We start from the raw sequence: 61086 nt of genomic DNA, 5'->3' as shown, positions 1-61086 counted from the left end.
TGCGAACTTTGAGAAAAAAACAGTTTGATTTGTACACTCGGTATACAATGAAAATTTACCTGTTTAGCAACAATATTATTACAGCGATATTGTTAAAGAATAAGGCTATAACTTATTAAAAAAAATTACTTATATCGGACAACAGGTTTAGGAGCTACGATACATCAAAAAATACCCATTTTTTGGGGTGTCCGTTTTCTCTGGCGTGCTTTTTATATTAGAGAGATCCTGGATATTGGTCGTATTATTGATAGAATTTTGGTCTTTCTGTGGTGAATCATCTCCATTATACATTATTTTTTCTTATATTTCTGCTCTTTTCTAAAATCGGTACATTTTAAAAGTCAAAAGCATGTTTATTTTCTATAGAATATTTGGCTGAGACTGTAGTGTTTTATTTATTGGTTTGTGCACTGTTTGTGTCGCACTTTATAGAACTTATTATTAGCTAGCATCCTGAAACATTTGTTATGTACCAGTAAATACGTCCATATGATGTTTAATCTTTTATTAATTCAATTAACTATTCGTATTGTTTTGCTATTTTGTATTCTGAGAAAGTAAGAAAGTCGTTTACCAATATTTTTGTGATAAATGTAAAAGACAGCGAAAAGTATGGTTACTGTTTACTATATAAAGAAAACTAGCATAATTATAAAATTGTTGTTACAGATCAACATAATATTGATATTCATTTTAAGTTTATACATCGAATATATGATGTTCACCGGTATCCAAGCTATAACTATTGCCTTATTGGTAGTTGTAACTTGATTAACCTTTTTTTGTATATTTTTAAGCAAATGCTGGTTATGATTATTTTTGTATTTATCTTAAGCTGAGATCCAACAAAACGTAGAGTGGCTCCCTTCATCGGTTGACAGTTGTTGGCGAAGATAAATAAAAAAAAATTAGTCCATGTGGTGAGACCGCTCCCGTCTGAAAAACATTTCTAAGTCGGTTACTCTGCGGATTCATATTCAAAAATGTCCCCTTTAAACAAATCTGAAGGGTGCCGGACGGAATTTTTGGGCAGAAATTGTTTAAACAATTTTTTTAAATAAATACATAAGATCACCTTTTATTTCTCCAAAAAATATATTTTTAGGAGTATTATTTCGGATTTAAAATCCGAAAAATGACAAAAAAACACATTTTCGCATTTTAAATCGCTTATAACTTTAAAACTAGTAACTTTTGAGAAGAATGTCAAGAAACTTATTTTATTTAGAATGTCCCAAAGAATATAGAAAAAATAGTTTTCGGAGGAAAATAGGAGGTTTTTGAAATAGAGCCCGCCGCACCGGTCAAAAAATCGGATGGACATGCATAATTAACAATTAAAAAACTACGGTCTAAATTGAAGTTAGACCCGATCACTCTTCGGAATCTTGAAAAGGAATGTTTATACTTTAATCCAAGTTATTGACACCCTTAAAAATACTAATTTAAATATGAGTTTTTAAGCCTCGAAAATGCGTATTTTCGCATTTTTTAGATTTTAAATCGCCTATAACTCGAAAACTGTCAATTTTTGAGAAAAATCACAAGATACCTTTCTTATTTAGAATGACCCAAAAAACCAAAGTGCTCCAAAAAATATATTTTTTGGAGCAATAAATGGTGGTCTTATGTATTTGTTTAAAAACATTGTTTAAATAATTTCTGCCCAAAAATTCCGTCCGGCATCCTTCAGATTTGTTTAAAGGGGACATTTTTGAATATAAATCCGCAGAGAAACCGAATTAGAAATGTTTTTCAGACTGGAGCGGTCTTTCAGACGGGAACCAACGTAAGGTGGAATACCGTTCTTCTCCTCAATATTTGTGGTTTACGATCTACAATAGGGCAGAACTGTCGATTTATGGCCGGCTTGAGCAGTCCTGTCATTTGTTGGTAAATCAACAAAATTCAAAGGAACGTCTGAAGGTGATGCACAGCAGGTAGTTACCCCTCCAGGCTCCAACCCTTCCAACGCGACTAGGGGCTAGTAAGGTCAGTGTCATAATAATTTTACTGTGGAGTGGTCTAACGAAGTTGTGTTAGAATTTCTAGCATTGTACGAATTAACCAACTTACTAAAGCTTTTACCGCCAACACTAGTAGCCTACAACAAACTAAACTAAACCCTCGATATGTTTATATAAATGTCCGACCACATTCCAGTGAATTTATCAAAGAGTAAATAGTTATAATTTCGCAGTAACATGGCGCGCCAACTGTGCTCTCGTTTCTTTTCACTATTATCTATTTTATATTTTTCTTCGCCGAAGTGAACTGGCGAAGAGCGCCTCTACAAACTCCGTTGGATCCCGGCTTTATAAGTCTCCAAACCTGTGAATATAAAGACAAAATAGTATAAATATTATATCAAGATTTTTTTATAATACTGAAAACTAGTCAAAATAGATTCTATTATGCTATAATACATCCTAGAAATAAAATATGTAAACAATAAACAATAAATATATTTTTCCGCAAATCGCCAGGAAATTTTGACATTCCTGTCAAAATTTCTTGAAGAAAAAGTCAGGACTTCCTTACTGTAAGGAAATGTCATTTCCTTACTGTAAGGAAATGATATTTCCGTACAGTTGTTAGTGTTCTACATAAATGATAGAATTTTTACTCATGCGATAATCCATAAAACGTCTGTATGCATTTTCGTACTTTTCTCTTGATTTCTTTGGCAATAATTCTAATGAAGCAGTATTCACTGCCTCAACCAGCTCTGGAGGAGTCCCAGGAATGGAAATTTCATCATCACTTATCATTTTACTTTCGAGAACACCAGCAATTAAATTTATAAGCGTTCAAGTTTGACAATTCAACCTCAATACGTTTCCATAGTAACCCAAGTAATTTTATTAGGAATTTCAAAGCATTTTTATATAAAATTTATTTGGGAATAAAATTATCGCGTTTTTTTTAAATCAATCAATATCTGTCGAATTTTAAACGATTTGCGGAAAAATAGTATGTTTACCTCGTAGGAAAAGCCACATTCCTGGACTCTGTGTTGCTAAGTCTCGGCTTGCGCCTCGACTTAGCAATCTTCACAGTCGTCCAGGAATGTTAAGCTTTTCCTACCCGGTAAACAATGTACTATTATTTAGCTACTATTTCGAAAGCTTTTAAACAAAGTGGCAAAACTATAACTCTTCTGAATTTATTCGTAGCATTAGAGAAAGATGGAAACAATTGGGAGAAATATACGTTCATGAGTGGATGGAAAATGGTTGACGAAGAAGAAGACCATAAAAGACATTTACTGTAAGTCTTATCGGAATAGAAGCGTCGCTATATTTCTAAATAAATTAAGAAGTCTAACATTCATTCAATTAATTCAAGATATACATAGTTTTTTGACGAAATGTAGTTACTTTCTGACATGGTGGTCAGACTTAACTAAGTAGTTTGTCGGACTACTGAATTTCCTCATTAACCCCCTAACGTGGAAATATTGTGGATAAATTAAAGTGGAAATATTGTGTTTATGTATAATTAAATTGAAAAAAAATATTTTCAGTGTCATAGCACCTTTATTTTATCTGGGGATGAGGCGAGTTAATAAATTATATTTTGTTCATAATATATTTAAATAATCTATATAAAATCTATATATAAGGCATAAAATAGTTCTAACAATAGAAAAACACGATTCACTTCAGACTGCTTCAATGCACTAACGCTTTGTATAAAAACAAAATAATGAAAATTCAACAAAATTCAATTCGTATCGATTGTCAATGGTTCGGACTGCAAGTTATTAGAAAATAAATCTCATTTTACAATTTCTTAACACTGGCTGGACAATAAAAAACGGTATCTATGTACCGCTGTTTATTACACTAACACTAACGCTTCGAATAAAAACAATTTTTTTACAATTCAACACAATTCAATGTATCAATTGTCAATGGTTCCTTCTGCAAATTATTAGATAAATAAATATCATTTTACAATGACAACACAGTCTTGGCAATAAAAAAGGTGTAGATGTAAAAGAAGAATAATTCCCGATAAGTCGGCCCCCGATAACTCGGAAGTCCGGCTAACCCGGACCTATTTTCATCAGACAAACCTTTCAACAATAAAAATGTATGTAATATAATATTTGAGAGATAATGTGTATTTGTGTAATTTGAACTATACGATAGTAAAAATGACTCATGGCACACGGCGGCAGAGCAGAGCGACCGACGTTCATTGTCTCGGTTTATCGGAAACAACAGGCACTTGTAGTATTCCTTTATTTATTTCAAACTGTCTTAGCATTGTTTAAAAAAGACTAAAATACTATTTAAAAAATTCTTTTTTAAACAATGGTCTTAAGTTTTGACTGTTCTTAAATAACTTAACATCGTTCCGATTTTGACTGTATTGTGTGTAGTACAGTCTTGTATTGTTTTCCGTTTGCTTAGGTTTGCGTTTGCGTGTTTTTCGGAGTTTATTGTAAGTATACCGTGTTTTATTAATTTTTACCATATTCTTTGCTAACCCGAATTTTCGATAACCTGGATCGGCCGCGGTCCCGATTAATCCGAGTTATCGAGGTTCCACTGTATTTATATCTAAGCTTTTATACATATACAATCTTCGCAAGTGCTTGAAAAAATGAAAGATTAAAATGTAATGGTCACTCGTGTCAGAGTCGAGCGTGTACATTAAGGGGTTAATGGCATTAAAATGAGTGTATGACATATCGTCGGTATACTGCGAAAACCAGGTAAATGCCGAAATACTGAAACCGAGAAAAAACGTTTTTAAAGTTTAGTATTTTATTTTGAATTAAGAGGACAACTTGTGTTTGATATTCGGTATTCCAGTGAAAGATGCATATATCAAAAGTTATATTCTATCATTAGTTTGAAAAAGTTAAGACACCTAGCTGGTTAAACCTAAATTTAAGATGGAAATGCGGTCACTTACCTGGTTTTACCTGTAAATCTAAATTAATCAGTTACTCTTAAAATAACTCATTTATAACAAATATAATAAATCAAATATAATATTTTGTAGCTTTGTGTTCGGAATATGAGGCTTTAACTAGTTAATAACAATGTTTTTAAGAGAATAGTCGATAATTATAACATTTAACTGGTTTTCCCTGAACGTTTTATTCAGAGCTGTTTGTAGTTATATGGATATTATTTACTTAAATGATAGGCAGTTTTATAGAAAAAACAAATTTATTTTGAACGTGTTGTAGATACAAGAAAATAATATTACTATACGTATTACTCGTCATATTACGTCACTGAAAGCAGGATCTGACAAGATACCATTGGCATAGTAAAATATGATACCACCTGTTATATTCTTCCGGTATCACTCCCGTATCAAATAGCTGTAACAAATCTCTGTTTTTTGCTATGGTAGTTGGCGAACTTCTATCATAAACTTGCTTAAGTTTTTATTGACTAACATAAGCCTGCTTATGTTAGTTGATAACTCAGCTTGCTTTTTTCTTGTTGACTGCCGTGCAGTATCAATAAGGAAATGAAACTTGGTGACGTGTCGTAATTGAAATGGGTTCTGTTTGTCCCTTCTTTCATGAATCTCATCTTTTTATCTTTAACCACATTATTTTTTCGCCGTTTTGGTCTTTTGTTCGGTTTTAATTAGAGTGTATGACAATTTTCTTAAATCATAAAGTCGTAGTACCTATTTAAATCTTTACACTTGTATGGTTCTATACATACTTTTTTATCACTGACCTTGACATTTTTAGTTTCCCTTGCATTTTGAAAAAACAGACAAGTAATCTGGCATACCATAGAGCAGCGTTTCCCAAATGGTGGGTCGCGACCCGGTACCGGTCCACGAAAGAAAAAGCCGGGTCGCGTCGTCTCGCCGTCTCACATCTTGCATTTTAAGACCGCGCTCTGACTGACGCCACCGCTATCTTTGTGATATTTTTGATTTCTTGAACAATGTAAATATGACATTACAAGGTAGCAATGTAAATGTATTTAGAGTACAAGAGAAGGTGGAAGCTGCAACAACAAAGCTTAATTTGAGGACACGTCGCGCGCAAGCAGGAAATTACAAAACTTTTAAAAAGCTAACAGAACTACAAAAAGAGTATAACGTGAATTCATTGTAGGATGACATTTCAGTAGCTTTCAAGGAACACCTGTTCTGGAGGCAAATCTGAAGGAATATTCCCCCATCCACAGCAACAAAGTATGGATAAGGAATCTACAATGGACAGAGAATCCGAGACAGTCCTTCCTGATTTAGATGATTACCACTGATTGATTATTGACTGCCTTGCCGCCAGGAGTACCCAGTTTTAGCAGGAAAAGCGGTAAAATTTCTAATTTCTTTTGTTATGACCTATAGGTGTGACGCGGGGTTTTCAATACTGGTTTTCCTAAAAAATAAATACATATAGAAATCGTTTTGAAGGACCTGAGGATAATATTAATATTTTTTCCTCCAAACGTGAATTTTTTAGTTAACCAGAAACAACTGCATACTTCTCATTAATAAATTATTTGATTTTTATTTTGTTTTATTACATTTTTGTTTGAGCTAATGATTCTTTATTAAAATATAATAAAACATTTACACACATACCAGGGTATACAAAAAAAAATTGTGGGTCACGAAGGATAAGCACAAAAATAACCGGGCCACAGAAAAATAAGTTTGGGAAACGCTGCCATAGAGAGACCTGATTTCTAGCGGTTTAGATGCTGCTATGTATAGAGTCAACTTCCATACAAGAATGTCCCGACTCTAAAATTTTATGTTATGATACTGTCCTCAGCAACACTTATTTCACTTGCTTACATATTCTGGGACACATTTTGATAAGTAGTTGAGTATAATGCTTTCTATTTCAGAACTTCCTCGTCTACCGTTAATTTCTGACCAGGCAAAACGCTAAGCTACATTTGGTAATGCGACTTCATTTACACACAAATTGTAGACCCATAATTTTCGGGAAGACTAATATATATGAATTGTCCAGTTAATCTGGAATCTGTAGTATAGCCTGTAGATCGAAGGTGATTGAAGCAAAATTCCGTTGTTGATTAGAGCTTTTCTTATCATTTCGTTTTTCGAGATTTCATACTGCTTTTTTTTCTAATGTTGTCTGTTTCATACTGCTTTTTTTTGTGATGTTGTCTGTAACTGTTTTCTAAATCGGGTTTCTTAGTTGGATTAGCCATATCATAATAGGATAGGGCTAATAAATAATATTTATTACACACTAAACATCGATCTTATTTAGGACAAAAAAGCTTAAATTATAGTCGTTAGAAAATATTCTTCGGTATGTAATTTCACTTATACCTTCTGGTTTCTTCAGCTGACAATCATTTGTATAAAGAAAGTTAATAAAATTATTTTTTCATTTTAATTGTGGCTTATTTCCCATATAAATAATTAATCAAAGTTAATACATTTTCTTTATACTCAAATTTTTGTCCAAATATCTACGATTCGAACTTTGGAGAATATAATGTGGGACCATGGTTGGAAAAGATTCAATATGAGCCTTCACAATTTTTCGGTTTTCATTGCTTGTTTTATTTGGCAGTATATTCTTGGTTTTTTTGCCCGTATCTGCATAACAACATAGAATATCAATTTTTCTTACAACATCTTGCACTAACGACGTTGATATACAAAGTGTCTTACAAAAAAAACTTCTCACATACCTGTACCTCTTGGCCATTCAAAGAAACATAGTCGATACTATCGGTTTTACCAGTCGATATGAATGAGAAATTTTAATAAAATATACATGTAAAATGTATTAAAGACATTTATCACCTTTTTACTGAATATGGTTTACAGCAATAGAGATATATAATCTTGTCCGGCAAAATAATATATGTGCGTTTACTTGGTTTTACATGCAACAGAACTTTAATTTTGTGGAAGTAAGTAGCGATATATTGTTTTACTTGACAATGAAAAGTTGGTTATGTGTAACTTATTTGTTTATCACACAAATTATCTGCTGAATGGTAAGTCGTATCATTTACTGGGTTTTACCTGTATGTAGAGCGTAAAAAGCTGAGAATTTTGGTATGTATACCTAACTCAATATTTTAAAATTTGTCATTTACCTGGTTTTCGCAGTATACCGACGATATGTTCGACATACGATTTATCTTCGGTCAGATAGTAAGTCAACTTAAGAGGCGTTAGAAGTGTTATAAGATTGCCACTTTGTTTTTCATTAAGTATTGTAAACATCCGTATTTATTTATGACAACTTAAAACAAAAAATATGATAGCGATCTTTTGTTTTATAATTGTTGATAAAGAAGTTCCGTTTTTGATGTTCCATCTTTGAATTTTAAGTTTTTCTTATTTTTAATGAGAATCGTTGCAATTTTTGTGCCACCCTCATCCACACCAGTCTTCTATCAAATTTTTGCCATGCGCAAACTTCTGCCGGTCTATGACGTAAGAATTTGTCTGGGAAGGTTTTCTTTTCTAAGTAGCTAAGGAAGAATGAAATATATTTACTGATCGAAACCTCAGTTTATTTCATGCTTATAAAGATTAATTAATATTTCTAATACATTTAAAAATCTTAATAGTTTCTCTAATGACTGCACAATATATGTCCTCCTAGTCCAATCTTTCTGTTTTAAGTTTTAGTTAAATATAATTTTGTCAATTTTATCCCAGTTACTCCAGTGTAAAGAGTTCCTTATTACTCTGGGCTAATTAGCAAAATACGAGGAAAAGTTATTTACCAGCAATAAAATTGCTGGAATCGAATCTTATTATTGTATGTATTAATAATATAGATATGCAAAGTCCGCAGATAGTGTGCTACTTTTTTATAAACAAAATGGCGCCCGAAAATCGTATTTTTTTCAATTTTTGCTCTATAACTACAAAGATTCTAACTTTAGACCAAAAACACCCAAATAAAAATTCACCGCAATTAAATTCTGCATAGAGAGACGTGTTTTTTCCGATTTACCTCGACGAAAACTTTCCCCGGAAAAAGCATGTTTTTCCAACAAAATCTTTAATTTTCAACTAAACTTTTAGATAAGTATTTGCTAATCAATAATTAAATAACTTGGTAACGTGAAAGCCCTTTCCATATATATTATAATTCCAGAAGTCTATGGAAATTGAATAAACAGTTTAGCAACAATTAAAATGTTAATTAAAAATTTACGGTCGCTATAATAACGACAATAATTACGATACATAAGAGTAACTATAATTTTTTCATAAAAAGACACTATACCTATTTAATGTACTTTACAGAATTGAAATTGGACTATTTAAGCGGCCTCAGGAATATTTTAAAATTATAAACAATTTTTTGGTTTATAAACAAATAGAATATCTCGGGAAATATTAAACTGACTTAAATTGTAAAACGGTATTCGAAAGATAGCGGCAGGACGCTTCTTTTAAAAGAAAAAACGTTTAATTATCACGAGTGGTTCCTGAGATACAATCGGTCAAAATTGACCGAAATTTATGGCAACGATATAAACAATAGGATCATAATTTTCAAACCATCACCTTTTTGTTTTTGTCCTCTTTCTCCACACCAATTTTCATATCTTTAAAATTCTCATAACATATATTATTATAATAAAAACTATCGATAATACGTGTGAAAATTGCCAAAAATAGCAAAATTCCAATCAAAAATTAGGTTGGAGAAAATGTAATCCTCAAAGTTCAAAATCGGTGTACGTTAACAAAATGCATTTTCTCGGCTTCCCATGGAGCAATTTCCTTCATTCTTTTTTTTTTTGTTCCCTAATAACTCGAGTAAAGCCATCGAACTAACGCATTATTAAATGTCAAACTTGCTTTTGTTTTGTTATAATGGATTCATTTATTTATAAGAACAGAAAATTACATATTTTTTCCAGTAGTAGGCTTTTTTTAGATAAACTTACTACAAGTGTACCTTTTATAGTTAAAAACATAAATATTCTCATTTGAAAGCTGTATAATTATTTAAACAATTTTTATTTAAACAAATTAAAATATTGTGTTATAATAAATTAATTTATTTATTATAACAAAACAAAAGCAAGTTTGACATTTAATAATGCGTTAGTTCGATGGCTCTACTCGAGTTCCTTGGGACCAAAAAAAGAATGAAGGAAATTGCTCCATGGGAAGCCGAGAAAATGCATTTTTTAACGTATACCGATTTTGAACTTTGAGGGTTACATTTTCTCCAACCTTTTTTTTGGATTGGAATTTTGCTATTTTTGGCAATTTTCACACGTATTATCTATAGTTTTTATTATAATAATATATGTTATGAGGATTTTAAAGATATGAAAATTGGTGTGGAGAAAGAGGACAAAAATAAAAAGGTGATGGTTTGAAAATTATGATCCTATTGTTTATATCTTTGCCGTAAATGCCGGTCAACTTTGACCGGTTGTATCTCAGGAACCACTCATCACAATTAAACGTTTTTTCTTTTAAGAGGAGCGCCCTGCCGCTGTCTTTCGAATACCGTTTTCATAATTTAATTTAGTTTAATAATAGTATCGTTCGCGGTAACGATCCCGTACTTGTCCAGGATTACTTCGCATGCGCACTTTAAAAAAGAGAACGCTCTTTTTTAAAGTGCGCATGCGAAGTAGTCCTGGACAAGTACGGTATCGTTACCGCGAACGATACTATTTCCTGAGATATTCTATTTGTTTATAAGCCAAAGAATTGTTTATAATTTTAAAATATTCCTGAGGCCGCTTAAATAGTTCAATTTCAATTCTGTAAAGTACATTAGATAGGTACAGTATCTTTTTATGAAAAAATCATAGTTATTCTTATGCATCATGATTATTGTCGTTATTATAGCGACCGTAAAGTTTTAATTAACATTTCAATTGTTGCTAAACTGTTCATTCAATTTCCATAGACTTCTGGAATTATAATATATATAGAAAGGGCTTTTACGTTACCAAGTTATTTAATTATTGACTAACAACTACTTATCTAAAAGTTTAGTTGAAAATTAAAGATTTTGTTGGAAAAACCCACTTTTTCCGGGGAAAGTTTTCGTCGAAGTAAATCGGAAAAAACACCTCTCTATGCAGAATTTAATTGCGGTGAATTTTTATTTGGGTGTTTTTGGTCTAAAGTTAAAATCTTTGGAGTTATAGAACAAAAATTGAAAAAAACACGATTTTCGGGCGCCATTTTGTTTATAAAAAAAGTAGCACACTATCTGCGGACTTTGCATATCTATATTATTAATATATACAATCATTAGATTCGATTCCAGCAATAAAATTGCTGGTAAATAACTTTTCCCAAAAATGGCCTATTCTCCGATAATCATCCCAGACTATATCTGTATGTTTAGTATCATAAGTCTCGTATCTCTTTTGCTTAATTTTCATCTGGATTGATGGATGAAAAAGTACTTACATGCTATGAGCTTACATGGACCTAAAAGACTTTTATGTTTTTTACAATTTAGGTGCCAAATTCTATTGTGTATAAAGTAATAAAAATACTGTTGAACTTAATAAAAATATGCTTTCTTCTTGCGAAGTCTTGTAGGTGACAAACCTTTCCTGAAGTGCCTTAAAAGCATCTTATCAAGAAGTAGAAGATTTCACTTTCGATGCTTTCTATCAGAACATTATACAGGGTGTCCCGGAAAATAGTGCGTTCCTTAAAGGTGTGGGTACAATGCACCATTTAAAAGAAAACTTTCTTATAATTTTTTTTCTAAAGTCGTCTGTTGCCTCAAAAAAATAAAATAATGTTTTTTAATAGCGAAGATATTTAAAATTGTAAACACAAACAGTCATATCATAATTACCTGTAACCCGAGAATACATCGTATTGTTGTGGTATAGTGGTATTGTCATGATTTCGATCGCAAGTATCATGTTAATTACGTAATACCTATAGTGTATAATTAGTGCAAGATTTAGGTACACCAAGGCAATTTACCTCGAAGTTTAAGGATTTGTAGATGGTTTCAAAACAAACTCTGTAAAGTGTTGTGTGCAGATAAAGCTTGTTTTACGAGAAATGGTGTTTGTGTGTTTTACTTTAATAATGCCAAAAGTCTTAATGTATGGGCTGGGATTATTAGTAATCATCTGATTGAACCACTCGAACTTCCCAGAAGATTGAATGGAGAAATGTAATACTCAAATTTTTTGTAACATGTTCTACCGATAGGTAGATACTTCTTGAAGATGAAGACGTAGCTTGATTCTGATTGTAATAAAAATGTTTCATGTAAGTTAAAACACTATACAAACCTTATTTATTAGATATTTAATAAACACAAATAGTATGCTGTTTTTCTATCACTGTTATCAGTATTTTATCAATACATAATGTTATACCTAATGGTCGATGATTCATGATAGTTGAGTTCCAGTAAAATTATTTTTACACAGAAGAAGGAACGCAACGTTGCCGGCTGTATTTGCATTTCTGTGGACATTAATCAAATTCATTAAAATTAATAAATTATTTTTTTGAAAACTGTTGACTTTACAAAAAAATGTATCAGACTTTTTTGCTCTAAATGGTGCACTTAGCCCGTACCTTGAAGGAACGCACTATTGTCCGGGAGTTACAGTATGTTGTTTATAATTATTTCTTCCTTAAGTTTCTTCTACAACTGCTGCCGACATTATCAAAGATACCGCTGGGTCGAAAGTACCCTCTCATCGCTCCTGTAAATCGATGTTTTCCTTTTCTCTCTCGTCCCCCCTCCCTACAAGCGGGCTTTAGGGGGAAGCCCGGAGGTAGGAGTGGCAAACTGTTTTTGAATCTTTTTTGAGGTCCTTAAATTGACATTCTCAGCAAAATTTAGCTTGTTCGTCTCGTTTTTAGAGATCCTATCTCTGGAGACTGGACTAATGGTACTAAAATATCTAAAGATAGAGCATACGGATCAGCCTAATAGCATTTACTACTAATGCTCATAATTTAGACAATTCTCGCCCATTGACTACAAATAAGCATTACTCTGATATATATAAAATGATTATTAAGAGCCTTAAACAATAAATACAACAGACGGAGGCCTTTTGTAGGAATTTGTATGTACAAGCTTAATTTAAGATTAGAGTACTGCGTTATTTCTTATCAAGCAATGTAGATATGAAAATTGTGTACAGATTAATAATTATATAATTCAAAAAACGATATTGTTCACTATTTTCCTTCTTTTAAACACTTAAGCTTGTTACATACGGGGAGCTATACTATAAATATATATTATATCTCATATCTTCTTCTTCATGTACCATCTCCTCTAAGTAGGTTGGCAACTATCACGGCAATTCGCACTTTCGATACCGCTGCTCTAAAGAGATCAGCAGAAGTGCAATTAAACCAAGCTCTCAAATTGTTTAACCAGGAGATGCGTCTTCTTCCGCGACTCCTTCTACCCTGTATTCTTCCTTGCATTATTAATTGTAACAAGTTATAACGCTCGCCCCTCATAACATGTCCCAGATATTGTAGTTTTCTGAGTTTAACTGTATTTAAAACCTCTTTATCTTTTCCCATTCTTCTCAACACCTCGATCTTCGTGACTCTATCCACCCAACTTATTCTTAATATTCTTCTGTAGCCCCATAACTCGAAGGCTTCTAATCTGTCCGAAACATCCTTCTTTAATGTCCAAGCCTCCAACCCATAGAATAATACGGAGAACACGTAGCATCTCAGAAGTCTTATCTTTAAAGAAATTGTAATGTCCCTGCTACAGAGTACTTTTTTCAGTTTGTTGAAAGCATTTCTTGCCTGTCCTATTCTTGCTTTAATCTCTTCTGTCTATCTCATATATTACATCTTATATCACTCACTATTCGCGGTGTGCAAGTACTTGTAGGGGATACGAGAAACGATCGTGCGCGAATAGCGGAGAAATCTTGCAACTTTCTTAAAAAATTCATATTGTCAATTGAAATTGTCAAATTGACGTATATTTCATACCTACTGTCATTGAAGAAGAAAAATTATATGTTGCTCACAATATTGATATGATATGCAATTATTTTATAAGTCAGGAGATTCCTCAGATAATTTTAAGACAATTTAACCAAATTCACCTAGTCCGAAAATGCTTCCTAAGGGAGCTAGAGCTCTTTGAAGATGGCGTCTTTTAACTGGTTTTTCTTATACACCTCTAGAACGCTTCTAGTTAGAAAAACGAAAATTGGTACACAGATTTATCTTCCAGAGATAACTTGATTCCATCTATTGTGAATTTCTAGTACCAGTAATAGGCGTCCGTTTTGGGTGGGGCAACGGTTATTTTATCGCATAACTTTTTTGTCTATAACTTTTAAGCATTTTGGATACTGGATTATTAAATTGTGAGGTATTCTAGTACTAAAAGGTACTCTTGCTTTAAGTCGGTAGGACGCACCGTTTTCTGGAAAAATCGATTTGAACATTTTTCGTTTCCTGAATTTGAAAAAAAAAACTTTTCAAAAAAAACAGTTTATTTTACCAACTTAAAGCAAGAGTAACTTTAGTGTAGTAAAAATTAAAGACAAAAAAGTTATGTGATAAAATAACCGTTGACCTACCCAAAAGGGACGCATATGACCGGTACTAGAAATTCGCAATTAATGAAATCGATTCATCTCTGGAATATAAATAAACGTACCAGTTTTCATTTTTCTAAGTATTTTTTTTTTAATTTTTTTTTTTTGATATTCAAAAAACGAAAAATTTTCAAACCGATTTTTCTAGAAAACGGTGTATCCTATCGACTATACTAAGAGTATCTTTTAGTACTACAATACCTTATGTTTTAATAATCGAGACTCAAAAATGCTTAAAAATTAAAAACACAAAAGTTTGCGATAATATAACTGTTGCCCTACCCAAAACGGACGCCTATGACCGGTACTAGAAATTTGCAATGGATGGAATCGATGTATCTTTGGAAGATAAATAAGTGTACCAATTTTCCTTTTTCTAAATAGAAGCGTTCCAGAGAGATTTAAGAAAAACTAATTAGAAGAGCTCTAGCTCCCTTAGGAAGCATTTTCGGAATAGGTGAATTGGATTAAATTATCTGAGGAATCTCCTGTCTTCGTTTGTCGGTAGAGTTTCTGGACATCCTGTATATACAGTATAATATTATATATGATGTAATGATGAAAATTGATGTATTTTTTGTAAATTTCAGTCATTTTCAGGGTCAGGGGGGCAAATTCCCCCCTGACCCTATCAAATGACGCCCCTGGATTTGACTTTCATGTCCTGTCATGTTACTGTCAAGAAAATATTCAAAATAATTGTTTTTTTGTACAAAAAATACATCAATTAATAGTATTGTTGCTCTGCTTTAAAATAACTTTATTCAAGTACCAAGAATATTACTACTGTTCAGAATACAAAGAATATTACATTCCGTATTGTTGTACGGAGTTGAGTCGTGTACTCTCACAGACGCCAGCTGCAAGAAAATTGAGGCGTTTGAAATGTGGCTTTATCGGCGAATCCTGAAGACATCTTATACCGACCACATTACTAAGCTGGGTGTTTTGTTGAGAATGCAAAAAGAAAAAGAGCTGTTAATCACAATAAAAACAGCCAAAATCGATTACCTCGGTTACATCGTGAGGAACAGTGAAAGATATGGACTGCTGCAACTAATCTGGCAAGGAAAAGTGGAAGGAAAGCGAGGACCAGGAAGGCGAAGGATTTCCTGGCTGAAAAATCTACGTACGTGGTTCAACACAACAACCACAAATATTTTTAGAGCAGCAGTGTGCAAAGTACAGATTGCCATGATGGTCGCCAACATCCGAAACGGACAGGCACTAGAAGAAGAAGAAGAAGAATATTACACTTATGAATCTTGGCTATAAAACTTTTTCAACTTTAACACAATGACAACTATAAACGACTATTATATTAACTATAAATTTTCTATTTTAATATTCACTACCACCCGTGTGTCTAGTAGCGTGGCAGTTACTGTATATTATAGTAAAGCTCCCCGTGAGTAACAAGCTTTAAGGTGATACAGTAGCGATCAACAGGTAGCCAAAACGCGTTCCAAGATTGCGGCTGTAATTTTGAATATTTTTCGAGATATTTGGCACACGTATTCGTAATATAATAAAGAATGGCGGTACAGAGCCCAATTTGAAAAATATATTAATATGTGTAAATTACTCTGTAATTAAATACAATATTAAAAAACCGAGCCTGTACCGCCATTAAGAAGAACAAAAAAATACATCGGATAAAAAAGTTTATTTGAAGAAAGTGTATTTTTTTGTTCTTCTTAATGGCGGTACAGGCTCGTTTTATTAATATTGTATTTAATTACAGAGTAATTTCCACATATTAATATATTTTTCAAATTGGGCTCTGTACCGCCATTCTTTATTATATTACGAATACGTGTGCCAAATATCTCGAAAAAATATTCAAAATTACAGCCGCAATCTTGGAACGCGTTTTCGCTACCTGTTGATCGCTACTGTTTCCTCTTAAGGATTTTCAGATTTTTAATCGACAGCGTCCAAACGTTTCATGTTTAGATTGCTTGACTATACACTATAATTTTAAAATGTTTACAAAACGTTTTAAGAAGAAGATAACCCCGATTTTCTTTTGTTAATTCTGTGATATTGTTTGTAGTTCCGTGTTTTGTTAATTATGTGTTTTTGTTTTTGTTAATTTAAAAAAAATTGTGGCTTTTTGTTTTCATGTGATCCAAAATAATAAATTATATTTCTCTTTGGTTAACGGTAATAAAATAATTATGTTATATTGGTTTATTTTTTTGTCACCCATAGAAACATATAATTCACTCGAATAGGGCTTTTCATTCACAGTCATTTGTTTCGAGCTTCTGTTGTATGTCGTATAATCCGTGTATATTAATAGGGCTTTTCATCGATTGTCATTTGTTTCGAGCTTCTGTCATGTGTCACATAATATTAATATATATCTACATCATACGTCTTTGGCTTGTATCATTGTATATACCAATAACGTATGGCGTAGATATATTAATATTATGTGACACATGACCGAAGCTCGAAACAAATGACTGTGAATGAAAAACCCTATACTATACACAGATTATACAACATATGACAGAAGCTCGAAATAAATGACTATAGAAACAGAACAGGACAGATCATTGGTGATCAAAACCAGATATTGGTCCTGATCTGAGAGCAGAGAGAGAAAGATAACATCCCAACTGAGGAAGAAGTCATCAAAGCAATACGAAAATTGAAAGGAAACTAACCTAGAGTAGATGGCATTCCTTCTGAGCTTTTAAAACATAGCTTAAACAATCTGACCTGGTGTATAAGTAGGCTAGTAGAACTGATTTGGAAGCAAGTAAAACTACCAGAAGACTGGAACGTAACTATACTCCGTCTAATATACTCACCGTTGCACGTCATCCGCGTCATAGCCCGTAACGTCTCATGATACCAACAAGAAATATTTAGGCGGTAGGTGTGTTCTTTTTTAGAATGATTTTGCCGACTACACTGGAATTACAGCCACTAGACATATTTTATTATATACGCGTAGAAATAATATTTGAAGATTTCTGTTAATGTTAACTTAAAGAAATACACAATAATATGTTTCATTTAATTTGTATAAATATATTATAAAACGTTTTTATGAAGCGCATTTGTTCGGAACACACTGTGACTATAATCGAGCGAAGGTGATATTTTGGCATAAATTGGTAACATTTATTTGACAGTTGCGGTGATGACACTTCATTATTTGTTTTTGTTATTTACTATAAGTAATTGTTTTATTATATTTACTGTTTTTATTATTTACTTTAACGTAAGATTATAACTTAATTCTTGTTTTCTATTTCTAGTTTTTATTTATTTACATTGAATATTAATTTGTTTTGTTGTATAATCCACTTCCTCAAAAATTATGTGATATGTTTGATTTAAAATGAATTCACGATTTTTTTATAATTGGGCAACAATGTCAACTTAGATCTCTGACGTAGATAATGACGTGCAACGGTAGTATATTAGACGAACTGTAGAATTTTACTTTACTTATCCGCAAGAAAGGAGACCAAACAGTTTGTGATAACTACAGAGGCATTGCCCTGCTAAACGTGACCTACAAAATATTGGCCTACATTCTTTATGATCGAATGTCGTGATATTGTGAAACATAATAGGCAAATACCAATGTGGGTTTCACAAAGAAAAGTCAAATATTCCTTCTAAGACAAGCCATGAAAAAAAAGAGAATGTGTGTACTTTGTACTCACGTAAGAAGTTATTATATATAGCTATTATATAATTTCAACAAAATAAATTTACCAAACAGTTTATTTGTTTTTTATTTAAATATTAAAAAAAATAAGAATCATCCGGATTCGAACCCAGGATCTCTCGATCTGTGGTCTAAAGCTCTACCAACGAAGCCATCATCGCTCTGTTTACGTGACATCTCGGACATAATTACAAATCGCGGTGACAAATAGATCAAGGAAGTATAAATATGTTATAATTATAATAGATACTTATTATCTTACTCCCGAGGAAGACAAATCCAAAGACACAAAAATTATAATAAATAATATATTTACTAAAAACAATAATATATTCTTTTCATACCTTATTTGCGCTGATATATATACATATACATAACTTAAAAGATTAACAACGAACTCCATACTGTCTGCGTGCGCATGCGCCCAGGCCCAGAATAATAAAAATTCACTCTCAACCGCGCCTAAAGAAGTATAACTTCAAAAACATATGAGTATGGAATTGACGCTCACCATTTGTTTGTGGATTTTAGATGTGTCTATGACAATGTAGGTAGAAACGCACTATACAAAGCCATGGTAGAATTTAACATCCCAATACACTTAGTGAAATTTCTGAAAGCAGCCCTCTCAACAGTCAGTCGAGTGTAAGGTAAGAGTGCAAAACGGAGTATTAAGAATTTTCCAGACACAAGCAGGACTTCCACAAGGAGATAGGACTACCGTGCCTTCTATTCAACATTGCCCTAGAGAAAGCTACTGGAGAATCTGAAATAATCAAGAGGAACCTTTATTAATAGGAGTGTACAAATAATACTAGCCTATGTAGACGATATTGATTTCATAGTAGAAGAAAGGCGGACCTGCTCCAAATCGTTCACGGCATTGGAAGCAGCAGTAAAAAGAATGGAGCTACACGTTAATACTAATAAAACTAAGTATTGGCTCCGTGCGTCTCCCCTCTACTTACATTCACGTGACACGCTGTCAGATTTTGTCAGGACGTTTTAACATTGAGTCTTATGGGATTATTTTGTTAAACTTGAATATTTTATTTTGTAGTGATAATAACCGAATACAATTGTTAGAATTCATTAGTTATTAATTTATAGTGCAACAAAAATATTGTAACAAAATAATTATTGACCTACCCTCGTATACCAGCTCCCGTCTCCGCACAGACAGAACACTATCGATGTTTCGAGATACGCCGATGCAGCGCCGATGACGTGCAAGCGGTCACATGGACATAGCTGGAGATATATAGATATTTCTGGAATATCTGTATCGCATATATAAATAGGACATATTTGTAAATGGAGTTTAGTCTTAAGCTAAAGTTTGTAAAGTAAACTTGTATAAATAAAAAATAAAGTCGTATATAAATTACGAACCGCTAGTTTTATTGTAATTAGAAGTAATTACACTAATAACCGCTACAGTGGTGTTAACGGTGTGGAGTGTAAATAAATGAAAAGTAAAAAAAAGACTTTTGAACTTTATTCGTCGGGAATAATCGGAGTGCGTTAATTGTTCGGTATTCGGAAAGACTTTTGAACTTTATTCGTCGGGAATAATTGAAGTGCGTTGATTGTTCGGTATTCGGAAAGACTTAGACATTTTGAAAAGTACGTGTGTGCCGACCAAAGATGTTGCTACAAGAACTGACCATAAAACAGCTCCGTGAACAATTAGAAGAGTACGAATTAGACAGCAGTGGGTGCAAGATAGTCCTACAAGCACGACTCAAGGATGTCCTCACGAAGAACGGAGATGACCCAGAGACGTTCCACTTCCAGTCAGCAGAACAAGTAATCTTATCGAAATTAAAAACTGTTTCTGAAACGATCAATGAAACTTCTAGAAAAAGCGACGATAAATTCGAAAATGTTGCTAAAAGATTCGACGAGACTTCTCAAAAGATTGATGAAACTTGTAGAAAAAGCGACGATAAATTCGAAAATGTTGCTAAAAGATTCGATGAGACTTCTCAAATAATTAAAGACGTATGTAGTCAAAACAATGAGAAATTCGAAAGTGTTTCGCAAAAGATTGACGAAACTTTTAAAGAGGTCTGTAGACAAAACAACGAAAAACTTGAAGAAGTTTGTAGACAGAACGACGAGAAATTTGAAGAAGTTTCTAGAACATTCGATAAGATGCAGAAAAGTGTAGAGACCGTAGCAGAAAAGATCAAACAACTAGAGAGCATGATAACCGATACAAAAGTACAACCATCAGTTAATGCAGCAGCGTTAGATCCTGTGGTGAAAGATGAACTACCGAGAGACGAAACGTCGCATAATATGAGATTCAAATTACCACCATTTGATGGAAAGTCCTCTTGGTCCATATATCTTAGACAGTTTGAAGCTATTGCGACCGCCAATCATTGGACCGAACAAGAAAAGGCTGTTTCCTTGACTGCTGCGTTACGAGGTGATGCTGTAGATATATTAAGGTCAATTCCCAAGGGTCAAGAAAATTGTTACCAGACCTTGTTCACTCGTCTAGAAAAACGCTATGGAGATGCCCATCTACAACAAGTATACAAAGCACAACTGCGAAGTAGAAGTCAACGAGCAAGTGAGAATCTGCAAGAATTTGAAGCAGATGTGGCTCGTGTGGTGCGGTTGGCTTATCCAGAGGTGCCAGACAGCGTTTTAGAAGAAATTGCAGTAGATACCTTCGTCAATGGGCTGAAAGATAATGAACTACAGAAAGCTTTACGACTAGCAAGGCCGAAAGTTTTAGATGAAGCACTTGCTATTGCCTTGGAACACGAAGCAGCTAGCCAAGCTTCACGAAACAATCGAGTAATAACCGTGGAAAAAGGCGATAAGAGAAAAGATGAACGTTTGGTGGAAATGGTACGGAGGGTGATTCGTGACACGATGCCGAAGAGACGCATGAAGAGGGCTGGAAGAGTTGGTTCAAATACAGATGCTTCCTCGATACGGCCATGCAGTGAAAGTTGTAATCACCGGCTTAAAGTAGATGAACAGCTTTGCCCTGTGAGACGAACTACCGTCGTTAATGAGCAATGGCAGCCACAACAGTTACAAGAAGCCCAAGAAGACGATCCATGTATAAAAAGAGTATTGGATTGGATGCGTCGAGGTGAGAGACCTAGTTGGCAAAACATTAGTGCATGTAGTCCGGAAGTCAAGGCCTACTGGAGCCAATGGAATTGCCTGATACTAAAAGATGATCTTCTGTACAGAACCTTTGAGAACGATGATGGTACAGAATCTAAGCTTCAGTTGATTGTACCTAAAAGTAAAGTGTCAGAAGTATTGCGTCAGTTGCATGACGGTACATCAGGTGGACACTTTGGTATTACGAAGACTCTGCAAAAGGTTCGAGAACGGTTCTATTGGGTGAACTGTAAAGATGATGTAAGAAGATGGTGCCAGAAATGTGAACTGTGTGCATCCGGTAATGGTCCAGTTGGTAAAAAGAGAGCACCCATGAGACAGTACAATGTTGGCAGTCCTATGGAAAGAGTAGCAATCGACATTGCAGGTCCATTTCCAGAAACTGATGCTGGAAATAAATACATCCTGGTAGCCATGGATTATTTTACGAAATGGACCGAGGCCTATGCATTACCAAATCAAGAAGCTGCTACCGTTGCAGAGGTACTTGTTAAAGAATTCTTCAGCCGATTTGGTGTTCCCTTGGAGATCCACTCCGACCAAGGGCGAAACTTTGAGTCAGCTCTTTTCCAAAACGTTTGTAAATTGATTGGTGTCAATAAGACCAGAACAACACCCCTGCATCCTCAATCAGATGGGATGGTCGAGAGGATGAACCGAACGATGGGTAAACACTTGTCCAAAGTTGTATCTGAACATCAGCGAGATTGGGACCAACACATTCATTTATTCCTGATGGCCTACCGCTCGGCCGTGAATGAAACTACAGGTCAAACACCAACCTGCCTGATGTTGGGTCGTGAAGTTCGTTTGCCCTGCGACCTAGAGTTTGGCTGCAGACCTTCCGAGGAATATGTTGCAGGCGAAGAATACGTAGACCGCCTGAAGTTACGAATGAACAACATTCATGAACTTGCCCGACAACACATCCAGATAGCCAGTGACAGAATGAAAGATCAATATGATTCTCGCTGCAAGAATGAAAGCTTCGAAGTAGGTGATCTTGTCTGGCTTTATAATCCACAACGTCGTCGAGGCCTGTGTCCTAAACTGCAAAGACAATGGGAAGGTCCGTATGAAGTTAAGAAGAAAATAAATGACGTAATATACAGAATTAAGAAGTTACCAAACAGTAAACCAAAAGTTATTCACATAAATCGTCTTGCACCATATGCTGGCTCAAATGAAACAGAGGAAGCCCGAGTCCTCCAACAGGAGATGAAGGATGCACCACAGCCAAGTTTTAAGGAATTTATGTCAAATTACGCAGAAAGAAAGAGTGCTAGATTCGGCGTGACCACAGAAGTTCAGCAAGATCTGTTTGGTGTTCCAGAAAACGTCTCTCTAGCCCACTGTGTTGCACAAGACCTCGAGATGACTAAAGGAATCTCGTCCGTATTCAATAGAAAGTTCGGCCGCCTGGACGAGTTAAGGAATCAACAACCTAAAATTGGAAGAGTATTGCGATTGGAAGATGGTCCTCGATCTTTGCTGTATATAGTGACCAGGAAGTCTTATACGGACACGCCAAGCTACGAGAACATATGGCGTGCTCTAACTAATTTGAAGAAAATGGTCTGTAATTATGACATCAAAGATTTGGCTTTACCAAAAATTGGCCATGCAGTAGAAAATCTGGATTGGAAGATTGTGAGAAGCATGCTGGAAGTGATCTTCAGAGAAACTGGCGTACGGATTACTGTGTGTTGCATGAACCCGAAGATGTCATACCCTTCAAAGACAGTAGACTGTTACTTCTTTTCTAGGGGTGTATGCAGAGCTGGAGAATCCTGTAGATTCCGCCATCCTGGGCCATCTAGAGTTGCTGATCGGGACGCTCAGATCTTAAGAGGGGAGCAGTGTAACAAAATAATTATTGACCTACCCTCGTATACCAGCTCCCGTCTCCGCACAGACAGAACACTATCGACGTTTCGAGATACGCCGATGCAGCGCCGATGACGTGCAAGCGGTCACATGGACATAGCTGGAGATATATAGATATTTCTGGAATATCTGTATCGCATATATAAATAGGACATATTTGTAAATGGAGTTTAGTCTTAAGCTAAAGTTTGTAAAGTAAACTTGTATAAATAAAAAATAAAGTCGTATATAAATTACGAACCGCTAGTTTTATTGTGATTAGAAGTAATTACAGTAAATAACCGCTACAATATTTTCTTTTTCGTTAATAAAGACTTATTGACATAAACTGCGATAGTGAGGTTATGTATACAAAATCAAACTGATAATCGATATTGGAAATAGAAGAATTTATATCAGATTAAGTGCGTTTTTATTTTCTGTTCATATTAATACATAATATCACTAGCGTGACACGGCATTTTTTAAAATGTCTCATTTAAACATACACAAAGCGTCCTGATAAAATTTCAAAAAACCGCCACCATGAGCAGGTCGGTCGATTTTGCTTTGACACTTTGTTAACGCTCAGAGCGAATAAACAATAATTAAGTAGTAAAACCGGAAGATTTAACGGTTGGAACATATAATTCCGAAGGAGTAAGGGGGTTCATATATCTAGGCTCACAAATCAACCAAAGTAATACATTAAACTGTAGAAATTAACAGACGTATATATATTTAACAAATAGAGCATACTATGGATTAAAAAGTCTTTCTGGAAAGACTCATTATACAAGGAAAGGTGGAAGGCCGAAGATCACCAACGAGATGGATCGATCAAATTACATGCAAAAGAGTTAAAGAAATGACCAGAGACGGACAATACACGACATCACGTCGAGATTGTTAATCGCCATTTTAATTCACGAGTTCGTTACAAAACTTTTCCGTCGACCGTACTTTTCAGAAATAAAGATATATCCATCTTTTGATTTTTCAAATACATACACAGAATTTTAAACAATAAAGTAAATAATGACATACAATGACAGATAGTACTAACGGCGGCTACTTGATTTTAAATTTTTTAGTGGGAATATAAATAGGTATATGATTGGCAGTGACCACAGGTCACTGCCAATCACAGAGCGTTTAATTAATTTATGCAAGCAATGTATGTTGTGTTGCCTATAATGAAATCGTTCATTAATAGGGGTAATTAATCAATGATTTTGAGGGTGTTAAAATTGATCATAAATGGACGATTGACGGAAAAAGTTCATTATTCAACGGAATATTTTTCTTTTGGTAATTATTCTTATTTTGAGTTATCACCCTGTATGAGTGCATATAAGTTCTAATAAATAAAAAAGAAGAATAAGGGGGTGTAACCTGTCAGTTACAAGTTTGACATATGTCAGATGATTGTCAAAATGTTTTGATATTTTCTTAAGCGTAGTTCAAATAATTTGAAATGTTTAATAATTTAAAATAAAGCTGTTTTTTTATAATTTCTTTCCTTAGCATGGAAGTCGAGTTCCCTTCTATAGATCCCAATGAGGATTTAACCCAGGTAAGTTTCTTTTAACACACTATTCAAGCTTATAATCTTTCCTTCCCTAGCTAATAAAAAAAACTTTTTCAATTAGATTTTGCCCATTCAACAGAAACGTACTATAGCGTTTGTTAATCATTTCATAATGAACACAGTGTCGCATTTAAATAATTTCGCACAGTCGTGTGAGTCCCGGTTCATGGAATTCGATTATAAAATTCAGAAGATTGAAGCTTCCCTTTCTATATTGGAGTCACAAGTAAGTATAATAGAATGGCTGGAAGCATGAATAATATTTAAACACTGTTGCTATCAAAATCAAGTACAAATTGTATATTTTATTCTATATAGTAGCAACTAAGACTCCTTATCAGAAGATATGTCACAGAGTTATGTGTTTTAATTTGTTATTCATTTTTTAGTGTTGTTTATTGATATTGATTGATGTTAACTGGAAAAAATCTTTTACTTTAACAATTATTTAAGTACATACATAGACTCTATAAAATATTGATTAAAGGCCATTTCGGTTTGTTTTGAAGCTATATTCTTGTAGCATTGTAATGTAATTTACTATTTTTATTGGGGATAAGCCATAATTTTACTTTAAAATAACTTTATTGTGACGTTTTGATTTTCACTTCGGAAATAATTTATAAAACATTAATAAGGTAACACGTTGGCAGCTGTACGAGACAAATTGACCTCTTATTACACTAACAGTTGACTGTGTTGTAAAGCTCTGTGGCAAAGGTTCGCCACAGGAGATATATGCCTTGTAATGCACTCAACATAAGTTTATACATATTTCTAAACGCAGCCAACGTGTGTAACAAAATTGTTACTTTATATGTTAGGTAAAAAATTCTTATAATACTTTTACTCCAGTCAATGGGAGCAAGAATAGGATATTACCTCCGAATTCTATCCTACTGTATGGATTGTAATGAAATTTTGGGCCTAGCCTCACTTATCTCCTAATTCAAAGTCTACCCTATGCTGATGTGTGCTTTTATCTTGGGGGTGGTTCCCACCCCTTGTAAGGGGTGACAAATTCTTTGGTTAAAATTACCACGGAATTCGCTGGAGAACCTAATTCTAAGCCAAAAAAGTTCTATAATTTTTTTTTGAAAACTCGATTCTTTTTGAGATATTCATGGTTGAAAATTGGCCATTTTCATTGAAAAATAATACCTTTTCGAACAGTTTTTTGCGAATACCTTAAAAACCATGCATCTAACTAAAAAAACTATATTAAACATTTTTGTAGGTTATAAAAAAACAAAGAGACACTTGCCTTCATAAATCTTCTGGTTATAATACAAAAAGAGATATGCTAGGTGAAAATAGTTTGTTTTTTGGTACATTCTCAAATTGGTGTATTCAACTTGAAATAACAGAGAAACAGTCGATTTTATAATGCTACTAATACTTTTTGTAGTGCTTGAAAAGACCTTTAAAATGAGTTATATTAAAGGTCCACTACATTGAAACTAAGTGAGATATGCTGCAAACAAAATTGATAACTAATGTATTTTAAGAAAAAATGAGAAGTAATTTTAACCCCCATCCACGAAAATGTAAATGCATGGTTTTCCTTCTACAATACCTTTTATTATAGTGTTATTTCTATGTTAAAAAATTGGACGGGTTTAAAATGAATTGTTTTTGAAAAAAAAAAAGATCAAATTATAGAGCGCATTTTTAAATTTTCTTAAAAATCTTCCTTTTTCTCCATGTAACTTGAAAATGATAAGACATACAGTAATGAAAAATAAAAAGGAAATTTTTATCTGAAAAAGCCCTACATTTTTGTTTGGTATCTTTTTTTCATATCTCTTATCTTTTTCGAGTTACATGGAGGAAACGGAAGATTTTTAAGAAAATTTAAAAATGTGCTCTATAATTTGATCTTATTTTTTTAAACCATTCATTTTAATCCAGCCCAACTTTTTGAACATTGAAATAACACTATAATAAAAAGTATTGTAGAAGCAAAACGATGTATTTAAATTCTGATGGATGAGGAGTTAAATATACTTCTCATTTCTTCTTAAAATACATTAGTCATTAACTTTTTTGCAGAATATCTCGCTTAGTTTGCATGTAATCGACAATTAGTATTGCTCATTTTAAAGGTCTTTTCAAGTACTACAAAAGTTATTAGTATCATTATACACCTAAAATCGACAGTTTCGCTGTTATTTCAAGTTGAATACACTGATTTGAGCATGCAGCAAAAAAAACAAACTCTTCTTACCTACCATATCCCTCTTTGTATTTTAACTAGAAGATTTTTGAAGGAACGAATCTCTTTGTTTTTTTATAACCTACAGAAATATTTTATATAGTTGTTTTGTTAGATGCATAGTTTTTAAGATATTCGCAAAAATCCGTCCGAAAAGGTGTCGTTTTTCAATGAAAATGGCCAATTTTCAACCACGAATAACTCAAAAAGTATTGGGTTTTATAAAAATTATCATAGAACTCTTTTTGCTTAAAATTAGGTTCTCTAGCCTTTTCCGTGGCTATTTTAATCAAAACATTCTTCACCCCCGAGAAGGGGTGGGAACCACCCCCAAGATAAAAGCGCACATCAGCATATCGCAGTTGGTTTCTTAAGCTATTCCCTACTTACTGTGAAAATATCAAGTAAATCGATGTAGTAGGATGGAATTCGGAGCTAAATACCTTCATTGACTGCCCTATTTAATTTTATCTGATTCATTCATGTTGACAATTCAAAGATAATATTTTATACATTTTAAAGTAGATGTCTTTAAAATGATATTGTCAATATTTTTGGGTTGTGTTCCTTGGACAACTTTATTGAAAGACAGTTCATTTGACTATTTGAAATTAAGTTAAGAATACCTGTTAATAGAAACATTATACCATGTCATTTGTCTTTAAAAAGACAACAACATGCTATGATGACAGTAAAATTGTCCTGTTAGTGATCGCATATTAAATCATGAATAAAAAAACCTCATGATACTATCCCAATATGGTATTTCATTATGGGATTTACATTTAGTTTACTCTCAATATGAATACCAAAATCTGCTTACGCACCTGTTATTTTAATACATAAATGATGCATTCTTAGTATATATGTTATTGACTTACTAATAGTGGTATTTTCTTTCTATGGATTTCCTCCAATAACATTATAGAGGATATGTCATTTATATTTTAAAATATAAAAACAAACAAAATCATACATATAAAATCAGAGGTTGGTGCTAATTTTGAGAGTAAACTGAATGTGAGACCAAATACACACACCAGCAAAATTAGCTGAACACCTTAAAAATGGGACATGTTTGATGTCTCTAATTTCATAAACCATTGGTCCGATTTGACTGATTCTTAACGAGAAACGACTGTGCGCGAGTCGCGGAGAAATATTGCAACTATCTTAAATAATTCATATTATCAATTGAAATTGTCAAATTGACGTATATTTCATACCTTCTGTCATTGAAGCAGAAAAATTATATATTGCTCCACAATATTGATATGATATGCAATTTATATTTTGCTTGCAGTACTGCATATTAATAACTAATTTTATTTACTACATACAATTGTTTACGTTTGCATAACATTTATTTTTTCTTCTTATTATTTTTTTGGACTATGGCCTTGACAATTATCCAGCAACCAGGACTAATATAATTGGCCAATATAATTAAAAGTGCGAATAAAAGTACAGAGCGTAGAAATAGAGGTCGCTTTGCCGAACTTGCACGGTCCCAATAGGCCTTATTATTTAAGAATATCGTTGTAACAATATTGTTGCTAGACAGGTAAATATCATTTTATACCGGGTGTACCAATCATACTGTGTTTTTTCTTAAAGTTTGGAACACCCTGTGGAATATTCTAGTATATGTAACATATTAAAACTAATACTCGATTGTAGACTTATTCTTGCTTAACATTTTCCTTTTTGACTCATTTACTTATGTGAGATAATAAAAAAGTTATGTGCGTTAACAACTATCAATGTTTTTCATCAATAAATCCTCATAGTAGGGGAGGAAAGTATGCTAAATTTGCAGTCACTCGAACGTTATGGGGACCTATTGGATTGTGAAGAGTATGTGCTAAAATCAGAAAAAGGTTAAGTTAAGTTTTCCATAAAGTGGGGGACTTTTCATTTTTTAATTTAATTTTCCATTTGAAACAATCATTTTTCTCCGATTATAGCGCTATCTATCCATAATTTGGAAAAAATGTGTCTAATAACAGTTGCTTATTTTTACGTAAAGAATCCAAATCTGCAATAAAAATTGGGGGCTCCTATTTAAGATTTTAAATTAAATCCCCCACCCTACCTCCGTGGGGCTCGTGACACCCCACGGAGAGGGGTGGGGGGTAAATTAAAAATTATGAGTACGAACCCTGCGATATTTTGCGAAATGAACATCAGATCGTAAAACTGCAAAATACACCTATTCAATATTTTTCAAAAATCTATCGAATGGCACCAAACACGACCCCCCACGGAGGTGGGTGGGGGGTTACTTTAAAATATTAAATAGGAGCCCCCAATTTTTATTGCAGATTTGGATCCTTGACGTAAGAATAAGCAACTTTTATTCGCAACATTTTTTCCTATTATGGATAGATGGTGCTACAATCGAAAAAAATGATTGGTGGAAATGGAAAATTAAATTAAAAAATGGAGAGTCCCACACTTTATGGAAAACTTATTTGCTTTTAGCACCCACTCTTCACAATCCAATAGGTCCCAATAACGCTCGAGTAATTGCAAATTTCGCATACTTTCCTTCCCTACTATGAGGATTTATTGATAAAAAACTTGGCTAGTTGTTAAAGCACATAATTTTTTATTTTCCAACATAGGCAAATGAATCAAAAAAGAAAGTGTTAAGAAATCATAAGTCTACAATCGAGTTTTAATTTTAATATTTTATATATGCTAGAATATTCCACAGGGTGTTCCGAACTTCAAGAAAAAAACACAGTATAACATTTACCTGTCTATCAACTATATTATTACACCGATATTCTTAACTAATAAGGCTATAACATACTAAAAGAATCACTCAAATTGGACAACAGGTTTAGGAAATTCGAGACATCCAACCTGTCCCATTTTTAAGGTGTTCGGCTAATTTTGCGGGTGTGTGTACTTACCATGTCGGGATAGTATCATAAGGTTTTACGTCGTGGTTTACTATGGAATCACTAACACAAGAATTTTACTGTCATCATTGCATATGGACTACAAATCATATGAATGATTTTTCTGACAGATATTCTTAAGTTAAAGTTGATTTCATGTAATCGAATGAACTATCTTCCAATAAAGTTGTCCCAGGAACGCAGCTCATAAATATTGGCAATATCATTTTAAAGTCTTCTACGTTAAAATGTATAATAATATGTCTGAATTGTCAATATGATTGAGTCAGATAAAATTAAATTATTAAAAGAATTTTTTTAGCAAGCAACAAAAACAAAATTTGTTTAATTTTTTAATGTTTTGTATTTTTATAACGATTTCCATAGTAGAAGTCAAAACGCCAAATAAATTTAATTGTAAACTTAAATTGGGTCTTATTCCCAACTAAAATAGTAAATTACATATAATGCCAAAAGAAAATCTCTTCAGAACAATATTGAGACAATGAGCTTACTAATAAAATCTAGGCCAGTGTTCAATTATTTTTCATATTCCACCATTATCTATGTACTAAATCTTAGTAAGTATACTGAACATAACTGCTGTAAATAGATTACTACATATAACCAACTCCTCTGGGTTTGTAAAATTTGTAGTTGTCATCAATATCTGGTTTGGATAATGTAGAAAGCAAAAAAGATAATTTAGACCATGTCGATAATAGTTCCCAAAATGTTGTCGAAGTAGAATTGCCCGAGATCAAGCAGCAAAAAGAAGAGGAACCAACTATTGTGGTTGAGCCAGACCCTCCTCAGAAAACTCAAGGAATCGCAGCTAAAGATGACCCTAGATTTAAGAAATTCTTTAAAATGCTACAATTTGGAGTGCCTGAGCCGGCTGTCAAATTAAAAATGAAGAATGAAGGCATAGATCCATCCATTTTGGAGTAAGTATTGTAATAAATCAATGAATATTTTTCATTGTCCAATAAAATAATTTCTTTATGGATCTCATTTGGGTAAATCGTAAATGATCCTATTTTTTGCTTTAATTGTTTCGAAATATTAGAAACGATAATTTTACTATGCGAACACTTGAAAAGATGGGTTACATTTTTTATTAAACAATTTATGAAAAATGTTAGAAAAATTAACTCCTTATTTATTTATTAATTATAATATAATTATTAATTTTTTTCTCTGTTCTTGATATAGACTATGGATTATGTACTATAGAAAGGAACTACAACGCTAACGGGGTTTATTATTTCATATGGTCAATGAATCTCTATATATGAAAAAACCGCGGAGTGCTACCATTTAAAGGGTTGCGTTTTTGAGAAATGGGTGAATTAGTCCCTGGGCACAGGTTACATTAGGGTGAGTTCTATGCACTTTTGGTACAAACACGTCTACATAAAAATTGTTCCTGGTTAAATTTCCTATCTATATATAACTTTATAAAGTCAAAGATACTTTTTTTACAAAAATATATTCAAAAGAAAAAGCACAAAGAAACCCAAAAGAAAGAAATTTTGTTTTTGTCCACGGGAATATAGGTATAGACGTTGCTTCACAGAAAAAAAACTTACATATTTTGTCTTTAAAATGATGTTTGGTAGAGGTCATTAGGATTTACAGTCTTCGAAATATGATTTTTCAAAGTTCGCCACTCACAGCAATTTTGGGCAATTTTCCTTGTTATTTCGCAAATATTGTTCTGTAACTATTTTCTACGTAACTTTAGGCATATGCAATGGTACATGTAAGAGGAATAGAAATCAATTACCTTTAAAATGTTCTACTGTATAATGTTGTACGACTTCTTTTAAAGAGGTTATCTTTTTCAAGACTTTATACTTTTAACGAGTTTTTATATTTTTTAAGATTATTTTTTAAATTTCCCATCATAACTTTTTTTTACATTTAGGTATATATTATATAATAAAATAAAAACTTACTCTGTTTACTTTAAAATGGTGTATTATAAGAAATTCTAGGATTATTTTTGAATAAGATATGCCTTTTCAAAATGTAATATCTCGTAAGTACTTGCAACGATTTTTGATTTTAGGATTATTTTTGAAATTCCTCATTATAACTTTTTTATGTGATTGTGTGTTATGATTGAATCTTATTTTTTTATAGGTAATACTTTGGATTCACTTGACTCAGCCGGGCAAATTTCAAAATATGGATTAATTCCAATATTTACTGACAAAGCTCCTGCATAAGCTTTGCTTGAAAAAGTAGCATGTAAATGTACCAAAGGATGTACAAAAAACTGCGGTTGTAGGAAGATAGGAATTAGTTGTTCAATATTCTGAAAAGGGTGCATGTGCATGGGTACTAATTGTGGGAACTTTAAGATAACTGAGGTGTCAGCGGAAGATATTGAAGCTAATGCTAACAAGAGATGGACTTTGATTTTGAAAATTTTTTAAATGCCAACGTTTAAATTATTAATAAAGTGATGTTTTCTAAGACTAATGTTTATGTAATTTTTGTAAAAGAAATAATTTTAAATAATACAGGTAAAAAAATATCAAAGAATCACTCGGTTTCCATTACATATTTAAATATAGATGATACACCATTTTAAAGAACAGAAAGTAAGCCCTCTTTATTGAGCAATATATAGTATATTCATGTACAAGAAAAAAAAGTTGTAATGAGAAATTTCAAAAATAATTGTAAAAAATGTAAAAAATAATATTTTTTTATATTAGGTATTACATAATATATAAAATATATAATATTATATTATATATATACTATATATAATATAATACTATATAATAATACATAATATATTATATAATAATATTATTTTATTTTTATATTATATTATAAAAAATCTTTAAAAACCATAATCTCTTTAAAAAAAAGTCGTACAACGTTTTACAGTAGACCATTTTAGAGACCAGTACATATACCTAATAGGTCTGGATCCCGCGTATGAAAAAAAAGTTGATTAATAGCAAGCTGAAAATTTGTTAATAGCTTAGGGGTGTCTAGTCGGATAAACTTTGATATATGGGAACACTGTAACAGGGGCAGTTTTAATTGTGGAACAGGATAAAAATTTGGAACGGTCACACCACGAAAACGGCACGTTTATTTTGTCCGACAGAACAGACTTAAACTCTCCGAACAGAGACTAAACTCTCATGCAAAAATCAGACTGCTATTTATCACCTGTCATAATTCCTGTCATTTGACATATTCTACTTGTTCCACTCATTAAAACGCCCATTTGGTGATAAATAGCAGTCTGATTTTTGCATGAGAGTTTAATCTCTGTTCGGAGAGTTTAAGTCTGTTCTGTCGGACAAAATACATGTGCCGTTTTCGTGGTCTGACCGTTCCAAATTTTTAACCTGTTCCACAATTAAAACTTCCCCTGTTCCAGTGTTCCCATATATCAATATTTGTCCGACTAGACACCCTTAAGCTATTAACAAATTTTCAGCTTGCTATTAATCAAGTTTTTTTTCATACGCGGGATCCAGACCTATAAAGTTACGTAGAAAAAAGTTACAGAACAATATTTGCGAAATAACAAGGAAAATTGCCCAAAAATTGCTGTGAGTGGCGAACTTTGAAAAATCATATTTCGAAAACTATAAATCCTAATTACCTCTACTAAACAACATTTTAAAGAAGAAATATGTAGATTTTTCTTCTGTAAAGCAATGTCTATACCTATATCCTCGTGGACAAAAGTTATGGGACAAAAAACAAAATTTCTTTCTTTTGGGTTTCTTTGTGCCTTTTCTTATGAATATATTTTTGTAAAAAAAAGTATCATTGACTTTAAAAAGTGATATTTAGATAGGAAATTTAACCAGGAACAATTTTTATGTAGATTTGTTTATACCAAAAGTGCATAGAAATCACCCGAATGTAACCTGTGCCCAGGGACTAATTCACCCATTTCTCAAAAACGCACCCCTTTAAATGGTAGCACTCCGCGGTTTTTTCATATATAGATGTCCATTGACCATATGAAATAATAAAACCCCGTTAACGTTGTAGTTCCTTTTAGCTATCTTATTTTGAATATATGTAATCAAAAGCCACTAACACGGGAGCAGGCGATTTCTAACAATTACTAAAGCAAATTTGTTATCATTAAAGCCATAAATTCCACAAAAAAAAATAAAATAAAAATAAAAAAAAATACCTACGCATTCCTACAATCTTCCTTGAGGCACTTACGAGTGGAAAGTTTGCTGCAAAATTTTTCATCAAGTTATCACGGAAAAGGATAAAATGTTAGATTTTTTCTAACAGTGCGACTACTCCCGGGTTAAAACGGGTCAAAAATCAATATTTTTTCAATAATCTTTTTCGGGTATTTAAAAGCCACATAGAACCTTCAATAGAACAATTCATTAATTAAGTTAATAACATGACACATTACACTATAATCTGATTGCAAAATCAACTGTACCATGCCACTGGCCTTAGTTGTCAATGTATTTAAGCTAAATAAAAAAAATTATTTTGCGAAAACGAATGGATTGAATGTAATGAAATTTTTTGCACGATTGATCATTTTTGACTGTTTACCGTGACAGATTTTACGTCAGTAGGTGACATTTACTAGCAACTCGACGGTAAGTAATTCACTTACCGTCGAGTTAAAAAATCTCTTAATTTTAATTTATTTTTTGAAAGAATAAAGAAAACTAACGAATTATTTATTAATATTGAAACTTTGGTACAATTTGTTAATTAAGCCCGTTCAATTTCTTCAAATTCACTTTCGGTCATATTTTAATTTATAATAATCAAAATTGTACTTAAAATTATTGACAACTAAATAAAAACTCAATTCTCCATTGTTGTAATGCACCCTAGTTACTACCTAACAACCAAAGTATCTATCTTGATAAAATGAATGTAACTAGTCAATATGACGAAAATGTTTAATTTTATAATTTATAATGGTATCAATCGTGCAAAAAACGTTATGCATGTCATGCTCATGTTATGAAACGTTATGCGTGCATGTCGAACGTTAAGGGTAACCGATCTCAGACAATAATTGGAGTCGTCGCTCCGCTTCTCCTCCAAACAATTGTCTTCGATCGGTATAAAACCCTTACCGTTCTCCATACTTAATATACTATTGTGTAGTGTTTTTTATGTTCAAAATATTAACTTGGTAAATTTTGAAAATTCTATGTGGCTTATAAATACCTGAACAATATTACTGAAAAAAACATTTATTTTTGATTCTTTTTTATTGGTTTTTGCTAATTTTGAAATATGTAATAATATTTTCAATTCGCAATCAATTCTTATCTTATGTCCAATTGCACCAACAAATAAACGATTGATTTGGATTGTCCGTTTATTTTAAAATATAATTGTCAAAAAACTGTCAAATTAAAAACAGAAATTTTAACGTTTCTCCCAAAAAATATTAAATTTTAACTTTTTCCGAAAGAAAAGTGTTCTGTTATTATATTTGATGGTAAAAAATTTAATATTTTTCGGGAGAATTATTAAAATTTCTGTTTTTAATTGATAGGATTTTTGACAATTATTATAATATATTTTAAAATAAACGGGCAATAGTCATATCTTTTTTGTCTTCAGAACACAAATTGTTTAATAAAAATTAGTTTAATATAGAAAATATTTTTCCCTCCCAATGTCATTATGAAACTTTGGGAATAAAATTATGAAATATTGTGAACATGTCATTTTATTTAGAATGAGTCTATTTTCTATTAATATGTAAAATGAATTTTTTATACTAATTTTTATATTTTCTAGTAGGTATATTAACTTTTTTTGGAAAATACACAAATGTTTTAAAGTATTTCATACATGCATAGTCCACTGTTATGTCCAACGTACATATTTTTAAATTTCATTTATTATATTTATTTATATCATGGTGTTTAACTGAAGTTTCCCTCTTTACAGAAAACCTCATGATGTTGTGCCAGGATTAACGGAAGATCTGATACAAAATGAGTCTGAAGAAAAATCAGATTGATTCTAGACAAATTCGTATTTAATATGTTCCTAGACAGTATTTTTAAGTAAATTTTTATATCCGTACCGTTATAAATAAATATGTTTTAAAACAATATGTAGTTATTTATTTAATGCCCAACCCAGCAATAATGAAAGACCTTAACTAATATACTTTAAGCTTGTTTTTTGTTTAAGGGCGTAGGCGCAAAATTTCGCGCCAATGTGTTTTAAATGCATTTATTTTTTTTTTTTTTTGAATCGTGAGAAAACTAATAAGTACCTATTTTTGAAAAATTTAAACGCAGAATGAAAGATTACATTATTGCGGAGGGCCGAAAGTCCCTTAGAATAAGCAAAAATTTTCTTTTGAATGAGGTATTTGAAATTAAAAATCACACTAAATTTTTTTTTCGTCCCCGTACCTCATTAAATAAACATTACAGACGTTTTCAGGGACTTTCGGGCCTCGGTAATATGCAATCTGTCATGGTACGTTTAAATTTTTAAAAAATGCTTATTAGTTTTCTCATGATTCGAAACTTTCTTTACATATAAACGAAAAATCATTAATAATGTCTCTTAATATTACATTATAAATGAATAATTATAATAGTAAAAGCTATCAGGAGACTCGATAATATTCAGTTCACGGGGTGCCATTGTTCGAGGTGTGGAATTTCATAAACAAGGTATCTACCTATTTTATGAAACGATCCCTTGTATATGAAATTTCACACCTGGAACAGTAACACCCTGTTGAGATACCACCTCTCTTAGATAGCTGGTACTACTATAATAGCAGACATACAATAATATGTGTGGAGAGGTTTGGTTTCGAACTATGTTCATTGGCAAGATCATATTAATCACATATTAAAATTAAATGTATTGTAATATACCCACTTTTGAAGAATATTATACCCAAGTATACCAGAATGCAGTTAGTGTAATATACTAATACTAATATCAATAAAACATGCTAAAAGAATGTGATGAATGTGACGCTTACAATCAATATCTGGATATTCAAACAATATGAAGACATTCTTACCCCTCAAACCGACTGGAAACCTCTTTTCCAATTCCTTAGCAAGTAAGATAATGTAACTACATTCACCTATTGTATTTTCGTTACCCCACTAATGACTGTTATTTTATAAATAAATAAATCACTTATATGTGCTATATATATTGCTAAAAATTTTTAAGCTATTTATACTAATATTTATTTTGGTTTTCCTGAGAATTTCAATTAATGGAACATACTCTGATTTGTTGAATGAGGCAAATAAATATAGTTTACTAATGGATGACATAATAAAAAAATGTTGCTGTTTTGATAAGTGTTTGAGATAAAAAGGGCCCCTTACCTTAATTCTTTCTTTCTGTGGTTTTAATGTCAATTGTAAATTGTTTATGTAGTGTTGTCTGCATATTAGAAGATGGCCAAGGTCAGAAACGTTGCTGTAAGTCTCTCGAGTGTGCATTGAGTATGGCTGTGGTACAAAGAGACAGTCTGCTTACTCAAAGATTCAAAGGTAACTGCTTTATCCTTTCTAGTGCTTTGAGAAACTCAACGGTTACAGCAGTTTCTCCTCAAATTACTTGATTAACTATTATTGCATTATCGTCAATGCATTGACTTTCTATTGAGCTCTTCATTTGGTAAAATCTAGTTGATTGTACCCCTTAATGATTTGTAAAAATATGTGAACAATAAAGATTTAAATTGTTTAGGATATAGACGAATATAAATGCAGAATCCGTGTCTAATATATATGCCAATACAAGGGTTTGACAAAATGGAAACTGCTATAATAGCAAAGAAGAAACTAACACATTTGTTTTTTACTTAAAAAGCGTTAGTAGCAGTTATATTGAAATTTTTGAATAAATTCTATATTTGTACATTTTGAATCCCAGATCTGCAAGGTTAAATTTTTTTTGTCCTGTTTTTGTACTTTGTTACTGAATATTTTATATGGGAATAAACCACAATCAATTTTAACAAAAATTATATTTTTTATTTTTTCATATTTTGATTTCCAATCCAAAAACTGCAGTAATAAATGGATGTATAACTTGTTAATTTTCATTTGAGAATAAAATTATGAGTTATAAATCTGTTTTTGACAATGTTTTAACATATTCGCTGCACATATTTAACTGTATATTAGGGTTACCTAATTTTTGAATAAATTCTTCTTCTTCTTATTGTGTTACCCATATTAAAAATCAATGAGTTGCTGTCTCCAATCGGAGTTGTGCACATGTATGCTTTGTTTTTAAACCAGAGGGGTAAACTAAAAAGACAGATTCACACCCAAGAACGTCACAGAAAAATCACCAAATACAACTTCTTTTTTGGTTGATCATATCGGCCTTTGACAGTAATCCATAAATGTTATATTATACAATGGTACCTCGACACACGAGGTAAATCGTTCCGTAACCTTGCTTGTATGTCAAAGCAATTTTCCCCATTGAAATTAACTGAAATGTCATTAATCCGTTCCAGTCCCAAAAAAACCATAGTTACACTCGATAGTTACTCATACACCTTGCTCATGTTTTTCAGTGATTTCACGTTTTAATTCAATTGACATCATCTTCTTCTTCGAACCCATGGTTATAAAACTAAATGTGAAACAACTTTATCAAAAATACTTCGAAAACAAGCAAAGCCGACAGACTGAGGTCTAGGTCTATAATAAAAATTTACAGTGTAAATAATTACACAAAGAAGATCTAGAGTGCAGTATGGTTGGGATGGGAACGTGGAATACGAATTTTTCTCCGATTTAATTTACAGTGTGTATTTAATTTGTCGGTCCAAGCAAGTCACGTACAGACCTGTAAAAATGATCTTTATGGTGAGGCCGTAAAGATCTATTACCAGTAAAACTACCTTTTATTTTATAATACAAGTTAGAAGTAGATAGTCAAAAAGAGGCATGCATTTTAATAAAAAGCGCTTTCTCGTATCTCAAATTTTGCTCTCATTTCAAAGCAAAACATTGCTCGCTCAGTGACTCATATCTCAAAACACTCGTATATCGAGGTACCACTGTACTAATATATCGCTAGAGAGTTCTAAAAACCACTGTTTTTTATCTAAAAGCAGACTAAAAATTAAAGGAATAACACAGACAACACAAAAAATCACATAGTGATACATAGTCGGAAAAATGAAAGAATACCCATGAACGATCACATCAATCACTTATTTTGTATCTGTTGTCTTTTTCTACAGATAACAAACGTTTGCTATAGAAAAAGATAGCAAATACAAAATAAGTGATTGATGTGATCGTTTATGGGTATTCTTTCATTTTTCCAACTGTAACTTTATTAACCTATCAAATGCCAATAGTGTCAAAATCTCATAACAGTGGAGTAGCCTGAGGTTGGACCAATATTACAAACAAGCATTATAGCGCAGTAAATTTGGATTACTCCTCCTGGTTTGACAACATAGCATAGTAAAGTATCACTTTGACTCCAAACGGAGTCATGTACAGCAAATGTGTTACAAACAGTTTTAAGGTTGGAAATCAAACTTAAAAGAAAAGAAAAAATGTAATTTTTATTCCTATAATGAAATGTTTTTTTATAGGGGGGCCAAACTATTTGAAATTTGATCTTAACTCCCTCTAACTTAGAAATTTGCAGTTTATTACTAATTTAAAATAAAAGATTACTAATCTGGCAAAATTTTTTATTAATAACTTGTTTAAATAATTGTTGCACACATTAACTTTACATTTGCTCTTATATTTTTATTAATAACATTTAAAAGTTAATAGGAAATTGACAAATTTTGTTTTTGAGCTGTATTAAACTTTATTGAATATTTAACTTCTAATTATGATAGGAAAAATCAAAAACAGCAAAATTGTATTGTAAGCACTTCTATCTTGTGACTAATTTGACTGGATGGTAAATAAAAACTCAAAATTTATATACAAACTTGGTTTATTTTGTGAGGTCTTAACTTAAAAACAAGGTTTAATAACTTAGAACTGAATCATCTGTCCTTTACGCTTCTTGTCACCTCCAAGTTCAAAATGTTTGCATCTCTTAAGTGGAATTTGTTTTCTAAATTTACAATCACTGCATTCCATCCTCAATACGATCTTTTTGGTTGTCTTTGCCTAAAAACATAATGGAATTATGACAATGCCTATGACTTATTTTGATAAAAGAATGTGTTACCTTTTTACGGAAAATTGGCTTAGTTTGTCCACCAAAACCTTGTTGTTTACGGTCATAACGTCTTCTACCCTGGGATGCATGACGTTCTTTGGATTTCTTGTATTGGGTTACCTTATGGGGCTTGTGGACTTTACATTTTTTGCAAAACGTACGACGTTGTTTTGGTACGTTAACCTAAAACAAATAATAAATTTATTTAACATTTTATTAAATGCAATGAGAGTGTTGTTATAATATATTAAGATGAAATAAGTTAAAAGTAGTTGTTGACAGTTCAAAAGTACATAACCTATATTTTCAAAATTAATTAATGAAAATTACCACTATATTGTCCTAGACAGTTATATATGAAGACATTATACATCATCTTTGCAAAATATATACGGAAAATATGTTCAAAAACTAGATGATTAAAGATTTTTATTTCGAACTTACCATTTTGTATTTTTCTTAACAACTGTCAACTTAAAGAAGGAGAAAACGGAAGCTGTCAAACATCAAAGTTGAAATGTCAGTTTTGGTTTAGCGCGAAATTTAAAATCAATCGATCATTTCCTGCGCGAAGCTTCAAATAAAACGTGTCAAGCTCACGCAGCTTGAGAGGGTTTTGGGGGGATAACGGTCCAATCACGGAAGAACAAGCCAATTTTTATGGAGGCACGTGATTTGAACGATTTAATCTATTGGTTGGGGTTGGATATGTGTAGGTAAATAATTGGACAATGGGACCCTATTTCTAATTTCTATTAAAGTAAAACCTATTGCTTTCTTAGAAGGAAATAATTATATTGTATTATTAAATAAAATGGGTCACGGAAACAATAAAGCTTTTTATTTATACAAAAAATATAAACTTGGCCGCCATTTTTAAAGCTTTGATGCAACCCTAGGCTTATAATAGAAAATAGAACGTTCCACGTATTGAGATTGAGAAGCGTGTGTATCTATAAATATATTTTTGTATCTTATTTGCTTTATCATGAAACAAATAGGTGTAATAGAGTTTATTGAACTTTTTTTAACCGAAAATAAAAAACATGTTTATTTTTCATAAACGTTTGATCGTTTTCTAATAGGACCTAATTATAGTAATTATTTGAATTATGTTAATAACCAATTAGCTAAAGCTTTTTGGTTAATTTAAAAGTTAGCATGAGAAAACTTAATAAAAACTTCGTCACAAATCAATTTGTGCAGTCCTATTACAAAACAAAACAACATGATTAGTTCGGGAGAATCGGATGGATGGTGTTTACAAAAAACCGTTACCTTTAAATACGTTTATATTTAATGGCGTCATATCAAAATGCTTAGCGTGCAACGCTATCCTTTTGTCCCTTTGTATTAAAATAATGAACGTGCTTATTTTGGGCGCTGTTGTCAGATCGTTGAGTTTATTTTCCTAACTTTATGGTATTCTAGAGATTTCTATAGAGAAAAATGGAGTTCCTTGTGAAAATTAATGACGAAATACAAGGGGGATCAATTATGTTATGAAAATTGATATTATGTAGTATTTAAATATTAGTCAGACTATTTTTTAATGTGGATAATCCTCTTTGTTTAATGACAGTTACGTCATAATACATAATATCCAATCCATTGGATGCCTAAATCCGATGCTATGGTCTATGGTCAAAAAAACTATCTACATCTTTAACTCCATATTTAAAAGTATATTGCTCTATGGATGCGAAACATGGCAATTATCCTTGGAACGACGCCTACTTGCATTGGAAATGCATTGGAAAAGAATACATAATAACCAAATCAGACATATGGGAGTCAATTCAACTATCATAGATAAAATTCAAAGGAGACAACTGATCTGATATGGTCATGTAGAAAGAATGGAGAACGCCAGGCTGCCAAAACAAATTATAAAACGGATCACAAGGGAAATAAGGAAGAGAGGAGGTCGAAACAATCCTGGCTACGCGACATTCAGAAGACAATATCGGAAAGGAACCTGTACCCTGACGAATGGCAATGGAAAGACCGACAAAGCTGGAAACTAGGAACCAAAAGGCGGAGAACGCTATAAAAAAACCGGGATAATAAAATAACTTCATCATATGAAAAAATGAGTGAAATGCAAATGCACGTGTTTTGGTAGTCTCGTTCCAAAACGTCACTTTTGTACGATCCGTTGAACCGTTACGAAATCGATTGGACTATTTTAATGCCCAGAATCGCCCTTTAACGGGTTTGGTTTCTTTCGATCCCGAACCGATTACCGGTACGGGCGGTACGTAACCCTCTTGGAACGTGTTTGTTGTTTGTGTACCATTTCAAGTTCGAGTTGCTCCTGAGCCATTTTCAGTACGAGTACCACGTGAATCTGTTAATAGTTTGCTAGACAGTTAGAAATTTTAATTTCTTAACATTCATTCATTCATGTTCATTAAACATCACTTCAACTTCATAAACTTCCTCAGAATCGATATCTGACATAAAATCGCTGTCTTCTAAATTATCTCTACAGGGTGTTTCAAAAAGGTATGTCATAAATTAAATCACGCGTTCCGGGGACAAAAATAAATTGATTGAATCCAACTTACCTTAGTACAAAAGTGTACACAAAAAAAGTTACAGCCCTTTGAAGTTACAAAATGAAAATCGATTTTTTTTTTTCATATATCGAAATCTCTTAGAGATTTTTCATTGAAAATGGTCATGCGGCATTCTTATGGCAGCAACATCTTAAAAAAAATTAAAGTGAAATTTGTGCACACCATAAAAATTTTATGGGGGTTTTGCTCCCTTAAACCCCCCAAACTTTTGTGTACGTTCCAATTAAATTATTATTGTGGCACCATTAGTTAAACACAATGTTTTTAAAACTTTTTTGCCTCTTAGTACTTTTTTGATAAGCCAGCAATGTTTATCGAGATATTTTGAATATTTGTCGAATCCACCACATATTTGTATATGGTTAAGTACCTGTTAATTGTTAATAATCTGAAAATTTATTTATAATTTACATTTTAGGTATATTTTAAAGAAGCCACATCTCGATAAAAGATGACTTATCAAAAAAAGACTAAGAGGCAAAAAAGTTTTAAAAACACTGTGTTTACCTAATGGTACCACAATAGTTTCATTGGAACGTACACGAACATTTGGGGGGTTTAAAGGAACAAAACCCCCATAGAATTTTTATGTAAACATATTAAAAAGACGCCGCATCTCGATAAAAATTGGCTTATTGAAAAAATACTAAGAGGCAAAAAGTTTTAAAAACGTTGTGAGGCGCGTTCCAAGTGACATGAAAACGGTCCTTCGTACTGCCCTCGTCATGCGCATTATAAAAAATGCGTTCCAAGTGAACATGAACGATGATTCGTATCGTACACTGTGTTGTTCCAAGAGATCCATGTAACGCTTCGAAATCGGTAACTGAACGGTCCTTTTGATACATATGCCTTCAAGCAGAAACTATTTGTACTGACTTGCGCAGTTAGGATTGTTTTCATTTTTACTGGTCACTGCTATGAGATCAGCTGATGATTCAATAATAGAATAATCCACAATTTACGCTATTAGTACCTGTGAATCTTGATTTCCGTTTAAATAATTATTAATTCTTTTTTTTTTCAAATTAATCTTATAAATATGGATAATTTATTATTATTTTTTTCATAGAAGACAACGATTGAATGTCAGATATCGATTCTGAGGAAGATTTTGAATTTGAAGTGATGTTTAATGAACATGTTAGAAATATTAATTTCTAACCATCTAGCAAACTAGTAGTGGTACAGTGGTACTCGTACTGAAAGTGGATCAGGCGCAACTCGAACTTGAAATGGTACACCAATACGTTCCAAGAGGGTTACGTACCGGTAATCGGTTTGAGATCGAAAGAAAACCGTTCAAGGGCGATTCTGCGCATTAAAACAGTCCAATCGATTTCGTGGCGGTTCAAAGGATCGTACAAATGTGTCGTCTTGGAACGAACCTTATTGGACTGTTTTAATGCGCAGAATCGCCCTTGAATGGTTTTATTTCGATCCCGAACCGATTACCGGTACCCATCTTGAAACGTGTTTGTGTACCATTTCAAATTCGAGTTGCGCCGGAGCCATTTTCAGTTTGAGTACCACGTACCACGTGATGACGTGAATCTGTTGATAGTTTGCTAGATGGTTAGAAATCATCAGCTTATCTGATAGCAGTGAAGTGGTCAGTAAAAATGAAAACAATCTTAACTGCGCAAGTCAGTACAAATAGTTTCTGCTTGAAGGCATGTATCAAAAGGACCGTTCAGTTACCGATTCCGAAACGGTACATGGATCGCGTGGAACAACACAGTGTACGGTACGAATCATCGTTCATGTTCGCTTGGAACGCATTTTTTATAATGCACATGACGAGAGCAGTACGAAGGACGGTTTTCATGTCTTTTGGAACGATTCTGATGTTTCCTTTCTTTTTGTTCACTTCTGGATGATGAATGTACATACACCGGCAAAATTAAAGGAACACCTTAAAAATGGGACGTGTTTGATGTCTCGAATCGATTTTTTTGGTATGTTGTAGCCTTATCATTGAAGAATCAGTGTAATAATAATTATTGTTGCTGTTGCTAGACAGGTAAATGTCATTTTATACCGAGTGTAATAATCATACTGTGTTTTTTGTTAAAGTTCGGAACACCCTGTGGAATATTCTAGCTTCTAGCCTATATAAAATATTGAAATTAAAACTGCTCTATTGTAGCCTTAAGCTATCTTAAGTTTCGAGAGGTAAACATACTGAATAGCATTTATAATAATTAAAGGGAGAACGGGACAATAGATTAAAATTTATTAATCTATATCTGTGCGGGAAACTTACCACACCATTCAAGCTGCATTGCTAAATGGCCTTGTAATAAGTTTAACATTAAGGTTTGCTAAAATAACTTGATGGCAAGTATACAGTATAATATCATTATATTGAATTTACATATTTATTCCGTCTATTATAGTTGACATATTAAAAGTAATAAGACTTGAAAACGTTACATAACCGTAGAACAATAACTGGTCGAAACTAAATATGACTTGGTATTATTTTGAATACTTTGTGATAAACTCAGAATAATAAAGACTTAAATGCTGAATTTAAATCTCAAAAATGATCCTAATTAAACACTTTTTAAGATTCTTGACTGACTATTGGAAATTGGAACGCACACATTTCGTAAATGTTACGATTATCTTCCACATATGGCAACGCTGCCATCTATAAATCGTGTACCGGTTACAGACGCCTTGAATTCTGTTAAAATTACGAAATGCCACCGAGGTATGGTGAGGGGAGAGAGGAATGCAACGTCCCTTTCCCCTTCAAACGCTTCCTAGTATGCAACTATCTCTTTCTGCGTCAGACAAAGACAGATCGGGATGACCTCGAAAAACAAGGGGCGAATGCGTGGCGTCATAAAGAGGGAACACGATGGAAAATGTGTAGGAATGGGTCCTAAATGTACCATATTTTTGTTAAAATACACGTAAACCAAGAGTTTTTAAAGAGAGGAAGTTTTCATTCATGGTATTTTCTAGGAAACGTTAATAACATGGAGGAAAGCTATGAGGGCTAATCTAAAAATACATAAAAATATCTGTGTGTTCTAAAATCCTTGGGCTTGTATTTCTAATGTCCCAGAAGCATATTAATGAATATACTCTTTGAATTCTCAAAATGTCGTTAGTTAGCGCACATATCTATACAAAACAAACAAACCTTATCTTTATAATCTACGAAACCGATGCTCCCATTGTGTGATCCCGTGGATCCTAATACATATTTATGAATATGTTATTTATTTATTTATTTATTTATATATATTTACGAGCAAAGCTCATTGCAATAAAACATTACAGAAGATATGAAGAACTAACAAAATATTACAAATATACGTAAAATACAATAAGATACAATAACACTACGACAATAAAGCAAGTCAAAAAGTAAAAATAACAGGTAAAGATATATAATCACAAGTTTAAAATATTCAAGAACATAAAACTAGAGGGTGCAATCCTTTAGCGCCCTTAAAAATCGCGAACTATCCGCAAAGAAATCCACACAATTGGAGCAAGCATTTGCCTGTCTAGAAACCCTCGAGATGAAAGAATTTGCAGTGAAGTTAGTTCTGCTGATGGGAGTATGAAACGTAGATCTTGAACGTGTGATTCTGGAGGGAATATGTAAACCTACTTCCTCCAGGAGCTCAGGGCAGTCGTGAATTGAATTTATAATATTATACAACATGTACATGTCCTTCTTTTTCCGTCTGCTTGATAAGGTGTCAATGTTAAGTTCTAGTTCAAGATCCATATAATTCCAGTCTCTACGGTTTGTTTTGAATGCGACGAACCTAAGGAATAGGTGCTGGATCCTTTCAATCTTACAGTTGTATGTCTCATAGGCGGGTGACCAGACGCAAGATGCATATTCCACGATTGGCCTCACCATTGCACAGTACAACAGTTTAAACGATCTCAACTGCTCAAAGTCTTGGGAGCATCTTTTAATAAAACCTAACAGTTGAAGCGATTTTGAGATGATATTGCTTATATGAATATTGAAAGATAGTCCAGAGTCAAGTGTAACTCCAAGATCTTTTATGGATGTGACTGTTGTGATATTTATATCACCTATTTTGTATGTGAAAGAGATAGGACTTTTCGAACGCGTGAATGAAATGTGAAAACATTTGCAGGAGTTGAGAACCATGTCATTGTTGCTGCACCATTCATTCAACCGATTCAAATCGGACTGAAGCCTTAAACAGTCGAGTGGATTCCTAATGTGGCAGTAAAACTTAACATCGTCAGCAAATAAAAGAAATTTCGCATATTGGAAACAGTCTTTATATATATATCGGGTGTTCTACAGCATTCGCCGTTTCCCGCATCCTATTCGCCATGCTTTTCGGTCACGAATATCTTCCTCGTTGAGTTGTCTACTGTTCATTGCTTTCTCTACATCTTGTATCCATGTTCTCTTCGGTCTGCCTCTTTTTCTTCTCTCGGGTGGTACATACTGGATCATTTTCTTGGGCCATCTTGTTGGTCCCATTCTCTGGACATGCCCGTACCATATTAATCTTTTTTGTTCTATTCTGTCTATAATATCCTTTTCTACTTCCATTCTTTCTTTTATTTCTTCGTTTGGGATATGCTGCAGTTTAGATATTCTGCAGCTTCTTCTAAGCGCGTCCATTTCTAAAGCTTGAAGTCTTTTATTTTGTCGGTCTTTTACTTCCCACACTTCCGAGTTGTACAGGACAATTCCTTCCACGATAGTTTGGTAGATTTTTTTCTTTGTCTGATTCTGCAGTCCTGTACTCCACCAAATGCCATTTAGCTGTTTTATAGCTTTTCTTCCTTGGCTTATTCGATATTCTATATCTTGATCGCATGTGGAGTTTTTGTCAAAAATTGAACCTAGATATTTAAATTCATCACATCCTTTTATGTATTCCCCTTCTAATTCTAAGTCTTCAGTATCACCTCCGACTACAAGGTATTCAGTTTTCTCCATGCTCATTTCCAAACCCCATTTTTGGTACTCCTCTTTCAATTTTCTAATCATGTAACTGGCGTCATCTTTATCAGCAGCAATCACAACTTGGTCGTCAGCAAATAGCAACGTATACAAATAAGAATCTCCTACTGGTATCCCCATTGTTTGGCATTTCCTAGTCCAATATTTTAACACATGTGTAAGGTAAATTTTAAATAAAGTGGGCGACAGACAGCATCCCTGCAAAAGGCCTTTCGAAGTTTCAAAGGTATTTGAAAGTTTCGTTCCAATTTTAATTGCTGTTGTTGCATTAGCATAGAGATCTTTTATTGTTTGGATGTATTTTCTATTTAAAGTGGTTTGTTGTAATACCTCAAACATTTTTTCTCTGGGAACGGTATCGTATGCTTTTTTTAAGTCTACAAATACCATGTGAGTTTCTAGATTTCTAGCAGAACGTTTTTCTAGTAATTGCCTTATGCAGAAAATGTTATCTGTGCATGATCTACCTGCCCTAAATCCACTTTGTTCTTCGGAATCTTGCCACTCCTTTTCTATCCGTTTCTTTATTATTCGTCCGTACAGTCTTCCAACTGAGCTGGTCACACTAATGCCTCTGTAATTATTACAATTTTTTCTACCACCCTTTTTGTATATAGGGGTAGTTATGGAGTTTTTCCACTCAGAGGGCACGCCACTATTGCCTGAAAGGCATCCGTTGAATATTTCAACTAAAATTTCTTTTGCCTGTGTCGTGCTGTGCTTAATGAGTTCAATTGGAATACCTCCGGGACCAGGAGCTTTATTGTTTTTCATTTCTCTTAACGTTTGTTCTAGTTCTCGAATAGTTATATCTTCTAGTTGTTCCAGGTTGTTTGGGGCGATGATGGTTTGCCTTACATATTCCTGTCTATTCTCTTGCAATAGGTTTCTAAAGTATGTTTCCCACTCGTTTACACTTATAAGGGATATCTGGCATCTTTCTTGTACGTTTTGTCTTGTATTTGATATTGTTCTCCAAGCTTCTCTGCTTTTTGTTCCTCCCATAAGAGTGTCTATTTCTTCACATTTCTTCAGCCACATATTTTCTTTGGTTTTAATCACTTCTTTTTTTGTTTCCATTCTTATTCTTGCGTAGGTTTTTCGGTCTTCTGAGCAATTGGTACTGAGCCATTTTTGATATGCTTCTTTTTTTTCCCTCGTCTTTTCTTTTAAAGAATCTGTAAACCAAGGGTGATTAGTGTTATTTGAGGATTTTTCCCCTAACGCTTCGAATGCAGCTTCATGTAAGCACTTTTTTAGCCGATCATATTTTTCATCTGCTGTTCTTGTATTAAACTGTGTATTGGTTATCTTTTGGCTCAGTCTTAATTTAAAAAGAAAGGAGATTGAATTATCTTTCAGTGCGTCGATGTTGTATTTGTACTGAGGCGGGTGTTCTTCTGTAATCTCTTCCTGGGTCTCTTCAATTTTGTTGTTCAAGATATATGGAAAGTATAGATCTGCTCTGAGTAAAAAGTGGTCAGTTCCACATTCTGCACCTCTATAGACTCGTACATCTTTCGTCACAATTGATGATTTCTGCTTCATGATGACGTAATCTATAATCGATTTCAATTGTCGGGTTAAACTGTCGGGTGGAAACAGTCTTTTATATCGTTAATAAAAACATTAAACAACAAAGGTCCAAGATGAGATCCCTGTGGTACGCCCGAAGGGACAACTATTTCGTAGGAAAAATAGCTGTAGAGCTTGACGATTTGTTTTCTGTCCAGAAGATATTCCCTAAGCCACAGCAGAAGTGAACCATGTATCCCTAATCGCTGCAATTTTTCTAATAGAATATTGTGATTAACTCTGTCGAAAGCCTTAGAGAAGTCGGTGTACAGGGCGTCCACCTGTAGTCCTTCGTCCAAGGCGTTCAGTAAGAAGTTAGTATATGTCAGCAAATTGAGTTCAGTTGACTTATGGCGCCTGAAACCAAACTGCTGTTCCAATAGAACACCGTTCAAGGAGGGTGTAAGGAAATCGCAGACAAGTGATTCGAATAGTTTAGGAATAGAGTTTAGGATACTAATAGGTCTATAGTTGGACACAAGACTTTTGTCACCTGTTTTGTGTAAGGGCAATAGGAAACTGGTCTTCCAAACATTTGGAAAGCTTCCACTAGCTAAAGACTTGTTAAAGATGAGAAATAATGGCCGAGCTAAATTAAATGCACAGTACTTGAGCAAGCTTGATGGGATGCCATCAGGTCCCGGGCCTTTAGAAGGATTGAGGTTACACAATTTAGAGTAAATGTCAGAGATGGATAGTTTACATGATGATAGGTTTAAGGGTGAAGAAGTGATGTCTTCGGGGAAATCAACAACAACAGAGGAGTAAACTGATGAAAAGAAATCAGCAAATAAATTCGCAATATCTTTACCAGATGAACTAGTTTTACCGTTGTGAGATAACTCAGAAGGAATTCCATTTGATTTTCTTTTGTTATTGATAAAAGACCAAAACTTATTCAGACCGCCGGGAAGAGAGTTTTCAGTAGACAATGTAAAGTTTAAATAGTCACGCTTGGCAAGTATCTGGGACTGAGATCGGAGCTCTGAGAACTGTTTGTAAAGGTAACTGGTTTTTGGCAGCTTGGACTCTTTAAGTCTCCTGTGTGCTGTCTTCTTTCTAATAATACACGATTTTAGTTCCGAAGAGTACCAGATAGGAAATTTTCTAGAAGAGAATTTTTTAACAGGAACATAGATGTCAATAGCTGAGTACAGAATATCATATAAAATGTTAACCATTTCATCGACTGAACATCCAATCATTAAAGTATCCCAGTTGACACAATCGAGATAGCCTTTAATTAGAGAAAAGTTTGCTGATTTAAAGTCATGATAGTAACCCTCCGGTAAAAGTCCCTCATTATATCTGGTAGTTATGGGTAGTTCAAACACCAGTGGGGGATGATATTGGTCAGGAGGGATTAAAATGTCTGTAGGTTCAACAACGGCGATATCTTTATTTTGGACCAGTATCAAATCTAATAAAGAATTAGAGGTATTTGGGCAAACGTTAATCTGGTATAGATTATGCAGACAGGATAGATTTGAGATAATCTCAATGGATGTTCTTTCGTTAGGAGTAGCAAGGTGATTAAATGTGGCTGATGAACTGAAATTGTCATGGGACCACAATGCATTAGGCAGATTAAAGTCACCCAAAAGGCATAGTTGGGATGGATTGAAATTGTTGACTGTGTTATCAACATTGTCATTGAAGATGGAAAATTTCTCAGAGTCACTTTTTGGGGGAAAATATGCAGTGCCGAGAATAATGGTTTCGTTACCATTGATAATGGCTACAAACAGTTGCTCGATATCAAGTGAAGATGGCAAATGCTTACTATTCAATTGCTTGGATACGGCAATAAGAACGCCTCCTCCTCTAGAATAGGCACTGGTTGAAGATGACCTATCACGTCTGTAGACATTAAAGTCCGCTAGGTTCAGCTCGGCGTCGGTAATTCCCTCAGTTAGCCAGGTCTCCGTAAACACCAAAACATTATAAAAGCATCCTTGAGTATTTTCCAATAACTTGCCAAGCTTTGTCCGAAGGCCACGTACATTTTGGTAATAGACACTGATTTTGTGGTCATTGGGAGGAACAGTATTGAGTTTTAGATTTTTCAGTTTTTTGAAGCTATAGACGGCACTCCATTCAAGTATTTGATCCTTAGATCAGTTTCGCCATTATCGATTCTGGTCTTCAGCTCGTTCTTAATTTTGAGTTCGTGTTCCCTTTGTAGTTTAGTTAAATCGCTCGATATGAAGATCTTACTACCTTTTAATTTGGATCTACCCTTAAGTGCCATTTGAACATCATAGCTGCTTGGAACCGTGATTTTTAAAGCCCTACAGCCAAATTTATTCCTTTTATGTATCGATGTATCCGTTTGGCCAACGTCGACGCCGCGATTTATATCATTACCTATATGGTTGAGAGACATGGACATTAAAAACCACAATGCTTAACAAATTAGAAGCATTCGAATCGTGGTGCTATGATATGATCGGATCCCAAAAATATTTTGTGTTTCGAAAATTCTGAATTTAGGTTCAGCTCCCTGTATAAATAAAAAAGCACAACAGCGATGGTTTATTTGTGCCATATTTTTTTGTTGATTGTGAAAATTTTTAAGAATTGTTGATATTGCTAATTTTCCTTATATCAAATACAGGGTGAGTCAATACGCAAGTACCTACATTCTTTTCTCAGAAATTTTAAATGGAACACCCTGTATTTTATATTACTATCGAAAAATATCATTACCGTACTTTAATTTTTGTATAATATTCCCTATGCCTAAATTTGTCAGTTTTCGAGATATTTTCATTTTTCAGAGCAAAGTTATTAACTACGGTGTTCTATAGTGTTCCAAAAGTAGTGGAACGGTCGAATATTTCGCGAACTAAACATCGTATCGAAAAACTGAAAAATACGTGTTCAATCATTTTCAAAAATCTATCCAATGACACCAAACACCAATCCGCACTACACCCCCTGGAGGTGAAGTGGGGGTAACTTTAAAATCTTAAATGGAAACCCCCAGTTTTTCTTGCAAATTTGGATTCGCTACATAAAAGTAAGCAACTTTTATTCAAGACATTTTTTTCGAATTGTGGATAGATGGCGCTATAATTGGGAAAAACGATTTATCCTGATACCATAGGTAAATTATAGAAACGGTCTAATATCTCACGAAATACACTTCCAAATGAGAAACCAAAAAACAGATTTTTAATCTTTTTTGAAAACCTATCGAATAACACCAAACATGACCCTCCAACCCACCCCCTGGATGTGGGGTGGGGGTAACTTTAAAATCTTAAATAGCAACCCCCACTTTTTATTGCAGATTCGGATTCGTCATAAAAAATTAAGTAACATTTATTCGAAACATTTTTTAAAATATCTGATAGATGGCGCTAATAAATCGAATTTTTCCAATTAAGGCGCCATCTATTAACAATTCTAAAAAATGTTTCGAATAAATGTTACTTAATTTTTCATGACGGATTCGAATCTGTAATAAAAAGTGGGGGTTGCTATTTAAGATTTTAAAGTTACCCCCCACCCCACATTCAGGGGGTGGGCTGGAGGATCAAGTTTGGTGTTATTCGATAGGTTTTCGAAAAAGATTAAAAATCTGTTTTTTAGTTTCTCATTTGGAAGTGTATTTCGTGAGATATTAGACCGTTTCTATAAATTTACCTATGGTATCAGGATAAATCGTTTTTCCCAATTATAGCGCCATCTATCCACAGTTCGAAAAAATGTCTTGAATAAAAGTTGCTTACTTTTATGTAACAAAGTAAAATCTGCAAGAAAAACAGGGTGTTTCTATTTGAGATTTTAAAGTTACCCCCCACCCCACCTCCAGGGGGTGTAGTGGGGGTTGGTGTTTGGTGTCATTGGATAGATTTTTAAAAATGATTGAACACGTATTTTTTAGTTTTTCGATCCGATGTTTAGTTCGCGAAATATTCGACCGTTCCACTACTTTTGGGACACCCTGTACTTAAAATTACTGTGAAAATAATGTACTTGCGTTTTGACTCACCCTGTATTCGATATAAAGAAAATTAGCAATATCAACCATTTTTATAAATTTTGACAATCAACAAAAACTTATGGCACCAATAAACTATTGCTGTTGTGCTTATTTTTATTTATACGGGGAGCTGAACTTATTACGATTTTCATAGAACATTGATTATAACTTTGTAAATACCCTGTATAACATAACAAACCTTTATATTTTTGTGATGGGGATATATAAGATCCTAAATGTGTAACTTCCTTATAGGTATGGGGAACATTATTTTTTTAATATGCTTGAATGCAATTTAGTTTATTAAAATTTACTCGATATTTTTTTACCGAGAACTTTAATTTTCTTGTAACAATGCTGCTCATAATTTGACGTTTTTAAATTAATCACACCAGCCTCTTCTTTTAAAACTTTGATGACCTTTATTTCTTGAATTTAATACATAACTTCATTTTCAATTAACAAACCTACAAACCATTACCATCAGACATCAATGTATTTAAAAGTCATTACGCGAAAGAACTACAAGAGTCCAGACCTGAATATCTCCAACAAACACTCAGAAGATGCATTATTGTATTAACGTACAATTGTATTGTAATACAACCATTGGTACAAGAAAATATTGTATTTTTTTATACCATCCATGAAGAAATAAACATCGGAGACGACCTAACACCTAATTGCCAAACTTATAAAAAAAACATGAAAAATAATAGAGCGTATGGACCAGAAGGAACCCGGAAACCCTACTGAACTTTTAAAAAATTCAACACCAACGCTTGTTAATGTGCCGACAGAACAACAAAGTTTTATTTCAAAGAGTTAGATCATTTAAAATTTAAAAGACAAAGATTTTCGATTTTATCTGTCCTCTACCCTTCTTATGAGTCTGCCACTGCTTCAGCGAGAATTTTACCATTCTATTCATAATTCGATTCCATTTTGATCTGTGTGGTTAGACTTTGTTTTAATCATGTTCATTGCTATAGTAGCCGCCATTTTTGTATTTTTCGACTATATAGTTTTGTATTTCTAAATAATTCCCAGAAGATGTTAATCCCTCTACCTCAGCTTTGAAATAGGTACGGTTTCTGTTTGCCCAAAACTGTAATTAGTCATAATTCTTAAGAAATCTGATTATTTATAGGTGTAATTAAGTTTACATAAATTAAAGAATTTCAACTTAGTTATGAATGGCGTTCATATTTTTTTGTAAATAATAATTGTTTCAAATACTTTTCAGAATAGGTATATTTCTTGCGTATATTATGTTAAGAGAATTCCTTAGATTTGTAGATAGTTCACTATTTTAATTTGTTAGTGCAGGAAAAATGGTGCGAATAAGTGAATAAAACCGTTGATTGAGGTATTGGAGGGACCCTCCAATACCTCAATCAACGATAAAACGCATAAGTCAGAAGAATTATTATTTTAATTTTATAAATTAGTACATTGTCACATCAATTTACTATTTTAGTTAGCAATAAGTCAATGTTGTGGCCTATTCCCAACTAAAATGATTGACAAAGTAGTAGTAAATATTGATATGACAAAGTATTCTTCTTCTTGCAGTAACGTCTCCTATCGGAGGTTGGCTACCATCACAGCAATTTTAACTTTGTTGGCTGCAGATCCGAACAATTGTATTGAACTGTACCCGTACCACTCCCTTAAACGCAACCAGGAAATCCTTCTACGTCCCACATTTCTTTTTTCCGAGATTTTTCCTTGGATTATGAGTCTTAGCAGGGAGTTCAGTTTTCTCGTTTGTATGGTTTTTATGACTTCGCATTCCTTCCCATCTTCAGCAAAACATCTTGATGTGTTACTCTCTCTGTCCATTGTATTTTCCACATTCTCCTGTAGCACCACATCTTGAATGCCTCAATGTTTTTGATGTTTATCGTTTTCAGTGTCCAAGCTTCCATGCCGTACAGCAGAACGAAGAAAACATAGCACCTTAACATTCTCGTTCTTAAGTTTAGATTTATGTCCCGGCAGCATAATATCTAAGCCACGTAATGGAAGGCGAAAAGTACTCCCTGCTAATAAGGCTCATAATCCAAGGAAAAGTCTCGGGAAAATAAATGTGGGACGTAGAAGGATTTCCTGGTTGCGAAATTGAAGGGAGTGGTACGGGTGCAGTTCAATACAATTGTTCAGAGCTGCAGCCAACAAAGTTAAAATTGCTGTGATGGTAGCCAACCTCCGATAGGAGACGGTACTGCAAGAAGAAGAAGCATAATTTCTCTTGTCTGGTCATTAGTATCAATAAACCAAACCCCTAAATATTTGTAGGACGTAACTCTTTCAACTTGCAACTTGCTTATTATGCGTTGTATAAGTATTAATTTGTAAAATTAAAATAATAATTCTTCTGATTTATGCGTTTTATTCACTTTGTAAAGATTTTTATTATAGTGTGAAAACCCTTTTCGTGTGAGAAAAGATTATGGACCTGTCGCTATGGAATTTCCATTGCTGGAGCCTAATCTTCAAAACATATGACATGGAATTTTGATTTTGAGTTTTGGCAACAAATATGGTGCATTAAAAATGTAAGCACCTAAAAAACGCTAAATTTAAACTTTCAAATTACAAAAGATCTAAAACATTTACTTGTTTTTTTTTTCGAATGCACAAGTGCCTACCTACGTGTTTCGATACTTCACATCTTTAGCTCCAAATTTGATCCAATACAATATTCGTGGAACCATTTCCCGAATAGTAAAAAATGGCATAAGTCGCACAAGATTTATTTTTTTAATAGCTTTATAGAAACTGACGTCATTTCAGCAAAATGCAAAAATTTCATGTGAAATCTGAATTTAAAATGCATTTTGATTTTTGTCTATAGGACACTTTGATCAAAAGATATCGAATTTTTACCGTCGAGTTGGTACAAATTTTATTTAAAAAATTTATTTCGCTCGTGTAACTGACATTCAAAATCGCCGGTTGTTTCAAGCGTTGTTTCTGAGAGAACGGTTCATTCTATACAAAAAGTGCTAATAGACATTTTTGTTCAAATATCTCAGCTACATTTCTTGTTTCACACATTTTTTATAATGGTTATAATTATAATATAATATAATATACGGTTATAATATAATATGCGTAATATATTAGCGCGCTCATCACATACTGTATTTGGTAAATAATTGATTTAAGACGTGAACTTAATAAAAAGTTATTTATTGTGTATTATTTTTGGAAGATCCAAGCAGAGAATATATCAAGCAAGCAAGCAAGCATAGTGATTTAACCCAGCCTGAGAGACTTGCTCACCCCTAGAGAATGACATTCGGGTGATACAATTCATTGGGGCGAGGAGGATTAACTCCTGTAAGCAGGAATCACTCCACCCCGCTTCAATGCTCCAGACCATCCACTTACTCCCCGATGGCACTCTGATGCGCTATAGGGGCTCTCAATCAGCAAAGTGCTTATCATATGGGAGTCTTGGGTACTGAAATCCTACCCCGATCAATGCAGGCCAGTGTGAGGCGCTCTATTCCCGCTATCTCTAGTGACTTATCTTCGATCTGTTTTGCTTGCTCGGGCGCCGAGTCCCCGCTCTGGGCTATGTCCAGTTCGGTGACTCGGCGCTCGAGGATGTGGGCCCCTCATGCCCGTTTTTTGGGTTTTGTTACTAATATTTTTTTTTGTGGCTTTCGCCTATTGTTAATATTTTATTGATTTGTTTAGTGGCTGAAGCCGTTTTTAAGTTTTTTGTATATTTTTTTGAGGGATGTCTGAAACGTATTAAAATCAACATTAATAAATATAATGAGATGCCAAAGGTGAGCAAATTGTCTTCTTTTGATAGAGCTATGATTATCTAGCCTTTATTATATATTTACTAATATTTACTGTTTGGGTCTCCTGTGTTTCCATCTATGGTACACATCATACCTTAATATCTCTTGCAGGATCCGGTTTGGCTGGTCTTCCAGCTCAGCAAATTTTGTTCTGGCTTTTTCCTCCATAATATCCAGTACTCTTATTTGTTTTAGGTCTCTAAATAAGAACCGTTCGGCGACGTATATCTGGGCACGTTTGCAGCTTCAGAGAATATATCAGGATAATATATTCCGTGATCCAAGTATTTTGTTGTTAAAGATGTTCAAAATTATAAGCGTTCCATAATAACAATATATTATTAAAAAATCACTTTAACACTTTTCCTCTTTTCTCGATTGAGTATTAGTTTTTGTTGTACATATAAATTATTACAATCACTGAATACATAGTTAGTGAAAAAATTATCACATTTATTAACTGAATTAATAATTTGCAATTATACAAATAACAGTTATCCAAGAACATTCAAAAGACATCTCTTTAAGTTAAATTATGACATTTTCAAGTAGAATGACATTATAGTAATGTTTACATATCCATACCAGTGTGAATTTTACTACACGTAATTTGCCGTGTAAAGACAGAAAAATTAGTGATAGCCGTAAAATATTTGCGAATTATGTACCGATCGCCTTACAAATTTTATATTCATCATTGGCGCGCATACGGGTAATGGTCTGAATTTTTTAAAGAAAAAAGATAGTACGCCACTGACAGATTTCAAATTACCAATCATTTTTGAATTCCTCGTTCAATTTGTGACAAAAAATCTATCTTCCCGTTTTTTCATACGACGTGCCATTTTTATGCAAAAAATAAAATATCTTAACGCTTCCTCACCCTCTGAACTTATTTTTCTGTGTGGCTGCTGAAAAGCAAGCCTCAAATTCTGTGCAGCGATCCTCAGTCCTCCAATAATTATTCTGGTTAAACCTGCAGTGACATCAAACAAACAATCAACCGGAAATATCTCAAAGTAATCGAAGAAAATTAATTCGAAGATTATAATTACCAACAATGACGCCAAATATAACATAATTTGTAGTGATAATTTTATTCCTTGAAAAACCTCTATAATATTGCTCCGATGTAATTTTATTGTAAATGATCAGAAAAAAGGTATAATGCCCAAAAGATTTGTTTAACAATTTTTGGTTATTGTCCTTTATAACTTTTTTATTTTAAATTTTACGTTAAAAAATAATAGAAATAAAGTTGTAGACAATTTAATTTAGTTGTAGACAAATATAAATATCTAATAAAATTTTCTGTAGGGTTAGACCAGGATTTTTGGTCCTGTAAAAAAACGTGTATTTTTGGATGTGAGAGGTGGCATTCGGTTTTTTTGCAGATAAAGTTAGGTGACACCTTCAGTAATAATAATTGACTTATGCTGCTTCTCAAATATGCCCGGAACATTAATAAAAAAATTAAAATATTTAAAAATTTCGAAAAACATCGATTTTTTTCTGCTTTCTTTGCTTATAACTTTAAAACGGTTCATTTTGGAACAAAGTCGCACAGAAATAAAATAAAGATAATTGAATTTTTTATGATATACGACTGGTCAAAAATGTCTTAAGGTATTACCTTTTCTGCAATATAGCAATAAATACAAAATAAGGGGGAAAAATACGCCTGTTGTTATTCAATGTTTCTTAAGGCCATGGGTACATAATCCGCAAATATTTTTTGCGAAACGTGAACTTTACATGACAAATTACGTGTAATAAAATGTAGTAAAATCAATGAACTGTCAACACTGATGGAATGGCCCCGTCCCATTCCAACAGTGAAGCGAGATAGGCGCCAACATACAAGAGAGAGGTTCTAGCACTTCTAGAGAGACATGAGAGAGACAGAGAATTTGTCAGGTAAAATTAGCTAACTGTCAATTTGTTTGATTACGAAAGATAGCGATTATCTTCCCTCCTTTACCTGATTATCTTCTATCTCATCCTGACGCCATTAACTTCGTTTTATGGCGATTCCATCAGTGTTGACAGTTCGTTGAGTAAAATAGGGCTTTTCATTCACAGTCATTTGTTTCGAGCTTCTGTCATGTGTCACATAATGTTAATATATCTACGTCGTACGTTATTGATATATACCAATGATAGAAACCAAAGACGTATGACGTAGATATAATAATATTATGTGACACATGACAGAAGCTCGAAACAAATGACAATCGATGAAAAGCCCTATTCACACTGGTATGGGTATGTAAATATTACTAGAATGTCATTCAACTTGACAATGCCATAACTAACTTAAAGAGATGGAGAACTTTTGAATGTTCTTGGATAGCTGTTATTTTTTGTATAATTGCAAATTATTAATTCAGTTAATAAATGTGATAATTTTTTCACTAACTATGTATTCAGTGATTGTAATAATTTATATGTACCTACAACAAAAACTAATACTCGATCGAGAAAAGAGGAAAAGTGTTAAAGTGATTTTTTAATAATATTATATTGTTACTATGGAACGCTTACAATTTTGAACATCTTTAACAACAAAATACTTGGATCACAGAATATATGTATCTTGATGTATTTTCTGCTTCTATTTTCCATAAATAATACACAATAAATAACTTTTTATAAAGTTCACGTCTTAAATCAATTATTTATCAAATACACTATCAATATTATTTAATCAACAACTCAAAATATTCCCGATTCATGTCAAATATTTAAAATTGTCACTGATTGTCAGTGTCTGACTGACAATATTCGACTGAGTGCGTTGTATGACAAAGATAGATTTGGAAAATATTACCACGGACATTGTGTTCATTTTTTTCGAATCCTGAAAAAAACAATAAATATTTTTAAAAAATCTAAACGCAGAATGAAAGACTAAATTATTACCGAGGGCCGAAAGTCCCTTAGGATAAATATAAAGTTTATTTTGAATGAGATATTTGAAATTAAAAATAACACTAAATTTTCTCTTAGTTTTTCACCCCTGTAAATCATTAAAATAAACATTATAGAAGTTTTCAGGGACTTCCGGCCCTCACTAATAACGTAATCTTTCATTCTGCGTTTAAATTTTTCAAAAATACTTATTAGTTTTCTCAGGATTAAAAAAAAATTAATCCCCTTTTGAATAGCATTGCAGCCGAAAATACGTACCCATCCTCCCACTTTGGTGGCACTTAGAACCTTAGTAATACGCTTAGAAAATTCTTATAACTTACTTAAATGGTCTACTAAATTTCATTAAAATCGACCTAATAGATTTTGCATAATAAATTTGCAATGTAAATGTTTTTAAAAAAGTTCAAATTTTTTAAAATCTTTCTGGACAAAAAGTAGATCATTTAGAAGTTAACTAATTTTTTTACGTATAAAGAGGTGCTATACCTATCTAATACACTTTACAGAATTAAAATCGGATTATTTAAGGGGCCTCAGCAATGTTTTAAAATTATAAACAATGATGGCTTATAAACAAATAGCTTTGTTTAATAATAAAAAAATTAATTTTTAGCAATGCAAATAATTAAAACCGGTATAATTTTACTTAAACTTTCAAATGCTGTCAGCACAATTGCTATTTTATTTTTTAATCAAAAGTTATTCTCCTTCAAAAATTGCAATTTTTCGATTTTTTGAATGTTCCACCGCGTTTATCTCGAAAACTATGCATCCTACGAAAAAACTTGTAAGAACATTTTTTGCTTAGAATTACCCAAGAAATACAAAAAAATTTTAGTTTTATTTATAAAAAAAGTTTTATTTTGCGAAAAATCGATGTTATGTAATTCCTCAAGTTCTTTGTTTATAACAATCTTATCGACATCCGGATCAACCGTTACCCAAAAAATTCGTGTTCTACAGGTCAAAATACATAAAAAACTTGGTTAAGTCCA

General features: G+C 33.0%; 2 protein-coding genes and 1 long non-coding RNA gene across 3 annotated transcripts; 2 read left to right on the top strand and 1 right to left on the bottom strand.

The window, feature by feature from the left end:
* The first annotated feature begins 11004 nt into the window (after positions 1–11004).
* Positions 11005–16750, top strand: LOC126881791 (uncharacterized). Its single transcript, XR_007696995.1, has 2 exons — positions 11005–15991; positions 16475–16750. It is a non-coding gene; the product is annotated as an uncharacterized LOC126881791 (long non-coding RNA).
* A 7906-nt stretch (positions 16751–24656) lies between these two features.
* LOC114328576 (WASH complex subunit 3) lies at positions 24657–36105 on the top strand. The gene is made up of 4 exons (XM_028277466.2): positions 24657–24856; positions 24933–25097; positions 30653–30942; positions 35939–36105. Exons 1-4 carry the CDS (start codon positions 24809–24811, stop codon positions 36009–36011), a joined length of 576 nt encoding a protein of 191 aa, XP_028133267.1. The 5' UTR covers positions 24657–24808; the 3' UTR covers positions 36012–36105.
* Positions 36106–39949: 3844 nt separating this feature from the next.
* Positions 39950–41009, bottom strand: LOC114328586 (60S ribosomal protein L44). The gene is made up of 3 exons (XM_028277474.2): positions 40643–41009; positions 40208–40381; positions 39950–40146 (listed from the first exon to the last, which is right to left on the bottom strand). Exons 1-3 carry the CDS (start codon positions 40643–40645, stop codon positions 40009–40011), a joined length of 315 nt encoding a protein of 104 aa, XP_028133275.1. The 5' UTR covers positions 40646–41009; the 3' UTR covers positions 39950–40008.
* Between the last annotated feature and the right edge of the window lie 20077 nt (positions 41010–61086).

This window comes from Diabrotica virgifera, chromosome 3 (assembly GCF_917563875.1).
Source record: "Diabrotica virgifera virgifera chromosome 3, PGI_DIABVI_V3a".
NCBI classification, from domain to species: domain Eukaryota; kingdom Metazoa; phylum Arthropoda; class Insecta; order Coleoptera; family Chrysomelidae; genus Diabrotica; species Diabrotica virgifera.
The sequence above is the reverse complement of the archived record's forward strand: the minus strand, read 5'-3'. Positions and strand labels throughout refer to the sequence as shown.

Excerpts from the sequence above, each read along its gene's own strand:
- LOC114328576 (XM_028277466.2), top strand. The coding sequence starts at position 24,809 with ATGGAAGTCGAGTTCCCTTCTATAGATCCCAATGAGGATTTAACCCAG. Across the intron at positions 24,857-24,932 it reads CCAATGAGGATTTAACCCAG|ATTTTGCCCATTCAACAGAA; the intron begins GTAAGTTTCTTT and ends TTTTTCAATTAG. Across the intron at positions 30,943-35,938 it reads ATAGATCCATCCATTTTGGA|AAAACCTCATGATGTTGTGC; the intron begins GTAAGTATTGTA and ends CCCTCTTTACAG.
- LOC114328586 (XM_028277474.2), bottom strand. Across the intron at positions 40,147-40,207 it reads AGCCAATTTTCCGTAAAAAG|GCAAAGACAACCAAAAAGAT; the intron begins GTAACACATTCT and ends TTATGTTTTTAG.